A 72089-nucleotide genomic window follows, 5' to 3' on the forward strand; every position below is an offset into this window, starting at 1 on the left:
ATCCAGGTGCTTACAATTCTTCCCCTCCAGTTCCACCCTCTTTCTTATGGTTGTTATGTACTTGGGTGCTGTTCTGGTCTCTTCTTTGCACAGAATCTTTCCATAGACAGGAGAAGATGGTTAAATCATAAACAATAGCAGCTTTTAAGTAATATTATTTTTTAGGTCAGAAGAATCTCCTATTTCAGTGACAAATTGGTAGGTTTTTTTAAACTACTAAGGGCCCTGTTGCATACCTCCAGAACTTTCTACTCAACACCGATGGGGGAAAAAAAGAGGTGAAGGTGTTCCCTTGAAGTACTTCTGTTTTGTGTTTTAAGATTTTAAGCTTTCTGGCTCTTTATGTTTGCTATCTGAAACTGCGCAGGAAAGGCTTTGTCAGAGTTAGCAGATGGGTCAGTCTGCCTTTGCCAGTGACTCAGTCTTTCTCTTCTTCTTCCTTTGTATGGTCAAAACATCCAAAGCTATAGGACGGTCTGGTATTTTTGAATATTCCTGATGGCATGAGAGAGAGAGAGAGAGACTTTTCTTTCACACAGTCTTCACTTGTATAGGGATCATTCCCCATTAACTCTGCCTTAGGGGTCACCTTGGTGACATCAGACCCAGTGAGATGAATCCAAATTTTCTAGGTAGTCAGTAGAGTGGAGCGGTGAAAAGCTCCATCACTCAATAAGCCTTGATTTGTTGCAAAATGAGTAAGGTTAAACTGTATATATTTGATCCAGAAATACAAGAGGGAAGATATGTGAGGGTTGTCATATCAACCTTCTGGCTGAGGTAATTATTGAGAGACCCAGGGTCAACACAAATCCTCTCTCATAGAAATACCTAATGAACTAGCCAGTATGCTCTCTATGTGCATGCATTCTACTCCTGGCAATAGTTTCAGTGTTCTCAGCTGATTATTTTGAACTTCTTACAGACAAAGAATGTGAGAACTTGTATGGGCACAAAACTTAAACTACTGGCTTTGAACCCAAATCAGAAGATATATTTTAGCAGACTTTAAGGTTGTTTTTTTTTCAAGCTCTACTCAATATGAGTCCATGACCCTTAACAGAATGCTACACAGTGGGTGTGTCTACACATGATGTTACATTGCCATAGCAATGCGCTACAGGGACATAGCGTCAGCAGACAAAACCCGTGACACTGCAGCTATGTCGCCATAGCGATGCACTCCCTTGGTATAGCATGTCACTATGGCATCATAGCAGCTAAAAATAACTGTGTGCTGTTTCTGTGACGTCATTTAGTACTTCCCAAAGGAAGTAAAAATGATGGCACAGTAACAACAGCACTGTAGGGGCACATATAAACACACCCAGTATTTCAAATGAGCTCTAACTAGTGACTTGTACAATAGCATTAATACTTCCCCATACCCTGGGGTGCATAATAAATCCCATTGTATTTAATGGGAGTCAAAACAAGTATGCAATGCTTGGGCCATTTGAATGGTTGTTGCCCAAATTACCTTATAGGAACACAGTGAAGCAGCTTATGCAGAAAGCTCCATCAAAAGCGCAAAGTGTACAAATAGTTAAATAAAATAAAAGGACAAACTTTTCCCCTCTCATCTTTCAGGACCAACCCTTATACATTTTACCTGGAACAATAGGATCATCAGTGTTATTTGTCAAGACTGTGATACTGAGACTAACGTTCTTTTTATTTTTTAAATCTTTGAATAGACAAAACAGGATCCTGCATTTGCCCTTCCCCACATGTACATGCTAGGAATCATGGTGCCCTGTTTTGTGTGACTCCCAAATCTGTGTTTACTGCTCAACCCTTTTAGTAAGCATGCAGGCAAAGGACAGAAAGTAGGTATAGTCTTGATCCCACCTCAACAATACACTGCACATGTCTACACATGCTGTTAATGCGCTGTAAGCTTTTTGCACAGTAGAATACTGCACAGTAAGCTTTCCTCAGCAGGGCGTCTAAATGTGCACCTGTTGGGAGCAAACTTACTTTGGATGGCCATGTCCAGACGAATGCAGACATGAGGTATGTGGCACTACAAACATGTCTGCAGCACCACATACCGCACATTCAGATGTTCTCTGTGCTGCAAGGACGTGCTGCCCGTGCATATGCTGTTCCACTTTTTTTGACTCCAGTTTTCTTTTGGTCAAAAGAAACCCATGGAAAAGAAAAGTGGAGCAGTGTACACAGAGGCAGCCCATGCCACTCAAAAGCAGAGCTGGGTCACCTGGAGCTGTACTGTGACTGCAGGCCAGGCTCTGTGCAGCAGAATTGCTACTGCTGCAGTCCTGGGAGGCTGCCATGACCCCAGCCTGGCCCCAGCCTCCCCTACCCCACCCGGGGTAACTTGCTGCCTGCCAAAGCATGTGCAGCACGGGCGTTCCCTGGAGACAAGTAGCGGCAGTGCAAGGTGCACTGCCACTACTTATCTCCAGGGAACCAAACATCTACACTTGTCTGGATGTGGCTGATGGGAGCAAATTTGCTCCCAAGGGAAGCAGTTCAGTGCAGGGCTACTCCAGTCCTACTGTGCTCCCCTACAGCAGCCAGGGGGAGCTCCAGACTCCCCCAGGTACCAGCTCCAGACTGGCAGGGGGTACTGGGGTCAGGCCCTGGTCTACAGGGTAGGCAGGGGGATGGGGAGTGCTCCATAGATTGGAGCACAGGGCTGGGAAGCAGCTGCCTGGAAGAAAGGACAGTTTCCCTGCCTCCTGGTGTCTGGGCTGACCAGGAGCGAATTTCTCCTGGTCAGCAGCCTGTGTGTGTGTTACTGCACAGTAGTTACTGCACAGTTAATCTACTGCCTATATGTATGGGTAATAGGCAAACACACCGCAGACTAATCTACTATGCAGTAAATGCTGCGCACATGTAGACGGTGACACATTACTGCTCAGTAGATTAGTCTACTACACAGTAAATTATCTTGTGTAGACATACCCACTGAGCAGCAGCTCTGGCTGGATTCACAGAGCAGCAAACTGCACCCTTTAGAAGGCTGCGGGAATGTATTTTTTCCCATCCCCAGAGCAAGAGGTGAGCAGGACAAATTATGGCTCCCTGTGGTATGATTTCTTCTGGGTAATCAGCCTTCTGCACTGCTCTAGGATGAGTTTAACCTTAAGATATTATTACAACTATTCACTACATTTAGTTTTACTTTAAGGAATGTGTCTGAAGACTAACCTTTGCTGTAAAGAACCAAAACTCTAATTTTTCATAGGGCTAGCATATTTTATGACCAGATTTTCTCTTTCTCTCTCTCTCTCACACCACACACACAGGTGTTCATATACATGCATGAAGAAAAGAATAACGCAGTCTTTCCTTTCCTGTTTCCGAGTGAGGATGGCAGCTGTTCACTTCAACCTTTGCATGCTGAGGGCAGCAGGCAGACATGCTGCTACTGAAAATCCCCATTAGCAGAAACCCAGTCTTAGAATGTGACTTCCTTCAGGGAATAGAAGGACCTATTATTCCGTAGAAGTCGCCTTCTCTATCTTGTTACATCAGGTCATTACCTGCTACTCCCAAGAGACAATAGTTCATGAAAATGCTGCGAGAAGGAGGAACGACTGGTTGCTCTGAAGAAAGTTCTGTGCCACTGCTACCAGGTCGCTTATAAAGAAATAATAGGAAAAAGGGGCTTTAAACATCTCAGAAAAACACAGCCATAGGGAAATAATGTATAAAACACACAAAGCAAGAGTATTCAATGCAAAGGCAGAGATGGTATCCTTAGTACACTCCTTACAGCCTGCCTTTTATACAGCAGCATTTCTATTAATCAGCACCATCCACTCTAATGGAACTATATAAAGTCAGAATAATGTGTGGTGCTGTAAATTGCTGTTTCAGAGACATTTGTGTTTGCAGCATTTCAGCCTAGTGAAGCAGATTGAGGATGGCAGTTCAACCAGTCATGAATTACCATGTTCTCATAGTTTTGAACTAATCCTTCAAAATGTACTTAATCTTAATTCTTTGAGGAAGTCTTAGCAAAACTTTCAAGATCAGTGGTAGTTTTTAGGATATAAGAAAGGACAGAATTTGGCCTTTTATTATGCAGTTGTCTCATTCTTATAGTATTGTGGAAAGAAATTAAGTAGAATTTAGTGGGGATATTTTGTTGTTCCTACTTTTAATATTATAGGTTAAGTACACATGTTCAAAAAGCCTCTGGAGGAAGCGTTCTGTAACAGGGGGCCTTGATGGAAAATGATTAAGATATTACCCAGGCGGAAGGCTGCCCATTTCCTACCCCGATGCCAGAGTACATTATCTGCAGCTCCAAGCCTTCCCTAACCGCAGCCCATGGCTCACAGATGGCATCTCAGTTCTTAACATCTCTGGCCCCACACTTGGCCCTATAACGCTCTATTCTGGACCCCAGCTAGATCCCTCTTAATCAGGTGGCCTATTCCACCCTCATTCTGGACTCCCTAGCTCCCTGCACTTTCCCCCTCTTGGGTGTGGCCCCCCGGGACCTGGCCTCATCTCCAAGGCCAGTCGGAACCCCAGACCTTTGGCTCTGGACATCCCTTGCAGTAGGCCCCTGGCCCTTTTGACCCTTCTGGTCCTGGCCCCAGCATTGACCAGTCAAGGGTGCCTCAAGTCAGGCTTCTGAGCAACTAGCCCACACTCTCTTACACGGGTCCACCTTCTCAGGGCCTATTACAGGGTCACCCACCCGGTTGGGGCTGTGGTTATTAAGGCACCCTGACCCACCTTTCACCGGGTTGGTAACTGGCCTTGCATGTCCTGGGGGCTCCCATGTTACCAGGAGTCCCACCAGGCCACCCATCCCCACAGGGTGCAGTTTTAGGTGATGCCTAGGACCAGGAGCCTCCTCCATCCCCATAACCCCAGCCCATAAACCTCCAAGCTGTTCCTGAGCCTTAGCTCTGCCAGCTAATGTCTCTCTTATAGCTGCCAGCAGCAAACTGCTGCTTCACCATATATATATATATATCCTGGGTCTCAAAATGGCTGCCATACTCAAGCACCTGGCTGCTGCCTGCTCCAGCTCTTAAAGTGGCAAGCACCAACAGTGCCCTGCTACATGCTCTAACTATTGTGCTTTACTTTCAACTGCTATAAGTTAGAGCACAAGCGAACTGTACAGATGTTTCCTGTTCAGTGGGGAGGGGGGTCTCAGAGCCTGCCTGCACTGGCTTCTTGGGGCACTCCTGCACTACTCTCTTTAGGCTGCTGGTGTGACCTCTCTCCCCAGCAACACCTCTTCCATCCCCCCACCTGGTGACTGTCAGCCTTCCCCATGGCCCACAGCCGAGGCTGTGTTGCAGCATAGCCCAGCAGGGGCAGCTGTGGGGAGAGAGACCCTGGAGCCCTTCCTCTGCAGTCCCCTCCTACCAAGCAATGATGTGGTGTGGGGCCAGGTTGGCTTTCTCAGAAAGTTTGATGTGTTACTATCATTTTGATTCCAAAGCACTTTGGGACATTTGTAAATTAACATTACTTAATTAATGGCTCATGCAAGTGTTTCTTTCTCAATTTGGTGTGATTGGCAGTCTATTGGTAACTGATATGCTATAGCTATCCCACTGAAAAGTTATTTATTTGACGATTGAAATCAAAGATTTATTTATTCGCAGATTAAAAAAAAGTATTCAGGCATCAGACGATTAATCAAATACTCCTCTTGGTTCAGCAAGGAACAGATATGATCTCAGTTGGAAGTACATAGAAAACCCAGTGTGCTGTACTTGATTTGAATGTGTTTACCTGACTACAGAACAGCCTCTGCAAACTGCTCAGCATTTTCTATTAATGGATATCAATAGGAAAAACAGACAAACTACCATTTTTTTGACAAAAGATAATCAAGTCAAAATCAAAGAGAAGATATTTTGGGAATACTAAGAAAATGTACTTATGGTGCATGTCAGTACTATGCCAGTAGTTATTCTTTAAATATTTATATTCACCTTAGCTGGATCAAAGCAAGTTATTTTAAATGTGAAAAACTATCACAGGATAATACATGGATAAGTTTAATATTTTAAAGCCATTTTGTTACTAGAGAACATCAAAATAGCATAAAAACAGAATAAAGCATTTAAAACTCAATATTTTCATAGATGTTAGGGTCAGAAGGGACCTCAGTAGGTCATTGAGTCCGACCCCCTGCCCTGGGCAGGAAAGAGCACTGGGATCAGATTACCCCAGCTAGGTGCTAGTCCAGTCTCCTTTTGAAGATCTCCAGGGTAGGGGAGAACATCACCTCCCTTAGATGCCCATTATAGATTCTGGCAACCCTTAATGTGATGAAGTTCTTTCTAATGTCCAACCTAAATTTGCTTTCTATCAATTTATGGCCATTGTTCCTAGTTACTCCAGGGGATGTCCTAGTAAATAGAGCATCTCCAATTCCATGCTGCCCTCCCATGAAGAATTTATAGGCAACCACAAGGTAACCTCTCAGCCTTCTGTTGCAAAGGCTGAAGAGATCTAGGTCCCTCAGTCTCTCCTCATAGGGCCTTGCCTGAAGGCCTCTGACCATAAGAATGGCCCTTCTCTGAACCCTCTCAAGATTCTCTGCATCCCTCTTGAAGTGTGGCACCCAAAACTGGATGCAGTACTCCAACTGTGGCCTGACCAGTGCTGCACAGAGGGGAAACATCACCTCCTGGACCTGTTCATCATGCATCTAGATGCTAATGGATGATAAAGTGTGGTTAGCCTTGTTGATCACTTCATCACATTGATGACTCATGTTCATGAGTCAACTATGACTCCAAGATCCCATTCCGCTGCTGTGCTGCTGAGAAGGTCATCCCCCAGCCTGTAAGTGCATTGGTCGTTCTTTTTGCCCAGGTGCAGCACTTTGCACTTGTCTTTGTTGAACTGCATCCTATTTCATTCTGCCCATTTTTCCAACCTGTCTAGATCCACCTGAATCCATTCTCTACCCTCTGGTGTGTTAACTTTGCCCCATAATTTTGTATCATCTGCAAACTTGGACACGGTGTTCTCTATGCCCTTGTCCAAGTCATTGATGAAGACATTGAATAGCACCGGTCCAAGGACCAAGTCTTGCGGGACTCCACTGCCCACATCTTTCCAGGTCAATATCGACCCATTCACTACCACTCTCTGGGTGCAACACCTAAGCCAATTTGCCACCCACCTGACCATGTAATCATCTACATCACAGCCTGTCAATTTATTTATGAGAACAGAATGAGATACTGTATTGAAGGCCTTTTTAAAGTCTAGGTAGATTACATTTACCTTGACTTTTGTGTGTCAGCATTTTGTGACCTGGTCATAAAAAGAAACTAGGGTAGTCAGGCAGGATCTACCTGCAGTAAATCCATGCTGATTTACTTTCAGCATTATTTCCCCTGCTGGGCTCCCACAAATGTGATCCTTAATGATTTTTTCCAGAGTTTTCCCAAGGATAGAGGTGAGACTAACTGGCCTATAGTTTCCTGGTTCCTCCCTCCTCCCCTTTTTGAAAATAGGGACCACATTGGCCCTTTTCCAGTCCTCTGGGACCTGACCGGAGCACCATGAGTGCTTGAACAGCCATGCCAGTGGCTCTGCTATGACACTGGCCAATTTCTTCAGCACCCTTGGATAAAGTTCATCCAGGTCCGCTGATTTAAACACATCCAGCCCTTCCAAGTGCTGCTTCACTAAGTCTGTGCTAACGGTTGATGGGTTGGTATCCCTCCTGTGTCTATGATCCATATGGGAGATCTGTTTTGGTCGGTGTCTAGGAATACAGATGCAAAGAACTCATTAAAGAGCTCAGCTTTGTCCCCCCTCTCTGTCACCAATTGCCTTAGTTTGTACTGTAGGGGTCCTATGCTACCCTGCACCTTCCTTTTGCTCCCTATATACCTGAAGAAGGACTTTTTGTTGTTCTTAATTTTTGTTGCCAGCCTAAATTCTAATCTTGCTTTGACCTTCCTAACTGATGCCCTGCAAGTGTGAGCCAGGGAGGTATATTCCTCCTTGGTAGATACCCCCTGTTTCCACAGCCTATATACCTCTTTCTTTGCCCTTAGGCTTTCCTGGACTTCCCTGTTCAGCCAAGAGGGCTTCTTGGCCCCTTTGCTCCCTTTCATGCACAATGGGATCGTCTCCTTCTGCACCTGTAGGATCACTCCCTTGAAGAACGACCACCCTTCCTGGATCCCCATTTCTTCAATGCTCTTGAGCTTTAACACTACACTAACTAATCTCCTGAGCGTACTGAAGTTAGCCTTTCTGAAGTCTAGCACTTCAGCCCTGCTGATTAGTTTACCCATCCTTCGCCAGATAATGAATTCAATCATTCGATGGTTACTATCCCCTAGGTTACCTTGTACCTGCAGATTCCTCACCAGTTCATCCCCTGTAGCTAACACCAAGTCCAGCAAGGTGTTTCCCCTAGTGGGACTGTATACCCCCTGCATTAGGTGGAGGTCCTGTATGCAGGTTAAGAACCTACATGAGCAGTTAGATTTGGCTGACTGCTCCTCCCAACAGATGTCAGGGTAGTTTAGGTCACCCATGACAACCATATTTCTTGACCGTATGGCCTCTTAGAGCTGTCTGGAGAATTCCAGATCTAACTCATCTTTCTGGTGTGGTGGTCTATAGTAGACCTCCACTACCAAGCCCTTTCCCCCTGACCCTCTTGTATCCTGAGCCACAGTACCTCAGTTGGCCCTCCTCTGATCCCAGCTTGATTATAGAGGATGCATATTGTTCCTTAACATAGAGAGCAACAACCTGCTCCCCTGCTTTTTTTCCCCATTCTATCCCATCTGTACAACCTGTAACCCTCAATGCTTACCACCCAATCGTGAGTAGGGTCCCACCAGGTTTAAGTTAGTCCAACCAGGTTGAAGTTGTTGCTTGCAAGCAGGAGTGCAAGTTCCTCCTCCTTGTTCCCCATGCTCCTAAATTGAATGTAGAGACATTTAATCCTCCCCACCCCAATGGGTGCCCTTGGTACCCGCCTGACCTGATGTCTATTGAGCCCCTTAGTACTTACCTTAGTGCTTACCTGGGCTGATCCAGTGTATTGCTTATGGCTCACTGATCCTAGGTTCTCCTTATCCTCTGCTTCCCTGCCCCACTTTGGAGGAGATCAGCCAACCTGTAAGAGAACAGACCCTTACCTTTAGAAAAGAGATGAAGACCATCTTATCCCAGGATGCCTCTCTCATGGAAGTGCTGATCATGGTTGTAGAAGCCAAAACCTGCACGGTGGCACCAACTCTGGAGCCGCAGGTTCACTTCCCTGATGCAGGAGTCCTGATGCTGATGGTGACCGCTGGCTGCAAGGACAGACGAGAAGACCACCTGGGCCCCTGGCTTCCTAAGCCTGGCCCCCAGAGCCCTGTAGTCACTCTTGACATGGTCCAGACTACTCCTGGTCGCATCATTCATGCCCACATGGCCGAGGACCATGGGATAGTAATCAGAGGGCTGGATGAGGTCAGGAATGCTCTCAGTGATGTCCTGGATTATGGCTCCAGGTAGGGAGCAAACTTCCTGTGCCATGGAATCCAGTCAACAAATAGGCCCCTCCGTGCCTTTCAGGAGGGAGTCTCCCACCACGATGACCCAGCGTCTCTTCTTCCAGCTGTTCAGTTGTCGCTCAGCCTGCCTGCTGTTTGTTGAAGATGTGTCTTCCCCTGCAGCTTCCTCATCCTCCAGTGCTTCCAGGACTTCATATCTGTTCCCCAGTTGCATTGGGGAAGCAGTCACAGCTGCACACTGTCCAACTCTGGAGGTGACCATCCTCCATTCAGCTGTCTGGGACTCTCTTGTGATGTCTCTGCACTAGGTGTCTGGTCCTGCAGAGAATGAAAGTATCCGTCAATCTCATCCTCTGCAGGCCTGATCCCCTGCAGCCTGCTCACCTCTTCCTGGAGTTCCCTCACCTGCCCCTCCAGGGCCTCAATCCAGGCACATGTGGGACAGGCAAGGGAACCCCAAACCCCCACACTACCCCCCGGCCTCAGAGTTCCCACTAGGAATTCCCCACAGACAGAGGGCCAGGGTACTGCTGACCCATCCAAGGGGCCTGTCTGGGTAGAGGCCTCACAGGAGTTTTGGGCTGAAGACAGCTGCAGGGCAGGGTCCCAGGCTGCGCTCCATGTCCCCACCCCCATAGTAGCCCCCCTTCTCATTCACTTACCTGAAGTCTCTGTCAGAAGCTCCTGTGTACTCCTACATCATGTATACTCCTACCCATGAACTGCCTGAAAACTGCTCCTTTGTTGACAGTCCCTGTTCACTGGCTCCTTGGTCATACTTTTTTCAACTCACTTTAAATCATAATTTTTGCAAGAAAAAACATAAGATTTTCATTTCAAGGAGAAGATATTAGAAAGAACGCTTAAGAACTGAAGACACAAACAAAAAGAAGGATGGGGCCAAAGGCTTCTTCTTAGATTCAGAGGCTCACTTATGATCTGTGCTTAGCATTTTGTGTTGACTGGCTCTAGGAAGCTCCCTGTTCAGTATGCTGGTAAACTTGGACCCTATTCCATCACTTAATCCTTCCCATCTACTGTATACAGCACCTAGATGACAAAGTGAGCTCTATGTACCACTGTTCCTAACTTGGTGGATTGTGACTTGGATTATCATTGTCCTCTATTGTTCTGATTAAGTGGTTTTTTTTACATCTCTTTTAAAAATTCTTTGAAGATTTCTGCTGGTATAATGTATGATGTGTCCCCTAGATACAACAGTGGCAGTTGCCACTGCTTGCCTTTTATCCTGACCAGACTTGATTTTACATATCAGTCTCACAGGCCATGATTCAGTAAAACCCTAACACACTGCACTTCCCATTAAACGGGTGAATAGTACCACTGAATTTCTCTGGGATTGCTGATGTGCTTAAGTCCTTGCTGAATTGGTACTACAGTCACCATTCTTCCATCTGAAAAGGACTGGATGGAATAGCAGTTTGAAACCTATCAGCAGTGCAGCTTTAGTTGGTAGAAGAGATTGTTTCACTGGGCAAGGTACATCCTACTTCTTTCCCACCTCATCAAGAGGCACAGTTTGCTGTCTGCCCAGCACTTTCACCCCTTGCCAGCTCTTCTTTATTTTATATTGTAATAATGCCTCTGCTATCATTCTTAAATGCCATTAGCATTATCCACTGTAGTACTGTTGCCGAATATTTATGACTGTCTGAGTTGACCTAGCAATTACTGTGGAAAGCCCCAGAAAGGTGACTGTACATTATAAAAGCATTAAGTACATTAAAGTGTGTGTGCTATGTTATAATGATGGAATTATCCTTGCTCACTTCCTGCAGTTTCTGAATGCCATACACAAGTGGAACAGTAGATAATAACATTCCTACCTGGTCATCTCCCCACTTTTAGTAGTTGCTTTATCATTTCATCAGTCATGGCATTCTTCTCTGCAGCAGTTGCATGGGCATGAATGTCAAAAGCTTGCCAATATGCATCATAGAATTGAGCACGCCAATGATCATGGTTTTAAAGTATTTTCAAATATATTTTTCAACTCATTCATTCTTTCCTAGTACCTATTTGGTTACTAATTCAAATAACCCATAATATAAACCATGTGAGGCAGGACAGATCGAGAGGGTGCAGTGGAATGGTTAACACCCCCCCCCCCCCCCACAGTGAAGGTCGTGTGCAGGTAGCTCCATTTTCTCAGGGTCTTGGATACCTGAGTCCCTTGTGGTGTCTGAGGTATGACTATAACCCCAGGCTTGAATAGGATGCTGGGGGACCAGCTGGGAACCAGGTAAGAAAAGGTGGACCCAGCTGCTATCACTGCTGTTCCCAGCTGACTCAGGGATGGGGAAAGCCTCAGAACTATTCCTTCCCTGCACAGGCTACCAGGTCTCTGCTCCCTCTTCCTCAACTGTGGGAGCCGTCAACAAGGGCATCAGGTGTGGGGAGTAGCTCCATGGAGTGCCAGGCAGGGTGGGGGATGGCAGTATCAATGTAAAGGAGAGAGCAGAGACCGAGCACCCTGCAACCCCCAGATGAAGCCAGGTGGGAGTAGTCCTGGGAATTCCCTCACCCCTGGGTCCACTGAATATAGGAGTGGCAGCGAGCTTCCAGGTGCTTGCTCTCTGCCCACTTCCTAGGTGTTCCCTGTGGTCTCTATGGTGCTGGAATGGGGGATGACTGCTGCTGTCTCCAGCCAAGTTTGGTATCCCATACTACTGCTTACCAAAGCACCCCAGCTGAAGCAGGACAATAGAAGCCCTGGGGTTCCCCCTGCCTGTGTCAGCCAGGAACAGCATCAGTAGTGGATGGGTCCCCCTTCTTTCACTCAGAGGCAACTTGTTTTAGAGAGGGGAAGGAAATAGGAGGGGGGGGGGGAGGGAAAGGGGTGCCAAGAACATTGTGGGAGCGGAGACATTACCTGCTTTCCCTTGCAGCTGCAATGGCACATTCTGCCCATGGAGGGGAGGAAGGGGGGGCACTGTCCTCCTAGTGACATGTCCTGCAATGCCTTTTTCAAATTCTTGGATCCATCCATGACAGGTGGAATAGGTGCTTTTTTACTATTATCCTAAGTTATATAGTAGAAGTCAACAGAGTCTGAGTTACCCAACACAGAAATGCATTCATCAAAAGTGAGGGGAGATGGGGGAAACACTCCTTTAAAATTTAGGGTAAATCTGCTGAGATTTAGCAACTGGGAAGATTTGGATAATGCAGTATGGATACACAAGCAAAATGATAATACAGTGATAGGAGCAAGTAAAAACTACCTGCTATAGACAGGCAGACAGATAAATATTGTTACAATAGAAACTGATGTCACTACCAGGTAGGTAGGTAAGTTGACACAGAGTTTATGACATTACAATCTAATGCATTTGATTAAAAATGGGGTAATCATTAACTATACTTCCTGCTCTCCAGAACCTCAACAATGACAAATTAAGCAATATACACCACTGTGACATGTGAAGAGAGGTAACACGGTGCGATAAGAAAAAAAAGTATGGAAGTAACAGATAGAACAAAGGGGGGCCACTGTAAAGATAGCCCAGAAACCCCAACCTGTGGAAAGGGGAAAATGTCTCTTTCATTTTTTCCATGCTGCAAGGGCTTTTCAGACCAGCATTATTCCCAGGGCCCAAGTAATTGTGAGAGCATGAGAACTGACTGCTGCTACCTGGTACTGTGGGAGCTGAATGCCAATTGCATCATTTGGTGTTTGTCTCATCTGTTGGTATTTACCTTCCTTGAGGATGTTTGCATTGGCTCTCTGAGGCCTTGGCACTGATCTATCTTCTCAGGCAGCTGTTTCTTTTGTGTTGCAGGATTTAGAGAGACTTTGCTGTCTGGCCATGACTGGGCTAGATACAGACCTGCCAACCTTTTATTGTTTCTACCAGGAAGAAATCAGATGATGGCTTGTGGGGAGAAGTAATGAAGTAATTCTCACAGGGCTCAGAAATGCACAGATCTGTATTTTAGGGATGTTGTAGGTCTCAGCCATAATATCTGCTATTATTTGCTGTTCAAGCCTCTGATACATTTTCTGCTACATTATTAGGTCTTTTGACATTTGGAGACAAGATCTATAGTATTCTTTAAATTTTTTCCTTTTTAAAGTCTTGTTTAATTAGTCAAATCTTCTCTTCTATAAGTTTTACAGGGCTGCATCATATTTGTATATATAAGACATTGTAGTAAAATAACTTATTTATTTTACTGAGAATAGCTATTCCTAGATGTGGTATACATTGTGCATATTAAAAAAAAATTCAAACTGCCTATGCATAAGACTCAATAGAGCAGGTAGAGGCATAGCTATATGACCTGAGATGTTGTCATGAGACTCTTTTTAAAAGAGCATTATATGACTTCCTAACAAGCAAGGAGAAATGGCAGGTTAGGAGATGTTGAATGCCACTAGGATTAAATTGTCTTAACTTCACATTTGTTTGTTTTTTTTCTATTAGAGGTTGCTGGGAGATCTGTTGCCTTCCAATTGCTGCCAACTATGTGAACCCTAGTTGTTTGGTAAAGCAAAGTAATGACTTGCCAAAAAAAGCACAGCAAATTGAGAACTAATAAGGAAAGGAGTGGCTCCAGGATAGCTGTGCATACAGTGGTTGGCAAGTTCTCTTCATGCAGTAGAAAGCTTTTACTTACAATTGGGACAAATAATTAAGTGGAGAGAGAGAGAGTTAATTTAAAGACAGAACCAAGCAATCAAGTTGGTTCTTCACAAGCAACTTGTGGTTAAAGCATCTGTTGTGATCTGTCACCATGTAGCAAGTGATGTGCTGGCAAAATAAGTAATGATTAGAGCAAAAGTGTCAACATTTTCAGAGTAGATGGGAAAACAAGCTAAATCCATATTTGTCATTAGAGCTGCTAAGGGAGTCATTTCAGACGTCAAACCTGCTGGAACTTCATTTTGGATTTAAGGTTTACATAACTTAGCCCATTCGATTGAATACTTGCTGTAAACTGACTAAACTGCTAATGCTCTCAGCCAAATACTTTCACATCTCCATCAACAACTGCCTGTCTCCTGTAATAAGTCTGGAGACTCAACCATCTAAAGTCAAAGTAGAGTTCTGGCCTTTCTCAGGAAGGAACAAACATCAGTTCAAAATAACTAAAGTTTTTCAAATGAATTATGAAAATTCTGGGAATGTCATTTGCCTTTGAAATTGGTTCTGAATTTGTAGAACTTTTGCTTTATCTATAGCACAGATATGGTGACAGCAGAGTTCAGGGCTAGAGACAGAAATTACACATAAACCGGTATAACTGTAACACAACAGACGTTCAGTGCACGTAAACCACTTTCAAAAGGCCAAAACCAGTTTAAGAGAAATTTGGATGGTTGTAGTAACATACTTAAGTGATTTAGGTGAAATTGGTTTATTGAACTTCTGTCTCGGATCCCCTCCAGATTCAAGTTAACTCAGAGTGCCCCAGCATCCCAGGATGTTTGCACCTCCCCCACAAACCCTCCCCTTGCAGGGTGGGCAGGCTAGCCTTGGCCCAAGCTGTCTATTCCAGCTGAGCAGGGAGGCATGCTTTAGCTGCCCCCAGCCTCTGGCCTGAGCCACTGCAGGCATGTGGCTGGATTTCCAGAACCAGAAGTGAATGTCTGTTCACTTGCTTATTGGTTCAATGTAAGCAGCTTAGACTAACCTGTGAAGACTGAATTGATTCAGGCTCAGGTATTTTTACTAGTCTTGACAGTGAATTTTATCACACAAACCAAAGTGAATCTGAAAATGCTGGTTCATTTGTAAGTCCTGTGAATTAAACTGAGATGTTCAAGCTGCATTCTACTCCAACTCTGGAATTTTGCATTTACATCTATAAATCAGTTACTTTGAGAAATTAAACCAAAAAATGTTAGCAATGTGTCCCCAGAGCTTGCCTTCTGTGTTCAAGTAAATTCAAGGAAAATGCAATTGTCTGCAGTTCCACGTGCTTAGCATGCACTGTTATTGGTAGATATGCAAAGAGTTCAAGATTTTCACAGTTCCTGAGTTATTTATTTGAGTCATTTTTACTCTGCCAATATACTAGGACAGTGGGGGCCAACATTTCTGGCAGGTATGCGATCAGCTATGCTCTGCATCCTTCTCAAGTCACACTCTGATCCCCTTCTCCTGCCTGATCTGCTGCTCTGCTTTCTCCTCCCTACCTGTCTGTCACTGTTGTCCCTGCCCTTTCCCCGATTTGCTGTGCATCACATACAAGAGGCTGCTTGTGCCACTTCTGCCATCCCTGTACTAGGATATTCAAAGAACATGCAAGGCTATTGGCCAAATATACACTTTTTGATGTAAATATACATAAAAAAGGGTTTATAAATTGGATACAGACCTCTAAACAGCCTGGATTCCTTCTTCTTTTTCTTTCTCTTGTTCAGTGAGGCTTGAATTCTTTTCAGCAAAGTGGAATACCTTCCGCAAGAGAAGTGGAGAATGCCTTACCCTTTCTGTTTTATTTACTCTCCTAAAAGAGTTACTGCAGGAGCAAAGGTGCATTAATGCATGTGTAGATGCACCAAGTATTGCCCAAGAGTATGTCTATATGGCACAAAGCAGTGCTGTTCTGATTCATGCTGCACCTACCCTGTATACACTGGGCATGTCCATATATGCATTAATGTACCTTTTTTAATCTAGAGATGCCAGGGTCAAAAACACCCACGCCAAAAAAAATGGTGCAGCACACGTGGCAGCAGCATGCACTGCCCAATACTGGAGCCTGGCCAGCCAGAGCCACAATGTATCTGCCAGTCAGGTTTCCTGCCATGGTTGCAGCCTTGGGAGGCCCCCAGGACCCCAGCTAAGGCTTCTGGGGCCATCACAGTTGCTGGACCCAGCCTCCCCTGCCCCACCTGGGGTAATCTGCCATGTACCAGAGCATGCATGGCACAGGCATTCCCCAGGGACAAGTAGCAGTGGCACAAGGTGTGACACTGCTACTTGTCCCCAGGAAACAAATGTCCATGCTCATCTGGATGCACCCCTTGTGTTCTCTCGTACGTTTCCATTGAATGTGGAATTATTTGCTACCTAGTTGCATGGCTTCAACAGGAAGGGTAGAAAGGGCTTTCCTCACCCAGCCTAGGACTGCAGTCATGTCGTTTAGTTGGAGATACATGGGTTTGCAGCCCATGAAGCTGGCAATGTAATTACTATAGAAACAAAATGCATCAGACCAGTTTCTGCTGTATATCTGAAGTAATTCTGTCTTGAATAGTATTATACACTAGATTTATAATAGTACAAATACTCTCTGAAGGCCACATTCAGACATTATCTCTTACAGTAATTCACCTCCCTAAATACATGGCTAATTTATTGTATATTTTCCTTTTGTAATCAATGGCACATTTTATGTTACAGTCCATGAGGGAGAAATATAAGTACCCCCAGATGCCAATTACTGGCCTGTACATGTTTCTGGATATAATGTATACCATAACAGTTTTACTGTCTCTCAGATTAAGAGAATTAACCTACTAACCTCTAATGGCTAACTTTTAAAAGCAAGCCTTGGTGGTCTTTTATAAAAACACTTTTGTATAGTACTTTCAGTATAAAAGGGACCCTGGCCCATCAAATTGCCCCCTTTCCCCAGCAAATTAATGCTTATTCATGTGAATGCTTCATAAAAATGTAGGCCCATAGTTGCAGGTTTGAATCAGCATAAAACACAATAGTTTTCAAAGGATTTCTTTTGAAATGGGCTGTTTTTATCCAGGGAGGGGCTGACTGATCTATTGAATTGATCCATTGATCAACCATGCTGTTTCTTACATAGCCTCCCTATAAAATCCAATCATCTTCTGACCTGTGGTTCTTTATTAGAAACAACATAATGGCTCCTTAGTCCAGGAACGATCGCCTAGTTATTACATCCATTTCCAAATATTTTGGGCAATGTCCTGCTCATCTTTTATTTTGCAGAACATGCAACTTATCTGTGAATATTCTGCAGCTATGATTGATTATGCTAAGCTTATCCGCTTTTTTTGCTATGACTACCAAAGCATGATGAGCATTTTGTTTAATTTAGTATAACTGCATATTCAAAAGAGCTATAAGCACTTACACATCAGCATATCTAATAAATGGCCACACAATCCATTGTATTTCATGTAACTCTAATCAGCATCAGATGATTATCATAAAGTGCAGCAGAGAATCTTTTTTCCCTTAGCCTTGTATTATTTCTCGGGTTGCTTGAAGAGGTGATTTGCAGATTTTTAAAAGCAATTCTCTGTTATCACTATAGTACAAGAAACCTGAAAGAAAGAGCCAGAATTATCACTTCAAAATGCAACTGACCAACAGCCCCAAGCTTCTGCACTTTCCTTTTAGGTAAATATGCTCTCTCACATTTCTACTGACACAAAAACAAAGCTAGTAATATTTTCTCTGGGCTACAAATAAACAAGACTATGAATTCCCCTTTTCCCTGAAAGCAACGCTGCCATCACAATCACATATGTTTTAAACAGTTTTCTGATTTAGAGGGGAATAAAGGGTTAGTAGGTTGATTTTTTTGTACTGTCTTATACTTTGAAATTCAGTAATACCTATGTATTAAAAAGGCACCATTGAGAGCCAGAATCTTTTCAGGGTGACAGATGTCAATATTCCCAGATATTATCTTTTCTCTACAGTAGAACATGATATAATATTTATTCTCTGCTTGCCAGTACTTCCATTTGCCATTTTATGTTCCTGTTGCCATAGAAGTAAAGGGATGTTTTACCATCTAATTTATCTATGACATTTGGAAAATTTGCAACATTGAACTATCTAGATACCTGTTCTTATTAAAAAGGCATTATTTGCTGTTTGTCTTTAAGGAACTCTTCATTTTTCCCCCACAATGGACGGGCGAGAATTTTGTGTGTTTTGGGAAATGGAGGTTTGCGGGGGAGAAGAAAGGTATACGTATTTTGGCTGGAGGGCCACTTAATAAGTTTTGGTGAACTGTTGAGGGCTGCAAGGGTAGCCCTGCCCCTTAACAGGTGCCCCGCCCACTGGTCACCATCCTGGGACCGGAAATCCCACCCCTAACCACTGAACTCTGCCACCAGAAGTCCCTCCCTTTGCCCCCGAAAGTACTCATTTTGGGAGGGGAGGTTTGCCATCCTGGAACCAGAAAAAAACCCCAACAAATCATATACTAAAAATCAAACTTCTATTATAACATATTTTAATTTAGCTTAAAAAAATTGTCTTGATTTATGTTTTCATAGTGTATATAGAAGCAATTTCATAATAGCTAAATATAAAGTCAAGCAACAGGGAAGGCCTCCAGCTCCACCATACAGGGCTCTCCCTGGTGGTATGCAAGTCCCAGCAGCTGCACATGAGCCACAGGGAGCCACATGATGTAACCAGATTAGCCCAGGCCCCATGCTCCCACCATCCTGGGATCTGCACTCCTGCTGACCCCAGCCCCGTGTTCCATGCTCCCACCCAGCTGCAGCTTTCATCCACCTGCCACCACTTCCCTACCTGATGCCCAGAGTGCTGCAGCAGTGGCAGGAGGAGGAGCTGCTGGAGGCTGAGGGAGGGAGGAAAGCAGTTCCCTGGGCAGCTGTACCAGTAGCAGCAGCAGCAGCCCCACTCAGAAGCTGTGTGCACAGGCCAGGGCTAGGGCCAGAGCCGTGGCTGTCTCACAGGTGAGATTGGGAGTGCAGTGTGCTACCCCAGCAGGAGTGATCATGGCTTGGCCCCAGGGTACAGCAGGGATAGCTGCAGGCCAGGCTGGATACAATTAATTGGTGGGTACCCGCTGATGGACTGGATGAAATCATCTGGTGGGCTGGCTCTGGCCCATGGGTCATATTTTGCCCACCTCTGTTCTAAGAGATATGTTCAGGGGCATATTGGCCTAGAGAAAAGAGGAATTTCTTTGTGGTCCAGTATTCTGCTTAGAAAGAACCTGTCATCAGAGGATGAGGTTCAGGCTGACCTGTCTCTGTAGGTTGGGGTCAGCTGTGAGACAGCGTACCATGACAAGCAGATAAAGGCTGAGGTGCTTCTTTCCCCCGGTTAAAAATTCAGTAGTCTGCTCCTATGCCCATCCTTTTTAAAAACGAAATATGAACTTGGTTGAACTCTGTTCATAGGGTTGAATATTTGAGGGTCCCCTGCTGAGGATGTAGTTCCCTGTGTCTGGAAGTTTCACTCTATCAGTTTTTATGGCCTTATGAATGACAGTAGTTTTGGAGGGAACCCAAGAGATAGAAATTATCCCTGAAGTCCTAGTTCCATTGTGCTTAGTTGATATGATATGATTGATGTTTGTCAGCTATAAACTTTATACAGGTTTGCCTGCATAAGGAAGCTTGGAAAAAGGGGAAAGAGAAACTAAGTTAGTGACATTTTAGAAGAGACTGGGCTTCTGCGTGGTTTAGGTGCAAGACTGCCTTCTCTGTGAGAGATGCTTATGAAGATGGTTGATCTTACAGGCAAGAAAGGATATATGTCCTTCACATATATAATGTAATTTATGTCTCCTGGTGCTTTCAGGCTCCGGGACCAAACTCTAACAAAGTGATTGGGGAAATTAGGTTACTCTGAGTTTGTCCTTTGGTTCAGTTAAGTTAGCTCAATCTCTTGATCTTTTCAAAGGAGGAAGACTTGCACCTCAAAGGTCCATCACAGAAGGTGACCCTAAAGCTTGCAGTATGCTGTTAGCCAGAAATAATTTAATAATTTGTATGGAACAGCTTTACTCTTATTGTTTTTGAAGAATGTCTTAATTTCTTTCAGAGAAGCAAATTAGCCTGGGAAGCATCCATGCATGCAGGCACGTGTGCTTGCGCTCCCAATTAATCAGCTCAAATATGAGCGGCATAAATTTGTGCCAGCAATTTTTGCCTCAGCACATGTGCCTGGACATGCACTTTGGTGTGGGGCAAGTTGTGCAACTTGGGGCAAAATGACCCTACACAGCTTCTCCTGGATCTTCATCCAGGGGGAGTTAGAGGCCTGCCCTGGCAATATAAAAACCTGCCCTGGCAAGCAGCCCAGGAGCTTCTCAGGAGTCTCCTGCCCCTTCTGCAGGCAGAGGGAGACTCTGGCACACATGACTCTTGAGTGCACCAGGCTGCAGCCCCTCTACCTCTAGAACCTCCTCTTGAGGTTCTGGTTGAATTTTACCCCCCATCTTTTTGTTTTTGGTCACTCCATCTGTGGCTCCACCAAGTCCTGGGACCTCCTGGTCAACCTCCTGCTGGCCCTGGCCAAGTGGGCCCTGTACTTGACTAGGAAGGAGGCTCTGGCCAGGAAGGTGCCTGGAGACTGCGGGGCTGCTTTCCTCTCACTTGTCCATGCACATTTCCGGGCACAGCACCAGTGGGTAGCATCCACCAGCTCCATGGATGCCATTGAGGACTGGTGGGTGCAGTCCGGGGGGCTCTTCTCGTGTCCCCCTCAGGCACGCTTATTTTCATGTCTTGATCCTTTGGCCCATACAACACTCCTATCCTGTTTTTTTTCATTAGTTGTCCCAAGTATTTTGTTGCGTCATCCATCCATTGGCCCCATACAATAGGGGCTACTAGTTAGCCGCGTGGGCCTCAGTGCCATACAATAGGTGCTACTAGTGGGTCTACTGCTAGCTGCTGGCTTGTTCTCAGAGCTTTCGGGGGTAAGTTGACCACACCCCTTCCTGCCTTGGTCTGCTGCTGCTGTTTTTGCCCCCCCCACCACGGGGGGGGGTCCTCTGTTGCATGCCACTGCCCCCCCTCGGGGAGGGGCCCACCACACTGCACCACACCCCAGCACTGCACCCCAGCTTCTGCACCCCTGTTCTGGCCTGCTGCCCAGCTCATCCAGGTTGGGGGGCAGCCTGGGGAGGGAGCCTGAGCTGCCTGTGGGCCCCTCCCTCACCATCACTGCCAGACTCTAAAGGTGCCTTGCCTGCCCCAGCTGCCTTGGCAGACCCCTGCCCCTGCCTTCACCTCTACTTTCACCTGAAGCACAGCCTGAGCGGCTGAACTGGATGGATGTTGCCACTGCTTCTGCTTTTGCTGCTGCTATCTGTCCTACTGCTGCCCCCTCTCAGAAAAGAAGGAGATTCCCTGCTGCACCACCTGCACCACTCAACACCACACCTGCATTGGATTATTCCCTATTTGACTGATTGCTCCTGCACTCCCCCATAACTGCCTCACTGCATCTGATCCTGCTTTGTTTTTCTGCCTATTGCTCAGCTGCTGAGTGCCTGGCTGGAGGCCTGAGGGGGGCTTCTGGACTGATCTTCAACAAACAAAGCCCCTCCACCACTCCGGCCATCTTTTACACCTGCCTCAGCAGCCTTCCCTGTGTGTTTTTGCCTTTGTGTGGTAAGTCCTGTGTTCCACTCCCCCTGCCCTGGTGTTTGTAGTGTGGCTGAGTAAGCCAGCTTGAGTCTACCCAACCCTTGTATGTGTGTTCCCCCTCCCCCACATTACCCAAGCATAGCCCTCCACGTTCTTTCCTGTGGAGCTATTGCTTAGTGAGTTTCAGCCCCCTTCCTTCCCCCCTTCTCCCCCCACAGCCCCAGCCTTCCCCTATTAGATTCACCAGCCCCATTGTATACTTTGGGGGGTTTTTTATTGTTTTCCCCTCCCTCACATGAAGCAATGTCAGGGAAGGAACCTTCTGGGAAGGAAGATGCCCCCACAGAGCTTCCTGCAGCCCCCACTATGGGGGCAGATCCCCGCCAAGCCTCTAAGGGGATGCATGCTCCTGCAGCCCACACCCCAGAGGAACAACCTCCTCTCGGGGTAGAGAAGCCTGCAACCTCCACTGTAGGAGCAGGTGAGACTCCAGCAGGGAGTCAACAGGGTCAGGGGGTCTCCCACTGGCCAGGCCCCCTCTGGAGGCGTTTCCAAGCCCCCTCCCCTACCATCAGGGACCAAGGACAAGGGCAGTGGGAAGGGCTCCTTTTCAGCCTCCTCCACAGCTAGGGGCGGGAAGGGCTATGGTCCCACCCCCAAGCCTAGACCACCAGCACCTGAAGGGACCAGGTACACCCACTCAGTCTATTCCTGGCCCTAGCCCCTGCCACAGCCCCACCAATGTAGCCCCCCAGCAGGGAACCACAGCTATACACAGGCAGCTGCAGGGCAGCCCGAAGCTGCAGGGCCTGGACCCTTCACCGATGGCCCTTCCAGCTCAGGTGGTGGGGCCCCCTTTCTGGCACTCACCCACAGGCATGGGGTAAAGTGTTAACTACCCAAGTAGGAGAACCGGCACTTTGAGGCATGGGTGCAGGCCCTGGCTTGGGTAGTGGGGGCCCCCCAAGATTGTGGCAGCCTCCTGCTTTCATGGCAAGTGGGTCTTTTCCTTGGCTTGGAGGCCGCTGCACAAAAGGCAGTGGAGAGGGGGCTCATGGTGGAGGGCAGGTACATCCCCCTCAAACCTCTAGAAGAACTGGGGACAAGGATAGTCCTCAGCTCCATCCCTCCCTATGTCCCTAATTGGCCCTGCTCCCCCAGCTCCAAACCCTGGGGAGAGTTATCTCCCCAGTGATGGCCCCCTTGCTGGGGTGCCGAGACCCTGGCCTCTGCCGTGTGCACTCTTTCTGTCACCAGGTTATGATCCAGCTGGTGGCAGGAATGCAGCTGGAGGATGAGGGGTGCCTCATGATTCCTTTTCAGGGGGCCCTGGTGAGGGTTTTTTATACACTGGGGGACCTGTGATGCTTCTGGTGCTGCGCCCCAGAGCACTTGCCTCATGAGTGCCCCATGGGCCAGAAGAAGAGGGCATCTGCAAGTCCCACTGGCAAGAGGAGTGCCCCTGACACTGGTACCCCTCCCCCTTCAGGCTCCATTGGCACCCCAGCCATATCATCCAGCCCCCCTGTGAGCTCAAGGGACTCTGTTCCCAAACCAAGTATGGCAGGACCTAAGGAGGGAGGTCCCTTTTCCCAGGACCCCAAGGTAGACACTGAAGGCACCCCAGTGCCTGATGGGTCTCTTCACTTCCCCTCCCAAAAAAACCTCACTTCCATCTTGCCCCATGGTCCCACACCAGAGGGGGTCAGGGTGGGGTCTCCTAATCAACAGGCCAATCTTGTCAGAGACCCTGTGCAGAGCCCCCAGGACTCCAGCTCTATCCTACCATCTTGTGAAGGAGCCACACCCCCACCTTTACCCTCACCCTGTCTCAAGGGGCTGCAGAGCTCTCCTAAGCCTAACCAGAGTCCAGGATCTTAGCAGACTGGTGGGGTCAGACAGTGTGTAAGGAGCCCACATCTATGAAAGACTGTAACCCTTCCCAAGGACCCTGTCATTTACACAGCCTTTCCAACAGAGAGATGACTTTCTCTGTTCTCTCTTAGCTTCTTATTGCAAACATAACAGGAGGTTTTTACTTAATCCCAAGAGGACCACAGCATGTACTCATATTCACTACTCTGCCTAATGCAAACAAACAAAGTTTTCTGGTCAGCAGTAACAAACCACCTCTCCTGCACAAAACTTACAAACTTAGTTACAATTACCATACAACTTTACCTTACTACAGATTTTAGCTAGCCCCTTTAAAATGCCTCCTAACAGTTAGTTAGATGGAGGAACAGATTTTTAGTAGCTTCCCATAGAAGCCACATTGCTGCAGACTCCTTTTTTATGGAGTGTAGTGGTATATTATATATCTGCATATAGTTCTTAAATTTGTATTTTAAATCTGCAATGGTACAGGTGTCTGTTACTGCCTACTTGATCCATGGGCTATGTCCAAATTGCTGCAGTATTTGTTTTAAAAGACTCATATCTTGCAGCTATGTAGGCAGGGGATATTTGACATCTTTCACATCTGCCTTACTCTTTACTGATTTTCTTTTGAACATTTTAACTTCCATTTTCTGTATTTTTCTGACTGCTTAAAGTTAGTTACTGTTAATTATTATTTAAATCCAGTATACTAGTCTGTAAAAACATGCCAAAAAGTCTGATTTTCAAGATAGCCAAATCCAAAAACAAAACTCAAACCAAAGCAATGGACTCCTCTCTATAGGCGGTCTGGACTACCCCAGCAGTCCATAACCCACAGGTGGGATTCTAAGTATCCACAACCCACAGGTGGGCTTTCCGAGTTAAAAAAATTGTCTAAATATCCAGATACCCACAGGTGGGCTTCAAATTCTCCAAGTCACTATAAATTGCTTATCTCCAGGCATTCCTTTATTTTTCTAATGTGGTCAATCTAACCTAAGACCACTTCTGCCACCGGGCGGTGGGCACACCTTCAGATAGACAAACACATACACAGACAAAATTTACTATACAGATAACATGCAACTGATAGATAACTGCACCATAGAACCTTATTTACCCCTGCCCACATTCTCCACCAAAATGTTAACAAATTAACCTATTGCTCAAATCATGAGTGAGGCTTTATAAAGGGGGATAAGGCAAGGTGCCGCGTTTATTGATTACATGAGTTAGACATGGAAGTTCGGACACACCATTCATACAAACACACACAAATCATCATACACATTATTACACACAGGCATAAACATACACAAAACGACCATTTCATCTACACATAAACCAGATATAGTTACTAGCAATAGGTGCTCAATATCAGCCCAGGATGATGATTTGAAGATAGCAGATTTGAAGATAATGGCTGGAACGGGGTGAACAGATGCATCTGTGCTCCAATGAAACATCAGTAGAGAAAGAGACTCACTCAACTTGGCATTTTTGATATTCTTTTATAGGGATTGGCATTCTTTGTTTCAGTGCTTTGGGGTTTTTTCATACCTAGCTTCTGTTTTTGTGGTTGTTCTTTTTTTATCTTGAGCTTATCTCAGCCTTGGAGTGTTCTTGCTGCCCGTCTGGCAGGATGGGTGCATTTCTTTTCCTCGTTATCTTTTTTGTGCCCTAGGCTTAAAAGGGATTCTTCAGGCATTTATTAATTATTTTACTGGCTGGTAACTTACAGTTGGTGCCTTATTGCTTACATAAACAGTTAAATCTTCTTTTCCCATCTCTATGCCATTTTTTTACCAGTCACCCTTTCACACACACTCATACATAAAAGCTATGCAGAGTCCATTTACTTATGTCAAGCAGAAGGATACAAAATGGAGTTTTCAAGTTGCTTACAGGACAGGACTAACATGGTTACATTTCACTACTGTTACACTTTATGTTAACATCAGCTACATTAGTTCAGTTCATGCTACACACTGAGCCCCAGGACTAGGTGGAGGGCACCCAAAAACTGGCAGGCTTCATGGAGCCTGCGGACCTCTCAGTACCAGTGGTCTCCAAGGGTGAACTACTTGCATTTCTTGACTGAGACTACACATGGCGGTCTGCCAGCAAGGTACAGCTCACCTTGGACCACTGGGGAGATTTTGACAGCATCCTCACCACTGCAAGGGCACTGGTGGGGGAAGGCATGGGGCCTAAAAGCTGCAAAGCCCAGACTTATAGGCGGGCCTGTAGTTTTATAGACACCCTCTATACATATGGGAGGGCACTGTGTGAGCCGGTGGGCCCCACACTGGGTGTTGAGATGTGCAAGGCCCCTGCTGAACCCTCTACTCCACCCCCCGCCAGCCATGAGGTCATTTAAGGTCATGACCCTCAATGTCCACAGCTTCAGGAAGTGTCTCCCAAGATGCTAGGTACTCTCTTTCTTTCAGGAGGCAGGGTACCACCTGGTATTCTTGCAGGAGACCATGACAACCTGGCGGATGAGCCTAATTGGCAGCTGGAGCGGGGAGGCAGGGTCTTGTTTAGTCACCTCTCAGCCACCTCTTGTAGGATGGCCACCCAGGTCTCTCCAGGCCTGCAGCCCACCAGAGTTTGTCATGGGGCCGGTGCCTCACCCAGCTTCATGGTGCCCCTTGCTCCACCACCTAAGCCAGCTGGCGAACACCAGACCAGTCTGCTTTTCCACTGTCCATTGCCACAACCTCTACATACTTGTGTGCTGCACAATCCACCATGCCACCCTTGTGTCCTTCCCAGACACCAAGTGGCAGGACCAGCTCGACGAGGGTGTGGCTGGGGTACCCCAGTGGCTGAGTCTGTACTCTACCCTCATCCCATGAGCCACTGAGGACCTCAGCTGGTGGCTTCTGGCAGGGCACCTTTGGGTGCCTGCCACTTTAAGGGCAGAGCCAGGCAGCTACCAGGTGCCTGATGATGGCAGCCATTTTGAAAGCATGGGATATAAAGGCTGCAGTTTGCTGTTGCTAGCCCATTGCCTAGCTGAGCTGCATGGAACATCTAGCAAGTAGGAGCTGGAGGCTCTTGGTCTGGGGCATGACTTAAAACTGCACCCTGCTGGGGAAGGGTGGCCTTGTGGGGCTCCTGGTGGCATGGGAGTCCTCAGGAAATGTGAGGCCAGTTACCTCCTTTATGAAAGGTGAGGAGGAGCACCTTAACCTCAGTCTCTGCCTTTGGGTGGGCTTTGGAGGCAGCAGGGGTAGTGGGGCTAGGTATGGCAAGAAGAGTGCCACCTGAGCCCAGCAGAGATATAAGTTCCTGGAGACCCCAGAGGGGGTAACATGAGGAAAGTAGTTGTGTGGCCCCACACAGAGTAGGACTGAATGGAAGTAGGCCTGAAGGGCTGTGTGTGAAGGGGGCTGACTAGTGCTGAATGGGAGTAGGCCTTAAGGGCAGTCCCAGGGACATGTTCAGTAGGGACAAACTGGGAGTAGGTCTGAAGGGCAGCACAAGGGCCAGCCCCATGAATAGTTGATCATGAAGATGAGAAGACCCCAGAGTGGGGAGTGGTGTAGAGGCCCTAGAAGGGGCATAGTAGGAACCCCATGTGTGGGGAAGAGGCATGGTTGTGGCTGCCTGAGGTTATAGTTTGGGACAGAGGCTGAGTAGGGGGCTCAGCCAGAGAGTTAGGGGCAAATCCTGACCTCAGTAAGTCCTCTGCTTCAAGGAGGCCAAGTGTGAGATGAAAGTAAGGCTGGCAATTCAGCACAATGACCTGCTGCTCCAGGGAGGCAGTGAAAGTCGCTGTGAGACCTGGGAGCACTAGTTGTGATGCAGAGTATGATTACAACATGTGGATGCTATCTGTGAGTCATGGGATGCGATGTAGGGGAGGTCAGAGCTGCAGATAACATCCCCTGGCATTGGGGCATGTAATGGGCAGTCTCATGCATTTTCCATCTGTTTATGGAAACAGCAAAGTCATGGCAGATGAAACAGGGTGGATGGCCCCATAGAGACTGGTGGGCAGGCTGGCATGGGACCTGCCCCCTAGCTTGCCCCCTGTTACATGGCTCCTCCATGGAACTGTTGCCACAGGAGTGTATATGGTAAGCATCACAGACACCCCAGTCTCCTGCCACTTCTGCGGTCAGAGGGAGACCCTGGTGCACATGACCCTCGAGTGTGCCAGGCTGCAGGTCCTCCATCTCCACCTCCAGAACCTCTCAGGCACACTCATTTTCATGTTTTGACCCTTTGATGCTCACATCACTCCTGTCCTGTTTTTTGCTTTTGTTATCCCAAGTATTTTGTTATAGCATTCACTTATTAGCTCCCATGCAATAGGGGCTACTAGGTAGCCATGTGGGCCTTAAAGCCCACAGTATTTGAATGTTACAAATAGACAGGAGCTTCTAGGAGAGGAGCCTCTGGGGGGAAGTTGGCCACACCCCTTCCTGTCCCAGGCTGCTTCTGCTGGCTGCTTCAAACTTGGTCTCAGGAGCTTCTGGGGAGAAGATGGCCAGGCCCCTTCCTGGCTACTTCTAGCTGCTGACTTGTTCTCAGAGCTTTTGGGGGTAAGTTGGCTGCACCCCTTCCTGCCTCATGCTGCTGCTGCTGTTGTTGCTGCTTCCCCCCAACCCCATGGGGGGGGGTCCTCTGCTGCATGCCGCATGCCACTGCCCCACCACTAATGGGGGGCCCACCACACCCCAGCAATGCACCCCAGATTCTGCACTCCTGTTCCGGTCTGCTTCCCAGCCTGTTGCCAAGCCTGGGGAGGGAGACTGCATTGTCTGTGGGCTTCTCCCCCACTGTCACTGCTGGAGCCTAAAGGTGCCTTGCCTGTTCCAGTTGCCTTGGCAAGCTACCTCCACCTTCACCTCCACTTTCACCTGAAGCATACCCTGAGTGGCTGAACTGCATGGCTACTGCTGCTGCTGCTGCTGCTGTCCCCTCTCAGGAGAGAGATTCCCTTCTGCACCACATTATGCCACCCTACACCACACCTGTACTGGCTTATTTCCTTAATTGACTGTTGCTTCTGTACTCCCCCACAGCTGCCTCATTGTATCTACTCCTGTTTGTGTTCCTGCCTGCTGCCCTGCTGCTGAGTGCCTGGCTGGAGGCCTGAGGGGTTTCTGGACTGAGCTTCCACAAACAAAGCCCCTCCACTACTCCAACCATCTTTTACATCTCCCTCGGCAGCTCCCCTGTGTGTTTTGCCCTTGTGTGGTAAATCCTGTGGTCTAGTTCCCCTGCCCTAATATTTGTTATGTGGATGAGTAAACCAGCTTGAGTCTCCCTAGCCCTTCTGTGCATCTGTGTGTGTGTGTGTCCCTCCCCCACCTTCCCCAAGCATAGCCTGCCTGGTTTCCTGTGGTGGCCTTGTCACTGGGGTGCCAACATCCTGGGTTCTGTCACGTGTGCTCATTCTGTCATCAGGTCATGATCCTGCTGGTGGTGGGAGTGAGGCTGGAGGCCAAGGGTTGCCTCATAATTCCTTTTCAGGGGGCCATAGTGTGGATTTACTGTGGGACCTGCGATGCTTCCAGTGCTGTGCTTCCTTGCATCATGAGTGCCCCATGGGCCAGGCAGGGAAGGCATCCGTGGGTCCCACTGGTCAGAAGAGTGCCCCTACTACAGGCACCCTTTCCCCCTTAGCACCCCCCCGGCACCCCAGCAACAACTCCCAGCCCTCCTGTGAGCTCAGGGGATCCTGCCCCCCAGCTGAGTTTGATGAAGTCCTGGGGATGGAGGCAGCAGCCAAGGGAGGAATTAGGTGTCCTACTCATCCATTATCCCCCGTGTAAAGGGGCTACTAGCTTGCTGGGTGGGCCTTAGAGCCCACGTTAAGTGAATAGACAAATAGACAGGAGCTTCTGAGCCCCAGCCAGTGGGTATCTGGGGTACACTACCCCTTGTGCAAGCTGGACTGCTGAAGCAGCCCTAATCTGGAGTGGCCCCTGCATCCTCTACCCACTGCAGCAGTCTGACTCTGACCTGCTGGCACCTGTGACAGCATCCATTCTCTTGGACCTACACAGGCTGCTCTAGGAGGACTGGGGGGGCTCTAAGCCTGGCTTTAGAGGTCTCTCCTACCCCCTGCAAGATCTCCCCACACACCCCTGCTGCCATCTCCACACCTCCCCCCAGCTCATCACACCCCCCAAGTGGGTCTTGGGAACAGATCCCCCCCGGCTGGCACCTCATGTCCCAGCACTGGTGTGGGCATGGGCAGGGCTGCAGTGTGGCAGTTGCCCCTGTAGCCACAGCTCCTGTGAGCAGGTCCTGTCCCATCCCATGTGGCTGGCTGGGCATGTAGGGTGTGAGGTTTGGGGGGGGTTGGGGTGGGAAAGGGTTTAGGGGGTGGGGTTTGTGGGTGGGTGTAGGGTTTGTAGGGGTGAGGTTGGGGGGGTGCGGGGCTTGTGTGGGGGTTTGGGGTTTGTGGCTGGGCATGTGCATGAAGGGTTTGTAGGGGTGGCGCATGGGGCCCATGGAAGAAGGACCCGGGCTGACATGACATGCGGTCCCTGTGAGTGGTGCCAGGCCCTGGGTGACAGCCTGAGTGGCCCAGTGCTGCCTGAAGGTGCATCGAGCCAGGCCAGGCCTGCGTGATGTGGCACAGGCAGTGTTGGGGGGGGGGGGGACTGTGCCAAGAGGGCCCTGAGTGTGAGGAGGGCCCTACAAGAGTGTGCCTTACCCCACTTTTTTTCCCCAGTCTTTTTTATATACCTGGATCTCCAGGTATCAAATTTAGAGCCTGCAGTGCAAATATGCAGCACAGGGAACATTTTTTTGTTCCCAGCGTGCCTCTTGTGGCAACTCAAACTGGTTTGACATGCCACAAGAGGCATGTGTGGGTCCATTTGGACATGCCCCTGAAAACTATATCTCCTTTTGGTGGTCAGTATTTGAGCTCTTCTTATGCCAGTTGTATTGAAAGCCTGCTTTCAGGCTTCTGCTGGCACAGGTCTTTTTTTGTACTAATGAACCATGAGGATGGCACAGGTGGAGAAGATTCATACCAGCCATTTTGAAGGGATATTGATTTCATTGGTAATAGGAACATATGGCTATATAGATTTTTGCTTGTATATCCAAGGCATAAATGTAGTGATGGCTACGTATTTTGTAAGCTTAAGGTTGAGAAATGCACTGAAACTACCAGCTAGAACTAATGAGAGAGAAATCATTAGTCTATCCAGATTTTGGTGTGACATTGTTTATCAAACCCAATCATGGTCCTAAGTGTTTGGCAGAACTGTAATTCTCTGAGTCAAACCTTGAGGTTTCACTGTATTTTTTTCTCCTGATGCTAAATATTTATAGATGAGGAGGGACAATTAGGTTGGTTAACGTTGCAGCTGGGAGAGGTAATTTAACCCTGGAGTTAAGTATTTTATATAAGGCAATGAAATACCATTTGACAGCAGCCTTTGAAATAAAGACAATAATGAACAGTGTCAGATTTGGTTGATATTTTCACCAGGGCATCTATTTTATCAGAGTTACATACATGCTCATTAATTAAGGGCTCTTTTGAAAGTGTCCTCATTTCTCTGCTGTGGCTGTCAGGCTTCATAATGAAGTCCTGCTGCTCTTCTGACTGCAAAATGTACACTTGTGCACTACAGAGTCTGGGCCACTGAAACAGCAGCCTATGCATAGGTAATACTTCTGGCAGACCTACTTCGTTATAATTGGGATGAAAGAAAAATTACTATACTTTGGTTTTTATCCATTGCATAAAGGGACAGTTAAACAGGTATCACAATGAAAAAGGAGCCACTTGTTAAAACGGACCTTAAAATACGAGTGTAGATAAGCTTGTCAGTACAAGACAATAAAATGAATTGATAAAGAAGGAATTTCAGGGCCTGCTGTTTCCCATATCTCTGCACACAAAATACATAAGTGCCACTGACATTCTGTATTATGGTTTTGTCAACTCGATATCAGTAGACACCATAGATTGATCTAGAATTTTGAAAAGTGGAGTGCAGATGATATGGTGCATCATCACATATAACGCAACACATTTTTTCCAGGTAAAAAGAAACTAGAAGCTTTACTAATATGCAGGAGATCTAGGGCTATATTATTTAGTTTAAGCAAAACCAAATATAGCTTTATTGTAAATGTGCATTCATTCGCTATATCATATGTTATGGATTAAAAACAGAAAACTAGGCAAAAAATAATCAGGAAGTGTTGCTTCTTTAGTCCTGTTGTCTTTGGAATGAAATGTACATCTCTTTCAGATTCATAAAACAAAATCAAGAATTCCCAAGTATCTTGGCACTCCATCCAATGCTTAACTGAAATGCATTTGCACACCTGAGTTAATGTTTCCACAATGTTTCCATATTGAGGTCCCTTCCGATCCTAACATCTATGAAACTATGAAACTGAATTAATATCTTTAGTTAGAGTTAAAACAGTCTGCAGAGCTGTAACAGAGGAGCTATATTACAAGGAGCAGCTACGAGACAGCAAAATTGACAAAAAAAGAATAATTTGATTAGTGGAATATTAAGACCATTAAAAAAGAAAGAGGGTTGTCAACACCCATGAAGAAATGAAGAGTTTAGAAGGAATGAGGTGGATTATAATGAACCACAAAGTTAAGTGCCGCCTGAATAGAAATTCTGCTGCCAATGTAGGCGGACCAGGAATCAAGGAGGAGTACATTATTGCCTGCCCTTCCCCCTCTCCAGCCCGATCCACCCTTTATAGACATCACAATCTGTAAAGCTCAGCCAAACTTCAGGTAACAACTCTAAGACAGGCAAATTGCAACCTGGGAACAAAAACTTGGCAATGTTGGTTTCAGACAACCATTCACAAATCTGGAAAACCTATTCAATACCTAGTTGTATAATGTGAGCTCTATTTAACTTTTTGGCAGTTGCACTACATACATTACCAGACTTTATCAAAAGTCCATTTAAAACAATGGAAATCTTTCCACTGACTTCAGTGGGGCTTTGGACTAGGCCCTAATTTACTAGTCTTGGCCAAACATTTTTCTCCATATGCTGGCAGGAAGGGCAGACATCGGGAGCAGTTTTTGAATTGTGAATCCTATCCTACATGCTACAGTGAGGGGTCTATACTACCTACTGCAACAGATAAGTGATTACATACACACCCTATTTTATTTTTTCACCCGCTGTTGTATGCATGGGACTAGGAATTGTAAAGCCTTCACAAAGAGAGTTCCCATAAAATTAAATAGCCATTTTGCACAAGGAATTTTTTTGGAATTAGATACTGTGGATGAAGTGACATTGTACAAGGGGCAGAAGATGGGCAAAACTTCAGCTGCTGTAAATTTAACTGCTGATGGAGCACCAAGATCCTGAGCCAAAGCCTTAAGTGATGCTATGCTGGTTTATGCCAGATAAGGCCTATGGTCAAAATACATAATTAAAAAAATATATAGTTGAATTTTTCAATTAAATTGATAAAAAATACAAGTTTAAATTTATTAAGAAAATTTCAACACGAGGCAATCATCCAAAGTTGCCTTCTATGTGTATAATGTGTAAAAGTTCCAAATTTGTAAAAGTTCCAAACTTGGAATCATTCAGGTCCATTTTTCACTTCAATAGGCTAGGAACATGCTGCTATCAATAGGTCCTGTTATCCAGATTTTTTTTTTACCTGCAGCTTCTGTTCAACAGAAAAATGAAGGGGTAAAAGAGATGATCGTCCACTTACTCTGGTGGAAATCAGATTTAATCCCACTGCAATCCATCCATATAAAACTGGTGTGAAAGCAGAATAAGTCTATGTATTTTTTTCTTTAATCTATTCAGATTCTAATGATCTTGGTTTTCTTCAGTCAAAGTTAGCTGAAATGAGACAATTAATTAAAGTGTTTTTGGTTTTGGCAAGAGGTCTTGGTTTCCCTTGGCCTGACATAATCTTCTTCCTTAATTAAAGTAAATTCAGTCTATTCTATATTTCTGTAGGAGTAGAATGAGGCATATAAATCCAGGCAGTGACCTGCTGTGTTTTTGATATAGGTTTTTACAGAGATCGGGGTGTGTAGGAGGGTCAGAGTGCAAGAGGTTCTCATTATTTCCTTGCAGATTAGTCCTCAATTTCTATCCTATCCTATTCTTTTTTTTTTTTTTTTTTTTTTTTTAATTCTGCAGGGTTCCTGCATTTATTTTCCCCTGTAATCTTCAATATTCATCTGCATTGGAAAAGATTAAGTATAAAGTTATCTCATAATGACTGAGGAGAGTTTTTCTTCTGACCAAAATATTCATAAAGAAAATTTATTTAAATATTAATTAATTATCATTTTCCTTTAACAAATGAGATGTTTTTATTAAAGAGACTTCTATATATATTCTAACATATTTTGATGGAGTTATCAGGTTGGAATTTCCTGTTGATGAACTTCCACAAGTTTTGGGATTACATTTAAGTTTGATGTATATAGATTGATAGTATAGTACAGCCTTGCATTTTTGTATCCCATGGTTTACAATGGTTTCTTTTCTCTTGATTTTAATTGGATTTTGTGTCAGTTAAAATGTCCTATGCTAATGTAGACTCATTTATCCATACTACCAATATATAAGGAAGTTTATGTTGATAGAATTCACCATAAGACGTCGAGAGGGTAAGGTAACTAGTAGGGTGAAAGTACTAGACTTTAGGAAAGCTGATTTAAATGAACTCAGGCGATTAGTCAAGGACGCACTGCAGAGTAGGAGTTTTGAAATGATGGGAGCCCAAGAAGGGTGGCTGTGCCTTAAGGAAACAATCCTTCGGGCACAAAGCGAGACAATCCCCGTGCGGGGTAAAAGAGGGAAAGGGGCCAGGAGGCTTCCCTGGCTGACCGCAGAAACCCAGGGCAGCCTAAGGGCCAAAAGGGGAGCACACAAAAAGTGGAAACAAGGAGAGATCACCAAAGGCGAATATACCTCCTCTGCTCGTGCTTGTAGGGAGGCAGTTAGATGGGCCAAAGCTACCATGGAGCTGAGGATGGCATCCCAAGTAAAGGACAACAAGACATTGTTTTTTAGAGATATAGGGAGTAAAAGGAAGGCCCAGGGAGGAATAGGACCCCTGCTAAATGGGCAGAAACAATTGGTGACAGACAAGGGGGACAAGGCTGAACTCCTCAACGAGTTCTTTGCCTCAGTGTTTCTAAGTGAGGGGCAGGACAAGTCTCTCACTGGCGTTGTAGAGAGGCAGCAGCGAGGCACCAGACTTCCATGCGTAGACCCTGAGATGGTGCAGGGTCACTTGGAAGAACTGGATGCCTTTAAGTTGGCAGGCCCGGATGAGCTCCATCCGAGGGTGCTGAAGGCACTGGCCGGCATCATTGCAGAGCCACTGGCAGGAATATTCAAATGCTTGTGGCACACGGGCCAAGTCCCAGAGGACTGGAAAAGGGCCAATGTGGTCCCCATTTCCAAGAAGGGGAGGAAGGAGGACCCGGGCAACTATAGACCTGTCAGTCTCACCTCCATCCTTGGTAAAGTCTTTGAAAAAATTATCAAGGCTCACATATGCGAGAGCCCGGCAGGACAAATTATGCTGAGGGGAAACCAGCACGGGTTCGTGGCAGGCAGATCGTGCCTGACCAATCTAGTCTCTTTTTATGACCAGGTTACGAAAAACCTGGACACAGGAGTACGGGTGGATGTCGTATACTTAGACTTCAGGAAGGCCTTCGATACGGTATCCCACCCCATACTGGTGAACAAGTTAAGAGGCTGTGACTTGGATGACTACACAGTCTGGTGGGTGGCGAATTGGCTGGAGGGTCGCACCCAGAGAGTCGTGGTGGATGGGTCGGCTTTGACCTGGAAGGGTGTGGGCAGTGGGGTCCCGCAGGGCTCGGTCCTTGGACCGATACTCTTTAATGTCTTCATCAGTGACTTGGATGAAGGAGTGAAGTGTACTCTGTCCAAGTTTGCAGATGACACAAAGCTATGGGGAGAAGTGGACATGCTGGAGGGCAGGGAACAGCTGCAAGCAGACCTGGACAGGTTGGACAAGTGGGCAGAAAACAACAGAATGCAGTTCAACAAGGAGAAATGCAAAGTGCTGCACCTAGGGAGGAAAAATGTCCAGCACACCTACAACCTAGGGAATGACCTGCTGGGTGGCACGGAAGTGGAAAGGGATCTTGGAGTCCTAGTGGACTCCAAGATGAACATGAGTCGGCAGTGTGACGAAGCCATCAGAAAAGCCAATAGCACTTTATCGTGCATCAGCAGATGCATGACGAATAGGTCCAAGGAGGTGATACTTCCCCTCTATCGGGCGCTGGTCAGACCGCAGTTGGAGTACTGCATGCAATTCTGGGCACCACAATTCAAGAGGGATGCGGATAACCTGGAGAGGGTCCAGAGAAAGGCCACTCGTATGGTTAAGGGCCTGCAGACCAAGCCCTACGAGGAGATACTAGAGAAACTGGACCTTTTCAGCCTCCTCAAGAGAAGGTTGAGAGGCGACCTTGTGGCTGCCTATAAGTTCATCACGGGGGCACAGAAGGGAATTGGTGAGTATTTATTCACCAAGGCGCCCCCGGGGGTTACAAGAAATAATGGCCACAAGCTAGCAGAGAGCAGATTTAGATTGGACATTAGGAGGAACTTCTTCACAGTTCGAGTGGCCAAGGTCTGGAACGGGCTCCCAAGGGAGGTGGTGCTCTCCCCTACCCTGGGGGTCTTCAAGAGGAGGTTGGATATGCATCTAGCTGGGGTCATCCAGACCCAACACTCTTTCCTGCCTATGCAGGGGGTTGGACTCGATGATCTATTGAGGTCCCTTCCGACCCTAACATCTATGAATCTATACCATTGGATGCACCTACATGTGAAATTAAGACAACACAATAAACTCCAGAGCAGTTTGTGCTGGAATCGGTTGCTCCCAGGTGCAGCGTCTACATGTGTGCCCAGGACAGCAGCACTTTGAGATGGGAAGGAGCAAGCTCCTGACTGGTTAGGCTAGCCCGGCACAATTTATGCCCCTGGTCACCATCTACACATGCATTTTGGCAACACAAAGTACTCCACCATAAGCTAGTACTGTCCTTGATGGTACTATCCTATGGCAGGGTTAATTAGCTTCCTGTGCCCTAATATTGGCACACATGTAAACTGTAACACTTTACTGTGGAACTAATTAGTCGATTCCACGGTAAAGTGCACATATAGATGCACCCACTTACTACTGAGGAGTAAGAAGAACTTATAGATTCATAGATTGTAAGGCCAGAAGGGACCTCGGAAGATCATCGGGTCCAGCCCCCTGCACCAAGCAGGAAAGATAACTGGGGGTCAGGTGACTGTCTAGTCTCCTCTTGAAGATTTCCAGGGTAGGTGATTGTACCACCTCTGGAGGCAGCTTATTTTACAGTCTGGACACCCTGACTGTGAAGAAGTTTTTCCTAATATTGAGCCTGAATCGATCTTCCAGGAGTTTGTGACCATTACTTCTGGTTTTCCCCTTGGGTGCTCTGGTGAACAGTTGTTCACTCAGCCATTGATGTACTCCCTTAGCGTAGTGGTAAGCTGCTACCAGGTCCCCTCTCAGCCTTCTTTTCCTCAGGCTGAAGAGTCCGAGATCCCTAATCCTTTCCTCGTATGGCTTGCCTTTTAAGGCTCTGATTATATGGGGGGCTTTTCTTTGGACTCTCTCAAGCTTGTCCACGTCCTTGTTAAAGTGTGGTGCCCAGAACTGGATGCACTACTCCAGCTGCTGTCTCACCAGGGCTGAGTAGAGCGGAAGTAGATTCATACTGTGGTCTATTTTTACCCCCACATCCCTTTCATTTGTGGTGCTAGTTATTTTGGTGCCACCAAGCCTGTAGGTGTGTTGGGGGTTGCTCATCCTGAGGTGGGGCACTTTACAGCTCTCAACGTTGAACTTCATCAGATTCTGATCCACCCAACTAGCTAGTCTATCTAGGTCTGCCTGTAACTGTAGCCTATCTTCAAGCCTTACCATGCTTCCCCATAACTTGCTGTCATCTGTGAACTTGGCCAGTGAACTCTTCACCCCCACATCCAAATAGTTAATACAGATGTTAAAAAGTACTGGACTGAATACTGACCTATGCAGGACACCACTGCCCACTTCTCACCAGGATGACACAGATCCGTTCACTACGACTCTCTGAGTTCTATCCTGCAGCCAGTTCCTCACCCAGCTGACTGTCTTGGAGTTAAGCCCACAATTCAATTATAAAAAAATATATATTATGTTCCTCTTTTTGGACTTTCTTTGAGTAATCAGAGGCCTGTTTAAGAAATTCAAAGACCTAAAAAACCTGCATGTAGGAGAGTCAGTGTTAGTGTAAGGAGCTAACATCCTGATTCAATTCAATACTATGTGCTTATTTGAGACAATGCCCTTCAATTGTCTCTTACAGTGTCAAGAGTAGCATTTCTTGAGAAGTCCATAACAGAAAAACCTATGCATTTGTCAGGGGAGACGCTTCTATAACTGAGGGCCTGATTATAGGCATGCATTTTGAGGATTTGCTCTCAAGTCAAAGATATGATATTTACTGATTTAAAGAAACTGAAGTTTTAGAAAGGCTTCCAGGCTGGAATACCATTTGTAAGTTCACAAACAATTCTCTTCACCCAGGGAGGCATGTGGGCATGTGAGCTCTTATTTGAAGTTATATTAACATAAACTATGTGTAGTCTTTAGGATCCCTTCCAGTATATGAGCTGTGTTAGTTCCACAAGCCTCACCCTTCCCATCTCTGCCTTACAGATTTTTATACTTTACTGTTAACTCTAAAGCCCCTGAATATCAGGGTGTTCTGCTCATCATGTAAAAGCAGGTGGAACCATTTATTTCTGCTTATTTAGAAGCACAGAGCACTATTCTGAGTTGTGCCAATTAGTAATAAAAAAATATATCCTTGTACTCAGAGGACTAACTCCAGACTTAATTAACATAAATAAATGCTTTCACTGTTTGCAGAGAAGTGTTACTGTTACGTTCTCCATCTACTTCTTCTTACAAAGTGTACAATGGAGCAATAATTCTAATTTATAAAGGCCATCTCAACATCACTGAACACAAAATGATCACTCAAAGATATCTTTGTTATATAAATAGTCTGCAAGAGAAGCACTTTTTTACTGTGTGATACAGGGTCACAGCTTGCAGAAAATTAGGCATTGCAGAATAGACCTTCTACAGAAACAGTATAAAAGGTAGATATATTAACAGTATGCAATTTATAATATATTCTCTGCTTTCAACAAATGCTTATTATTTGTCACATAATGAAAGACCTTAAGGCAACATTAACTTGTATCCTGCCCTTTCACACTTAGTTTCATCGCTTCAGCTTGACCTAATCATAACCCCATGATCACTGAACACACACACAGTTTCTGGAATTTCTTACCATTACTGTTTTGCTCTCTAAATAGCTACACACATTAAGCTGTATAAGTAACTCATGCATTTAGAAGTCTTCCTAGGCTTTAAACAGTCTCAGCAAAAAATAATGAAAATGCATGCATAATACAAAATCAATAGCATTTATATTGTGGCCTTATGAGTGAAAGAAAAATGTTATCTAGCTTTTGCTGGCACATACAGTGGCCATCCTGAGCAGAGCACAGCAGAACAGAGAGGTGATAAACAGGATATATGATATATAACTCTAGTGAATAATTAGGAATGATGGATATACACCCAAAGAGCAGTGCCATCTTGGACTCTTGTAGCTCAGTCACATTTAGTCATTTTTCTCAGATTCTAGAAAATACAAATGCTCTTCTATATTCAGCATGAGGTCTTTCCAAAGGACACTAAGAAATGTTACAAAAATAGATCCAAAACTGTGTCCAAGTATTTGATGTAATTCCTGGAGGTCATGAGGTAGGATGTGTAGCTGTTTGTAATGTTTTCTACTATTTTTTTAAAGCAGTATGGAACAAAAGACATTTTATATCATTGCAGGTTTTCCTGAGTGTGCTGTATGTGACTGCATCTGCTCCAGCAGATAAGCCAGCAAGGTAAAGAAACAGAAAGTTTTACAGTGTGAATTTACATATTGTAGCTCATGATGCTGCTGATCAGATTTTTAGCCAGGTATCTTGACTCTTCAAAATCCCACTACAGAAAATGTCCTGAAGACATGGCAAGGCAGTTCTAGAAGACTAAATGGTACACAAGTACATGTTGCCCATGTGATTTCATTAAGCTTGTCACAAGTAAATTAAGAAAGAAAATATCTATTTAGGCAAATGGATTTCAATTTAAACCTTATTTGCTGCTGCCTTATGGGAATCATGAAAATGAAGGGCAAAAAAGACATAACGAAATGCAGAACGTAATTTATGGTATCAAAGCTCTTGGAGCTTTCACATTGGTTTCAGTTGCATGTCCGACCCTGTAAGAGTTTTAAAACTAATTTCCAAAAAAGAATACCCAGCATTTGGAGTCACAGACAAATGACATGACCTCTTTTTCTGAAATATTCTGTTTCTTCATTAAGAGGAAATGACAACAAACAGCTACAGAAGCTGGAGAAGAATAGAAACAAGAAAGCAAAGTAAGAGACAAAGAAAAATGACATACAGCGAATAAGCGGATTTGGACTCTTTCATTTGAGAGAGTAATTTATTGTCTTTCAGATCTCTGATTAGTAACTGGTCAGATAGCATATCCTGATTAAAATACCATACATTAGTGAACACCATATCAGAAAATAATAAATGTCATACCATAAATTTATAAATATTATGATTTAAAAAGAAGACAATAAAACAACCTGAAGAAATGCAGTTATTGGTATATTACCTTATATTCATGACTTCTCTTCTTTCTGTTCTCTTTCTTCTGGCTCATCACATTTCAGGGACCACAGGAAAGAGCAGCATGGCTAGTGAAACAGAGAAGGGAAACTTTTCTTTGTTCTCGTCCTGCATTTTTCATGAGTAAATAGGACCCGACTGTCCTCAAGAGAGATCAAACAATTATCAGTGTCAGAAGGTGGTTCCTTTGGAACCTATGGAAAATATCTATTGTATTTTTCCCTTTCTTTGCTGTATTAAACTGAATGTGCCTCCAAATCAAATCTACCAAGACACAAATACTTCTTTTATTAAAAGTGTAATACATCATACCTTATGTGAGGTAGCTACACTTCCAAAAGCACTGAAAAAGTTGTCAATATTTGTATGTGTAAACCAGATATTACTGACTGAAATAAAGCCAATGGACAGCAAAATGACAAGGGAGATGAAGGGTCCCGTAAGAGAGTCTGCTTATTTTGATTTGAACATGTTTCTGACCTTTCCCCATAGTACAAAAGGAAGAAGGTTTGTTTGAATGTTTGAAATTTACTAAGCAGAACTACTGCAGGTTTTATAATAGTGTGACAAAAATATTACATTTTTAGTGTTTGCTTAATGTGCATGTTCAAAAACAAACTCAGAACATGATGTACATGTTAACTGTACTACATAATACATGAAGTACTGATACTTTAATTCACACATGAAACCTCCTTCTATATGTCATTTCAAAGGATTAGAATGACCTTAAACCAATTGTTCTTCTGTCTTTTCCTGTCATGTCTCAAGTGCCCAACAGCCATACAAAAACTTTCTGTTAGAGTGAAACAAAGTTAAACGTATTATGCTTCTGTTTCATTTCAGCTCACATGGTAATTTCCCTGTTTTTCTTAATTTCTCCTTGTATTTATTGATTTCTATTTTTGTTTGGCTGCAAAACTTCCAAATCATGGAAAACAAGAAAACAACTTTTACACACTCAGATTCCTGTTTCCTATGTGTTTATTTTTTAATTGGGATTGCCCAATACTTTAGTATCCTATAGAATGCTATTGTGGCAATTACAAACTCCACTGAGTATTTGGCATGTTTAAACCTGTCCAAGTCATGTCAGATGAGCTGGTATTCCTGACATCAGCCTTTACAAAGGAACTTGGCACATGATTGTGAAACTATCAAGATGCCAGTCTGGAATCATAAGATTTGATTATCTTTGAAAAGCTAGAACACTCTCACGAAAAAATGGCTTTTCTGTACATAAACCTATGCTGGCAGGAGGAGAGATGGACATAACTGGGGAAGGAAGGTTGCAGTTTACCAGATGCATATATAGCAAGGAGACAGAGATAATTTCTAAAAGAAGAGCTGGAGGTCAACCATCATTGCATCTCAAGAGAGATAAAGCAAGAGAGACTATGTTGACATAGCTCAGATTTATGAAGGGTTGAGCTCAGACTAGGGGAGAGTACATCTCAGGACTTTTTGTTCTTTTGTAGTGATCTGAAACATTCTGGCCCTACTTTTAAGAGTCTTAACTGTGGTTAAGAAATTCTTTTGCTAAGACTGTTCCTTCATTCCCTTTTATGTTTCCTTGAAGGTACTAAAATGGAAGGTCAGAGCATGTACAGGCTTAGCAGAACAGTGTGATTTATATATATGTAGTTACATGTTACAGTTAGCATATGCTAACTCAAAGCAATGTTAAGCTGTGTTAAAGTTAACACATGCTGTGAGCATTGCCTGTTAAGGGTTAATACCCTCTCTAAGAAGCACTTGTCTGACCTACCTCTGGAAGACTGGTGAGCAGGGACATGACTAGGACTTGCCACGTCTGCTCCATACCTGCCCAGCTGGCCTACTCTTTAGGGTAGTATAAGTTCCAGGAATGGGCCTGTTGGCCCAGACTGTGTCCCCATCCCCTACCCCCCCTGCCAGCCTGGATCAGGTCTCTACTCACTTCAGATCCCTGCTCACCACTCCCTTATCCCTGTGGCTTCAAAGCAGCTCCCTGCTCACCAGTGACTGCCAGTGTTGTCCCAGGGGAGCAGGCAAGGAAGGGGAACTCACCTGCCCACTGCTACCACTGCCATCACTCTCTGGGCTGAATCTATCCTGGAGAGTGGCAGCAGGTGGGCAGGTTCGCCTCCCCTGTCTGCTCCCTTGGGACATGCTTGCATCACAGGTAAGTGGGGAGCTGGGAGACATGGGGGAAGGGTAGAGGAGTGGGCCCAGGTGGTTGAGCCCCAAGGGACGAGGGGGTAGAGAGTGAGCCCCAAGGTATGGAGAGGTCCGGGGAGCTCCAGGGTTGGAGATGAGTCCAGAATGAGAACAGAGGGGAAGGGGGGATGTGAATTCTTACCTTTGGGTCTCTCCCAGCTGCTGGATTTTCCTGCTCTCACTCTAGGGCATTTATACACATGCTCCAGGAGTGGGAGTGCTTTAATTAGAGTGCCCAGAGTGTCTCATGTATCAGTGTCCTAGTGCTGACAAATGACAGGAGGTGCTTTAACTAAAGCCATTGAAGTCTGCTAGAGTCTGCTGGAGTGTAGTAATTGCCATGCTCCTGCAGATTTGATTAAATGAGGCTACTCCAATGTGCTGTAATAAGTGCATTGGAGCAGCCTCCCTGCACGTGTATAGGTACTCCTAGTGTCTACCTGGACATGGCTGGGAGCAGTGTCTCCTAGAATGTTGGAGGACCACTCCAAGCTCGTCTTGGAAATGTGGAGCTGTGTAATGTAACAGCAACATGAGCTGCCCAAAATGAGTTAGCGATAGTCCGCACTGGAAGGGGACTTTCTCTGAGACATTCAGAGGGCACTTAGCTCATGTTCTCTTGCTCTAATGTGTGGACATTCCCCTTAATGTGACTGAAAGGTAATACGTAACAGCATCCAGAGGTTCTAGGAGGCTAAGGTAGCCTGAGGCAGTTGTTTCAGGTTCATGGTGGTTGGACTGTAGGGTGTCAGGTGTCAGACAAGAGGTTGGGGCCAGAGAGCACGTCCTAGAATCCCAGAAGAACAGGTGAAGGACAAAAAACTCGGCATCTGGTTCTACTTGCAATACACTTGCTACCATACATTGCAGCAGGCCGTATTATGGGGATTTGCTTGGAAATTTACCAAGGAGTATCAGTCATACCTTGCTGTCGGGATATTAATGTTACCGTTTAGACTACAGTTCTTCTGGATTACCAGTTTCTGAAATAAAGAGACAAAGTGCCCATGGCTGTTCTATTTCCCAGAAGGTCTAGAGAAATATTTTCTAGCCTCCTAGCAGCCAGAATATAAAGGAGTTCTCCTTTATTACTGGAAGCTCCTTAGCATATGAAGTATGGTTGGCAGCCTTTATAGCACAGGAGTATGGGTCATCCCCTGTCAGTTGCTTGAAGAACTTGCAGAAAAATGTTATTAGATTAATCAGTCTCACTCCCTGGTGATCAAAAATAAAAAGTTTGAATTACGGGTTGGAATTATAACTTGTCAAATTACTTACAGGTATTATATGGTGATACAATCTATCAGATGACTGCAAGTAGAATGATGGAGGTATTACAAGTAATTTATAATAAATTGTTTAGGTTTCTTCTAATTTGCAGCTATAAGGAATGCTTTGTGAGGAACTTGGGGATTCATTTGGAAACAGAGCCAAGTGGCTTACAAATTTCTTACCTGCTGCTACCTGTACCCTCAGAGTTCATGACCCATGTTGCAATTTGACAGATAAACCTATTGTATCTTAATTTTATTTTAAAAAGGATGACTAAGCAAATATACATTGATGAGAGCATAATATTAAACGTCTATATTACAATTGTGCTAAGCTAATTAAATATGAAAAAATGCAGTGATCAGATTAAGGTCACAATTAAGGCTGAATCAATAAATAATTTCTAATTATTCAGTAACTAAATTAATACAACAGGAAATCAAATTGGATTATGAGATTGATATTAGACAGAATTAATTTGTGCTAGCTTTGTTTTGAAGATGAGTCACTTCCTTTTCAGTCTATGTCCCCTGCCAGCATTCTAGCCAGTACAGTGCATTGACCTAGCTTGGAGAAGAACAAAGATACATTTAGGACCTAACTACTTGATCCACAAAGATATTTAGTACAAAAAACAAGACTCAAGTCAAAACTGGAAGTTTGTCCCCAGCCCCCACCACGTCCCCCGTCCTCCCCCCCCCCCCTGCCCCAAACAAAAAAAATCAGCCCCAAAAAACTATTGCTTAGAGGAGGCTGCCTAACCCTGGAGATGCTCAGGTTCACTAGGTATCTTCCCAGTTGACCTAACATTTCTCTAGGTGCCTGTTGTGTTGCTGATTATGCTCAGCACTGCCCTGGGCTGAGCAGTTAGGTGTTCAGCTTCTGTCTTAACCTTAACAGTATCTAGAAGTTAAGCAGAGTGGTACTTAATATCCCTGATGGTCCAGCTCCTATGTGCATGCCTTATTGCTTGGCTCCAGCCCTGTGCTCTTTCCTTTTGCTACTCTTACATCCCTTTCTTCAGTGGCACAGCTTCCATAAAAGGAGTGGAGGGTGCTCCTATCCAACTTAGCTCAGATCTTGCTGTTTAGGATACTCTTCTAGGATGTGGTCTATACTATTATAAAGGATCATGCCCCAGTGGCTCTTCCTCAGGGACTAGCTTCATGATTTCAGGACCAATTAAGTGAATCCAAATTTACTCAATCATCAGCTTGGTTGAATCCTCTCTGAGTCTGCACTTTTTAGCACTTAATCTTTGAGAGAAATTTGCATCATTCACTAACCTGTAATTCTGCAAAATCAGCTAGGTTAACTGCATATCAGATTTTTTTTTACCTGATCGACATATCTTCACTATGCATTAATTCAGTGTTCTCAGCATTCCTTGAATATTACAGACTTTTTACCAAGACAAAGTTGGGAAACCAATGTAAATTCATGAGTTGTTTTAATGATTTTGGACCTAAAAATGCAAGTTTCTTTAACTTTTTATTAGAATGCATTTTATTTATGATTATCAAGTTAAAATATTCCCAGACCCAGTTCACATTTAAAGACCTTCTAGAAGTTAGAATGATTAACTCACAGAAACAGAAATAATTAACACTTAGGTATGTTTTAGATATGTATCACTGGAAAGATTATAAATCTATAAGATGCTACTATGTGATAATGAATATTAGCTCTTGTCATTTCATTCATCAGCATATAACTAAGGATAATTTTTCAATATAACATGTTAAAATGTAAGTTTCATTTAACACTGCTTCATTTAACAAGGGCCAGAGCAGGCATCAGGGCAGCCGGCAGGTATGTGCCAGAATAATGAAATGGTCACAAGACCACAGGAGGGCCCTAGGATTGGAGGTGGGGGGCACTGAGCAGCCTCCATTTTAGATTCAGGCCCCCAGGGCTGAGGCAGCAGTCTGCTGCTGGCAGTCAGAAGAACACCATCTGGATGAGCGGCTGCTCAGAACCTCCTTGGAGGTAAGAGCAGGAGCTATGGGGATGGCAGGAGGCTCCTGGTCCTGGGTATGACTGAAAACTACACACAGATGGGGAAGGAAGACTTGGTGGGACTACCTGTGTTGGGGTAGTTCCTCAGAAATGCCAGGCCAGTTGCCTCCCCAGTGAAAGGCAGGTAGGGGCAGCTTATAACCCCAGCCCTTACATCTTAGTGGGTCATAGAGCAAGCAGTGGGACCAGGCACATCTCCAGGCACCTGAGCCTGTGGGAGGAAACAGGTAGTGGGGCCAGGCACACCTAGGAAGAGGCACGTGAGCTCTTGGCGGTGTAAGACCCCCGAGGCCCCAGCATTGGGGCAGAGGTGTTGGCTCCAGTGAAGGGGTGCAGCAGGAGAACAGGCTGCATAGAGTAGGGCTGTAAGGGAGGCCTGAAGTGCTATGTGTGCGGGCCGGGCCCCGATCCCACCTTTTTCGCCATGTGCGGTGGCGATTCTGATCTCATTCCTGTCGCCATGTGCGAGCTGGCGGCGAGCCGGGCCCGTCTTCGTTGCACACGGGCTGTGGCCAGCAGCCCGGGCACGCGGGGCTGGAGAGAACCGCGGGGCGGTTTAGTGCACACGAGTTAGAATTAGTTACGGAGGCGTAATGGTTGATTGAAAAGATTGTTTACTTACACCCAAAGATGGTATTGGTGTAGGCTGGACAGGTTTCCAGGCACAGCTCCCGCTTAGATCCTCGCTAGAGGAACACGACAAATCGATTGCTCCCACGGAGTTGTTCAGGCTCCGCGGGTCCGGTTCGGTTAGGTTCAAAAAGTTTCCCCGGAGTTACTTAGGCTCCGTGGGTCCGAAGTTACAGGAAAGGGATACGTCTAGGATTGCGTTCGGCGACGGGGAGAGGCTAGAAGCGAAAGCTCTGTAGGTTCGGTTCTATTGCCTCTATTGCCTGCTTAGGGGAGGCGCGTTGGGTCCGCGAGGGTCTGCAGCGCTTGGAGATCTTCACACAGAATCTCTCTCGTCCTCCCTCCTCTGGCTTGGGCGGAAACTACCCAAGCCTTTTGTACGGCTAGCAAGCCAATCGCTAGCCGCCACGTGTGCCTACATTAGGAATTGGCCAATAATGTGGCGCGAATCCTAATACAAATGGCGGGAACTCCTTTGCAGCGTGTATCACTATAATGCAAAAGAAATGCACCCTGCAAAGAAGCTGTAATTTGGCGGGAAATCCCCGTTGCACCAGAGTTCTCTCTCGCAGCAGAGAACTCTACCGTGCAAAGAAAGCGACAAATTGGTGGGAAATAATTTAGTGGTGCCAAAGTACACACACAAACAAAAATCACACCTTTGGGTTGTGACACTATGCAGTAGTTGGTGCAGAGTAGGGTTGTAAGCGGCAACCTGAAGGGCTGCACTAAAGTAGGTTAGTGAGTGAGCCCCAGGGACGGGAATAAATTGTTGCCCTGGTGAGAGGGCGGAGGAGTAGCCCCAGTTAGGGGGCAGAGGAGAAGGTGGGACAAAGGCAGAGTTGGGCTTCAGTGAGAGGGCATGCAGTGCATGTCTGAGGATACCTGAGGCAAGCAGAGCCAAAGGCCAAGAGCAACCAGTAAGGATCAGGGGAGTTATAGTGGGTAGCTTGGAGCACAGTGTGGTGGCACAGTGACCGCAAGTTCCAGCGGGAAGTGAGAGTCCCATGTGAGACCCTGGACCATGGATCAAGATATGGCATTGTGCAATATGGATGCCATCTGCGAGGCATGGGACACAGCATAGGGGAGGTCAGAGCTGTGTGTAATGCCCTGGCATCAGGGCATTAAATGGGCAGCCTCCCGTTTTGCATATCAAGTTTATTTACAACATGTTCTAGCAGGTGAGACAGGGAAGACTGCCCTAGACAGAGGGGAGGGCCAGTATGGTTACTGGCCACGAGTTAGCTCCTTTTTCACAAATGCTAATAAGGATAACACCTCAAAAGTCCCTCTAATAATATAAAGAGTAAGAATTCCTATGAAAAATTCACTTAGGGCTATTGGTTAACATTAATTGGCCCAAGGGCTGATTCTGATATCACACGGGTTCAACTCAATTGAAATTTATGAAAATAATACTGACCAATATCTATCCTGAGATCAAAATATGATCAAATTAATCACATTTATCCCATCATCAAAAAAGAGAAATGGAAAGGATATTTTAAAATGCTTTTTAAAAATGCTCTACTGAAGACCACACTCTGTGTAAGTAAAACACTTATTGTAGCAAATTGCAACAAATCCGAAGTGATACAGCATCTTGGTTTTCAGATTATAAGTAAATGTGGTATAAGAATGCAAGCATTTTCAAACAAACACATTCTGCTTGTGTAACATTTTGCAGTCTCATAATGGATGGCTAGTTGTAAGAACTATTCTTTGAAAATTCACATTCAGAATAGAATATTACCATCTTTTTACCCATATCAAGCCATTACAATCATGGGCAGTCCCTTAAATGTCCATTTCCAAGCACATATTCCATGCAATTATTCTATAAAGCATTCACTGCCTCTTCCCTTACATTTCTAGCATCCTTTGATTCATTCAATTGATTTAATCAAATCTTACATAATATGCCCTTGAGCTCAAACAGAGAATTTGAATTACTGGAAGAAATTCTTTAGTCTACTTTATATGAAAAGTCAGATTGAATGATCATAATGGTTCCTCCTGTCCTTAAAACCTACAACTTGTTAGGAACTACAAAAACAAAGGCACAAAGCTACCTATTTGACATCCATTTAGGGGGATAAATATCTTCTCTCTTTCTGAAAGTGATTCAAAACCTAAGGGCATCTTTAGACATGCTCTAGGGTGAGAGTAGGTGGGTGGCACTTTAATTACAACGGCTCTGAGAGCCATTCTAATTAAAACACCCACAGTGTCATGTGCATTCAGCATTCTGTGCTTTAAAATGGTGGCAGGTGTGCTTTAACTAAAGCTCTTCTGATGAGATTTACTTAAAGTGCCCCTGCTGCCATTTTGAAATGTAGGGACATTGAATACACATTACAAAGAGGCTGCTGGAGCATGCTAATTGTGTGCTAATTATCATGCTCCAGCAGACTTGGAGCAGACTTAAATCAAATTGAGTCTGCTCCGATGCATGCTAGTTAGCATGTATCGGAACAGAGATCCATCACATGTATAGGTGCCCTAAAAGACTGGAATTTTGGGCATAATCTTTATTGATGCAGAGGGTAAATGAGTTAGTTAGCAAGCTCTCTGAAGCTGAAAGAGGCATCAGTGGTGAGGTTTTGAGATTTTAATTACATTTATCACTTGCAGCCATTTTAAGGACTCCATGATCATGTGCAAATATAGCCATCTTAAGGATTCCATCGTCATGTGGCAGAATGCAATATAATGTACTTTGTCTTGTGCACTGAGCAGTATGCTTATATTTCTTCCCAATTATATCTGATTTGAAGACATAGGTCCAAATTTTGCTTATGGATCTTGAAAGGAAAGAGTATGAGGTACACAATTCAAAATGAAAGGCCTGCAAATTTCATGTAGTTATAGTTGGTACTGCACACTAGATAGGTCAGATTAGATAATCGAGTGACTTTCAACTAGAGTAACCTGGCACCCAGGGATGCCTTGAGATCCTTTCAAGGGTGCTACAGGGTCCTACACAATGTTAGTACAGTTAGTCATCCAAACAAGGTTCACCAGATAACCTCAGAGATATCAATAGGGAACCAAAGTCTCAAAAACAATCTGCCCTGTTGTGGTCTTTCAGAGTTCTTTGCAACCCAATAATTGGGTTTTTTTTCTATATGAAAAATGAGTGAAAACTAATAACTGGCATTTTCCAAGGTGTGCCTTGAATCTAATGAGGGGTCCCTTCAGTTTAAAATGGTTGAGGTAGTCAGTCATCTAATGGACCTTTAACTTTATAAAAAGTAAGTCTCTAGCTATCATAATTATGAGGGAAAATTCAGAAACACAAACCAATGTTAACTTTGATGTAGAATCATCTGCAAAGAGGCAACATTAATTAATAGTTTTAAGGCATCTAGATATTATAGTGATGGTGGCCATGGACACGCTTATATTAATGAAATATGATGACAATAGGTTAGTCTTAAATTATGTGGTTTCAGTTATTGAGAGGAGATATCATAGCAAAAAGGTGACAATGTTGTTCTAGGTTTACGACATTATCTGGATTTTTGTTTTACTTGAAATAATGCTTAATTGATTTCAGTAAGATAAAATTGAAATAAGCTCAATGAAATCTTTGTAGTTGCCAATGCATTCTAGGCAAAATTAGTGTCTGTAAAGCTGTACTTGTAAAAAATACCATTCTCCATAAAGCTATAATTAACCAAACTTTATCTTGCATCTGTGTTTTGTTCCTATCCTGAAAATCCATTGTTAAAATCTAATTTTGAGTGAGGTTAATGCTTTGCATATTGGGAGAATAATTACACTAGCATATAACATGCTTGCTGCCAGGAAAATTATTTCAGTGCCTCTCCGTTCTGACCTGCCCGATAGTTCTGAGTCTCTCTTGCTTTTTAAGGATTTTTTTTATAATAAAGATGATTCAAGTGCATGTGGAATGCATAATGTTAATTGTACTCAGCTGGTGTAGCAAGGGGTTTTTTTTGTTAGGGGTCTACAAGAGCAGATTAGAATGATGAATGGTTAACCAATTATCATCTATAATTGAAAGCAAGAGCATGAACTAGATTTTCCAGAGCTGTACAGTTTGTGTACTAACACAGGAATTGCCATGCCAGATCACACCTCTGATCCATCCATTTCAGTGTCTTGTCTCTGATGGTGGCCAGGCACTTTAGAAGAAGAAGCCCTTTAGTAGATAATCTATAGCATTATCTGCCCACAAGGAAAATGTCTCCCTAACCTCTGCTCTTTAACGGTTTACTTACCACATGGAGGAGGAGCAATTCTAAGCGTCTTCAGTACAAATATTTATCCCAACTAATGTAATTTTTGTCACTTTCCTAATCCCTAGAAAAGTCTAAACCAGGGATGTCCAACCTTTTTGAATGTGGGGCCAGATCATGAACTTTTTATCACCCAGTGGGCCAGCGAGCCATATTCAAACACCCTCTGTCTTGGGCCAGAGAGACCCTGCCTGTGTAGCCCTACTGCACCTGCCTGTTAGTGCAAGGTTCATGGTAGCTGCCGGTGGGCAGAGGCAAGAGGGACCCATTCTGCATCCAGCCAGCTACTGCCCCAGAGACTGAAAGGGAGAAATAAATAGCTCCACATCTCCATCCCCTGAGCAGTGCAGCCCCACGGGCCAGCGCTGCCTGAGGGGGGCTGGAGCAAGGTGGCTGTTGCACCGCAGCCCCTCACCCGCCTGCCTGCATGGCCCCACTCACCGTGGTGCCTGGCTGCCCGTGCACGCAGCCCCAGTGGCATCAGCACTGCGAGCCCAGAGCACAGGGTCCGGCAGATGCCGGCTCCCACTGCCTCGCCCTGCAGAGGTCATGCCAGGACCCTGCCTGCCAAGGCCCCCTGTGCTGGCTTCCCATGTGCTGCTGGGGATGGGAGGAGGCTGGCCAGGTTGGCACCAGCCAGCAGAAGCAGTGGCAGAGCTGTGTGCCACTCGGAACTGACTGGTGCAGGCAGGGGGAAAATGCTTTTCTCTGGGTCATTGTGCCTCCATGTTTCACTGCCCCCCCACACTTCCCTGGTTCCCCCTGCCCAACACTGGCTCCAGGTCCCGGCCTGCTGCCCCCCTGCCTCTTCCCAGCCATCCTGGTACCTGGAGGGCCCTGCTCCCAGGGGAAGTTCCAGCAGACCCAAGCCTGGCTAAGGGAGAGGCTCCACACATCAGGCTTCTCGGGCGCACAGGAGCAGGTGCCAGCTGGGCCATGCCACCCCCAGACACCTTGGGCAGCCCTGCCAGGCCAGGCAGACCCCATCTGGAGGCTCTGGGGGGGAGCAGCAGGCCAGAGGTTTGACTGGTGGGTGAGAAGCCAGCTCCATCGACTGACCGGTGCAGGCAGGGAGCTGCTTTTCCTGGCCTGTGCTGACCCAGCTGGGTCCATCCAATCTAGAGCAGCGTGCGGCTGAAGCTGGGTTCCCACATGCTGCTGGGGATGGGAGGAGCCTGGCCGGGTCTGCACCAGCCAGCAGAAGTGGTGGCGGAGCTGCGTGCCACTCGGGACGAGATGAGCCCGGCCAGAGTGGCAGGGGCTCAGTTGCACTTTCCCCCTGCCTGCACTGGTCAGTCCCAAGCGGCACATGGCTCCGCTGCCACTTCTGCTGGCCGGTGCTGACCCAGCCAAGCTCCTCCCATCCCCAGCAGCATGTGGGAATCCAGCTTCAGCTGCGTGCTGCTCCGGATGGGACAGACCTGCTCTGGTCGGCACCAGCCAGCAGAAGCGGTGGCGGAGCCGTGTGTTGCTCAGGACTGACCAGCGCAGGTAGGGGAAAGTGCAGCTGAGCCCCAGCTGCTCCGGCTGGGCTCATCCTGTCCTGAGTGGCACACAGCTACTCCTCTTCCCACACTCACCGTGTTGGCAACGTCAAGCTGACACAGTGCACGTGGGAACCTTGTCCCTTCCCCAGCCCTTCAGCAGCCATTAGGAAGCTGCTGGGGGGCTGGGGGAGGGACAAGGGGTGGGAACGAAAGTAAACCATGTTTACGTTTGTTTCTTGTCGCAGCACCATGGGCCACAGAAAATGCCTTGGTGGGTCACATGGTGGCCCACGGGCTGTATGTTGGACAAGCCTAGTCTAAACTTTATTTTGAATCCGAGGAAACATTGACCGTGCTCTCTTGTGGCAATGAATTTCAGGGGTTAAATTTTCACTGTGCAGAAACAAGTTATCTTTTTCCTTTCAGTCTCACTGAACGTTGCTTTTTTCTTGCATTAAATGCAGATAAATACAAATGAGTTATTTTCCTTCTCTATATTATTTGTTTTACTTAATCTCCACTATCACATTTTTGTCTCCTCTTCAAACTAAAGTCTCAGTTCTTCAGTTTTTCATGATTTGGAAGTATTCATCCTGAATTCATTTTTATTGCCCATCTATGAATCACTTATTTCTGCTGACAGAAGTTACATTTTGTCATGTGATCATCCCCTTGAAGCGATCTACAGTCATGCCCTGACAAAAGTGCATGGCTACAGAGCACTTTAAAAATGCCAGATCGCATAATAGTCGGAACCCTCATTACAAACTTTGGGAAGTATTGAGACAACTCCCTGGTGCAAGTGTTAGAGTGGCCAACAGGGCCCAGATTCTTCTTGACCTGCTGCTCACAGACACGGATGAGTTGGTGGAGAATGTAGTAGTGGATGTCCACTTGGGCAGCAGTGACCATGAGATGATTGAGTTCAGGATCCTGAGGAAAGGAAAGATGGAGAGCTGCAGAGTTAGAACCCTGAACTTCAGAAAAGCAGACTTTGACTTCCTCTGGGAACTCATGGACAGAATCTCCTGGGAAACCTGGACAAATAACTAGGGAGGATTTATAAGATCACTGCATGGGCATGCAGGAATGAAGTCAGGAAGGCCAAAATGCAATTGGAGTTGCCGGTAATAATGAATGTGAAGGGTAACAAGCAGGATTTCTATAAATATTTTGGTAGCAAGGGGAGAATCAGGGGAAAGTGTGGGTCCCTTACTGAGTGGGGGAGGCAACCTTGTGACAGATGATGCATAAAAGGCTGAAGTGCTCAAGACCTTTTTTGCCTCAGTCTTCACAGGCCAGGTCAGCTCCCAGACAGTTTGGGGAGGAGGTGAGCAGCCTTCAGTGATGAAAGAACAGCTTAGGGACTACTTAGAAAAGCTGAACATAAACAAGCCCATGGGGCCAGATGGATGCACCTGAGGGTGCTGAGGAAGCTGACTGATGCAATTGCAGAGCCATTGGCCATCATCTTTGAAAACTCATGGTGATCAGGAGAGGTCCCAGATGATTGTGAAAGGGCAAACACAGTGCCCATATTTAGGAAAGAGAAAAAGGAGAATCCAGGGAACTACAGACCAGTCAGCCTCACCTCAGTCCCTAAAAAGGTTGTTAGGAACAGTCAGCATGGATTCACCAGGGACAAGTCATGCCTGACCAACCTTAACTGCCTTATGTTGAGATGACTGGCTCTGTGGATGTAGGGAGACTTGTGGATGTGGTGTACCTTGATTTTAGCAAGGCTTTTGATATGGTCTCCCACAAAATTCTCACAGGCAAACTAAGGAAGTATTGGCTGGATGAATGGACTGTAAGGTGGATAGAAACCTGGCTGGAGCATTGGCCTCAGAGAGTATTAATCAATGGCTCAATGTCTAGTTGGCAACTGATATCAAGTGGAGTGCCCTAGCGGGTCAGTTGTGGGTTTTGTTCAATATCTTCTTCAATGACCTGGAGGATGGCATAGAGTGCACCCTCACCAAATTTGCAGATGACACAAAGCTGGGGGGGTGGGTAGTAGATACTATGGAGGGTAGGGCTAGGATTCAGAGTGACTTTGACAAATTGGAGGTTTGGGGCAAAAGAAATCTCATGAGGTTCAACAAGGACAAGTGCAAAGTCCTGCACTTAGAACAGAACAATCCCATGGACTAGTATAGGCTGGGGGCTGACTGTGTGGGCAGCAGCTCTGCAGAAAAGGACCTGGAAGTTACAGTTGACAATAAGCTGAATATGCGCCAGCAGTGTGCCCTTGTTGCCAAGAAGGCTAATGGAATACTGGGCTGCATTTGTAGCTGTATTGTTAGTAGGTCAAGGGAAGTGATTATTCCCATCCATTTTGCACTGGTTAGGCCACATCTGGAGTACTGTGTTCAGTTTTGGGCCCCCCACTACAGAAAGGATATGGAGATTTGGAGAGAGTCCATTGTAGGGCAATAAAAATGTTGATGGGGTTGAGGGACATGACTTTTCAGGAAAGACTGAGGGAACTGGGTTTATTTAGTCGAGAGAAGAGGAGACTGACGGGACTTAATAGCAACCATCAACTACCTGAAGTAGGGTTTGTCACAAACCAAAGTTGTGATTTTTGTTTTGTGTGTGCTTTGGCACCACTGAATTATTTCCCGCCAAATTACAGCTTCTTTGCATGGTGGAGTTTTCCGCTGCAGAGGAGAACCCCGGGTGCAAAAGAAGTTCCTGCCGTTTTGTAGCTTTCTTTGCAGGGTGCATTTCTCTGCTGCAGAGGAGAGGTGCTCGTTGCAAAGAGTTCCCGCCATTCGTATTATAATTCGAGCCCCATTATTGGCTAGTTTTAAAATATGCACACGTGGCGGCTAGTGATTGGCTTGCTAGCCGTATATAAAGCTTGTGTGGTTTCTGCCCAAGTTGGAGGACTCCACGAACACCAGGAGGAGGAGACTTCACGCTGTGTGAAGATCTCTAAGCGCTGCGGCTCCTTATAGACCCAATGCATTTCTTAAGCAGGCAACAGAGGTCTGATCAGCCTCTAGCCTCTCCCCGTCACCGAGCGCAATCCCGATGTATCCTTCTTCCCTGCATGCAAAAGGGATCCATGGAGCCTAGCAAACTTCGTGTGAGTGTATTCAGAGCTCTTTACGGTACGTACTTTCTCTGGTTGGTCCGAAGGGCTTGCGGTTTAGAGCCTCCAACTGGATGGGCTAGAAGAGTGTTCGTGGGAAGGGACTCTAGTCTGCCTCTCTTCTTTTCTATCTGCAACTGTAACTCAAGCAAGTTTTCCTGCCTGCACCGCAACCATCTTCGGTGTAAGTAAAATAATCTTTAAATCAACCATTACGCCTCTGTGACTAATTCTAGCCTGTGCGTGCCTTGGCGCCGCGTGGTTTTCTCCGGCCCCACGTGCCCGGGCTGCTGGCCACAGCCCATGTGCGCAAAGACGGGCCCAGCTCGCCCCCGGCCCGCACAGGGTTCAAAAGCAGATAGAGCTAAACTGTTCTCAGTGGTGGCAGGTGGCAGAACAAGGAGCAATGGTCTCAAGTTGCCACAAGGGAAGTTTAGGTTAGATATTAGAATGACATTTCTCACTAGCAAAAAGTAGTAAAACACTGGAACAGAGAGGTAGTGGAATCTCCATCCTTGGAGGTTTTCAAGACCTAGCCAGACAAACTTTGGCTGGGATGATCTAGCTGGGGATGGTCCTGCTCTGAGCAGGGGGTTGGACTAGATGACCTCCTGAGGTCTCTTCCAGTCCTAACTTTCTATGATTTTATGATTCTATGATATATAAGGGCTCAGATGAAGGCACTACAAAGTGGAGTGCCTTCTTTAACTTCTATCAGTCCCTGCCAGGAGCAGGCCTGGGCTAATGCAAGGTTGAGGGCTTCAATCCACTTGCATCATGCATCAGTGTAGGCTGGGCAAACCCCAACCCGAGCTTTCTCACCTCCCTTCTCTCCCATCCCATCCTGAAGACAGCAGCAGAGGCCAGGGGGTAGGGTGGGCTAGTGGGGAGATGTTCAGACACACAGCTGCTCCAAACTGGAGTTTGATCCACCAGACCCAACAATGAACATCTGTTTTGTTGGGGGATCACTGTAACTCCTGGTGCTTCCTGTGAAGTGCCATGTCTGTCAGCACTCAATATCCTAGGTAAATAATTTTTTGAAGGACAGTGAGCTATACTTACTTGAATTGTTCAGTCTTATGTCAACTTCAATGATGCACAATCTCATGAATTTAAAACCACACACTTTAATAAGAGTAAAAATAAAAAAAGACTGTTCAGTGTTTGTTTTTTTCTATCTGTGATGTACAATTCTTACTAGAGGCAGCTAAAATCCAGTTTTTCAGCACATAGACTGCATATACATTTTGGCTACTTTTCTGATTGTACTTCCAAAGACAGAAAGATTAGAAATATTATTTATACATATCTATTGTAATAGATTGATACTTTGCAACCAGACAGAGTCTATTTCTCCACCCTGATACTATTGTCTCTTATGTCCCTCCTGAGGTACCTATCCCATACTGTTGTTTTAGAGTTGTACAGTTTATATTAAAAATGAATACTTTTTTATAACCAAAAACTAAATGAATTTATCAAGCCACAAAAGTGGCTTATGTCTGGGGCAAATGTTCAAATTGGCTCTGAATTGGTGTTTACCCGTCAGATCATCAGAAGGCCAGCACAATGAAAAATAACCCAGGTGGGCTGCAGCTCAGATAACTGAAGGTGTAACACTGGATCCAGAGCTATATAATTAAAAGGGGCTTTTCATAGACCAAATCTGCCTTATAAAGCCTAGCTTTCACATCAGCCCAAAACACAAGGAGAAAAAGATTAATTTAACATAGAAATATTTTTTAACCATCACAGTAGCTGATCTTATTCCTGTACATGCCTGCCTTCATCTGTCAGTCATACCGTGAACATCTAAAGAGGCAGACAGACACCTTGTGAGATTTTAAAATGTGCCATTCAGGAAGCTTGTAAACAAAGTGGAAATTGCATGTGCATCTTCTGAACCCAACCTAGGCCACTACTCCAGCACAGATGGATGAGTCCTTTCTTTTCTCTTTCTCCCTTGCTTCCATCTCCCTTAAAGTTGGGAGGTCAATTTCCTTCTTTACTGTCTGTTTTCTGTACTGCCAGCATAAAAAATTAAAAAATAAGGAAAATGTAAATTCATCTAATGAAATCTTGCTCCCCAATTCACTTCACAAAGCTTCTGTTTTTCTGGCCCTGGCAGATGTGCAAGTAAAAGTGCAATAGGATCTGATGCCCAGTCCCCACAATCATGCTCCCTGCCATGCCACACATGCATGGCAAAAAGTATGATTGTAGGATTGAGCATCAGATCCCATCACACCTTATTGCCAGTTCAGGGGGAACTTAGGATCATGATCTCGGGCTTCCTCAAGTAGCAAGCTCCTGCGGCTGTGAGTGAAGGGGCTCCCAATTCCAGGGATGCAACATGGACCCCAAAGGCTGGGAGCTCTCAGCTGATCTGGGCTTCCAGACCCTGAATTGCATGGTGTGCCGCCACAGCTGGGAGGCATCAGCTCATCCAGGTTCCTAGCCACTGTGTTGCACCATGTGCCCCTGTGACTGGGAACTATCAGCTGATCTGGGCTCCCCACAGCATGATGCACTCCTGCAGAAGGTAGCCTCATGAGCTGACAGAGCTCCCACCCATGGGGCACACCCTAGGCCTGGCCTAATGGCATGATAGGAACCAGCCACAAAGTTATTACACATAATAATTCCAAATTACACATTTTTGTGTAATAACTTTGTGGCCTGTTCCTTGTTTTATGAGGCTGTCAATTGCATTGACATGTGACTGGGTAACAACTTAAGATGTGATTAACTGGTTAATCATGTCTTAAGTGTAACATGGGCCAGTGTCCTCTGAGCTGTTCCAGTTCATTACTAGAGCTGTTCACGGGTACCATCAATACATTAATTCACTTGCATTCTGGCATTTCAGTTCTTCCCTCCAAAACCCTGAGTGTTGTGTGAATTCAATTGGTGTCTATCTCCTGATCTTTTCAGCCCAAAAGAAGGGCTGTTAAATAATACCCTTTTAACTACTTGTTCCTCAGAGAACTGGAGAAGGGCAAACACAATACATCCCTTGAAAAAGGAATTTAGGTCTAACTTCCTTACCCAAGAAGACACTGGAATAAATTATTCAACAATCAATTTGTAAGCACCTAGAGGACAATACAATGATAAAAAAGAGTCAACATGGATTTGTCAAGAACAATTGTGTCAAACTAATCTAATTTCCTCCTTTGACAGTGTAACCAGCCTACTAGATAGATGTGAAGCAGTAGATGTGATGTATCTGGACTGTAAAAAGGTTTTCACACAGCCAAGATGATCTCATAAGCTAATTAGAGAAATACTAAAAGGAGAGTGCATTACTGTTTGAAAGATTGTTAAAATTAGTTATCAATAGTTTGCTGTCAAATTGGAAGGAAAGTAGTGAGTAAGGTAGGTCACACGGGGGGGGGTATCTCCTCTGTATATTCAATATTTTCATGAATTACTTGGCTGTTGGAATAAACAGTATACTTAAACTTTGTGTGGATGACACCAAGCTGGTGGGTGTTTCAAGCATTTTGAAGGTCAAGATTAGAGTTCAAAATGATCTTGATGAGCTGGAGAAATAGTCTTAAATAATATGATGAAATGCAATAAAGATAAGTACAAAGTACTACATGTAAGGAAAAATTTGAATGCTCAAATACAGAACAGGGAATAATGGAATAACTAGCTAGGCAACAGTACTTCAGAAAATGATCAGGGGGTTACACTGGAACAGAAACTGAATCTGAGTCAACGTTGTAAAGATATTGCAAAAAAAGACAAATATCATCCTGGGATTTATAAATATGCAAGAGTGCTGTCTAAAGGACACAGGAGGTCATTATTCTAAGCCACTTACAGGTGAGGCCTCAGTTGGAGTCAATGTGTCCAGTTTGGGGAACTTGGCTTTAAGAAAGATACAGGCAAAAAAGAAGTCCAGAGGAGAGCGGCACAAATTATAACAGGTTTAAATGACATGACCAAAGAGGAAAGGTTTAAAGGAAAGATTTATTTACTAAAAAAAAAAGAAGACTAAAGGAGGGCATAACTGTCTTTAGGTATGTAAAAAGCCTGATAGAAAGAAGATATTAAATCAACTGTTCTCCATATCAGCTGAGGGTAGGAGAAGAGTGTAGGCTTAATTTGCAATAAGGAAGATTTGGGTTATATTGAGGAAAAACTTTCTATCTCTATGCTTATTTAATCCTGAAATAGGAAACAGTTATCTAGTGAGGTTGTAAAATCCTCATCACTGAAGGTTTTTTAAACCGGGTTGGAAAATGTCTGTTCGGGATGATATAACCCTAGATATATGTGATTCTGCCCCAGAGCAAGAGGGATGAATTTCATGACCTCTTGAGGTCCTATTTGGCCCTCATTTCTATGGATTCTTTGATTTCTGAGAGGGCTTAAACAAACCACCAGGAACTACTGCATGTGTCTGTCATTTTCTAGTGACTGAATTTCATAATAAGAAAAAAGGACTGATACAACCAGCTGAGAGCTATAAGACCCACTTGCCAGCTTCTGAGACCTATGCCATATATCGTTATTTATTTTGGCTGAGCTTGCAACTCTGTGAGGCCCATGCAGATGTGAGCCCTGACTTTCAGTCCCACATGCATTGTTTCCTTTAAGAAGACCTTTGGTCTACCTAATGACAATCCCCATCTGTTCATGTTTACCTAGGTCACCCTGGTGAGCTATTAGTCCAGCAACAGTAGTACAATTTATTCATACAAAAATTATAATATGTCCGGGAACATAATACAGCTATAAATCAGCTACCCTGATATAACCATCCATCACACACTGTCTCTCCCTAGTGGAAAGTGAACTTAATAACATTTAAGTTCATTTTGAACTTTTCAACTCACCGTGTTCAAATGGGTTTGTACTTAGCTAACTAATGGTGACTGAATACTTTATTACTCGCTTTTGAGATTTTTTGTGTAGGTCTGAGCCAACTTTCTAGATATTTTTACTAATAGTAGCAGAGAATATTTCCTGCAGCTAGTTACTTAAGCAGTGGCCACAGTGAGGATAATTTTTCAGGCTTCAGCAACAATGAAAAAAAGCTATTTGAAACCATTCACTTTGTAAAAAAATATTAAATAAAATATCCCAGAGACAGAAACCAAACAAGGATAAATGATGCAAGTATATTGACTGCTTTCATTTGTACAAGAGGCTTATTTAATGCACTTTTTGGAGTAAAAGCAGTGTACAATGAAGTTATAAAGCAGAGTGTATAATGAAGCTATATGCTTTTAAAAATAAAGCAATAAGATAGACTGACTTCTGCTCTCCCAGAATGCAGCTCAACATAAAGTAATTGGTGAAATTAACTCTAGAAATACTAAAACTCCTTCCTGCTTAGGAAAGTTTCAGCAAATTGTTTGTACATTATATATAAGTTGATGATGATCTACATCTCAGACGCCATTTCAGGGAACTCATTTTCACAGGATATTGAAATCTTCCTTCTGGTTCCTGTGAAAAATATTGTTTTAGACAAGGTTACTTGTCTAAGATGCCTGAAAGCTAAAAGCCATGCTTTATTTGTATCAAAAAAATCCCCATATCTGATGATTTTTACCAAGATATTGTCATATAGCATAAGGTAGGTGTGTCCAACACAGCAAGAGCTGTAACAGTGGTTCAGCAATCACAGTGGCAGGAGTTAATGCAGCTGTTGCTCACTCCCTGCTGCCATCAGGTATGTCCAGGGGGCTCTGTGTTGCATACTTAGGAGCTAAGCCCCCACCTTTGCTTGCCCTGCCCCCAAATTCCCAGGTCTTCTACCAGCCCTGAAGACCACAGCACACACCCCACAATGACCCTGTCATAAGGTCATTATGTTTCCCTGTGGGGTCAGGCCAGTGCTCAGGATCTCAATAACGTGCTGTTAGACAGGAGGGCGTGGTGTACAATTGTACATACACACACACACACACACACACACATACACAAAAATCAATTAGGCATACACACACTGTAGGTACATACACCCCCACCAGGTGTGTGCACATACAAATCCAAAATTACCACGCTAGGCACATGCACACCTATCACCAGTTCAAGCACCTACACACTATACACACCAAAAGTTAGACAAAAATCAATTGTTAATACATGCACACCCAATACACATACACGGATCACTAATTCATATATCACACACATGATGATATATATATGCCAGTTCACACATATACCACCCACCTACACATACACACAGGTGAGTTCCTAACTTGGGTAGCGTGGGGTGTATGTGCGTGCTTAGGCTACTTGGGATACCTAGGGTGCTTGGTGACAATGGGAAGGGGACTCAAGGGTCAAAGATCTCCAGAAGGAGGGGAAGGAGGGAAATGGATAAGGGTTAAAATGAGACAGTGGAAGTGCCAGGAGTGAAAGTTGCTGGGGCCAGGATTAGGACCAGCAGACTGGAGAGGAGCTGGGATTACTCAAGGTCACTGGTGCAAGGGGAAAAGCCCAGTGGCAAGGAGGAGACAACTAGGAAAGAGAGAGAGGCAGAAAGCTGGGAGCTTGGGGCTGGAAACTGAGGCAGAAAGCTGGGAGATCAGGGGGCAGATAAGTGGTGGCAAGAAGGAAACAGTCAGGAAACAGACAAAAACCTAACTTGGGGTTTCAAAATAACAGGTTTATTAAACAGACAACACACTGCACAGCCCTATGTAGTTATTGATTCTCACACACACACACACACACACACATACACAAGCACTCACAATGGTAGCAGGAGAAAGAGACTCAGTGGAAGAGTTGGAGTCCAGGTAGGGAAGAGAAACAGAGTCCAAGTCCTTGGTTGAAGAGAGGGTGGGGGTGATAGTTACCTATCCAAGTTAGAAGGGGGTCCTTGATGGTCAGTCAGGGTCTTTGTCCAGCAGGTGTTGTCCAGAGGGGGTCGTTGGCAGGGCCTCTGGGTGGATAGGTGGTGTGGCATGCTGCTGGTCTAGATGGCCTTTTTACAGGTCACACTACATATGACCCTAGTTGTAGAGGTGTGCCCAGGCAAGAGTCAGCCCCTGGTGTACTGAGCATGTGCACTCCTAGGTAAGGACATGCAATTTAAGGTGTCTGTAATGGTGGGTTGACTGCTTTTTGCAGCAGTCTTTGTCTTCCAAATCTTGAGCCAGTGAGAGTCAATGCAGGGTGATGGTTGAGTTATTGAGTTGATGGTTTGGTCGTTCAGAGGGAGCTATTTTTAGACCTACTGCCATTGGCTCTCAAGCACCCTCATTCATCCCCATTCATTCAGGAACCAAGTTACACAGGAGGGGTAGGTGTGAGTCATAGGTTACAACATACATAGACAACAGGGCATGGGAACAAGATGGGAACCTGACACACAAAATGGATACTTGACATCACTCATACCAACCCACATTGCAGGCCTCAATCATGCAATGTTAATATGAAACAATAAAAATCAATGCACAAATGATAGGAATACAATATAATACAATATAAAACAGTAAAAATCAATACAAACATAACAGAACACTATTTACAATATAAAAAGGAACTTATTACAATAATAGCATACAAGAACTTAGCTTAGCTTACCTAGTACTACTTGTAATCACTTATAAGGGATAGAGAGGGCAGAGAGAAAGTCACAAATGGTTAGAGGAAGAGGAGGGAATGTATAAAAAAAAAGAAGAAAAACTGGGGGTTTTGCTACAATTCCAAATGACAGGACATCATAACATACAGAAGTATCATGCAGATGTAGGCCTGTAAGCTTCCTTGACATCACTGGTGCTATATATTTTTTAATAGACACCATGAGCTGCCAGCAAAATGAGCACAGAGGCAATGTAAACAACTGTTGTAAGCAAAACAAAATGTAGATAGCTGTAGAATATAGAAAAACAAGATAAAATTGCAAAACAAGCCCAAGGATGGCTCAGTAGGGGAGAAATTAAAAAAAGAAACAGGCTGATTGATGATGAAATAACTGCTGTAGCAGGTAATTGGTGAGCATCTGTAGCATGACCATGCATGAAGAGGTGTGAAAGGGTATAAAAACCTAAGGAAGAAACCTAAGTTTAGAGGGCTGTCACCAAGCAAGAGGAGACCATGCCAGTCAAAACTGCAGCCTCTGTTGCCATGGTGATATCTGGCCAGCTGAGTCATCAAGCACTGTTCGGAAGGCTTGTGTAAGTTTACAGTTGGTTTGGGGTTTTCCTTAAGTAGTGGTATTGCTTAAATGTTCAATAAATTAGGATTGGAGACTGGAATATTCTCACCAATCATTTCATTCCATTCACACTGCCTCTTAATCAAAATTACATGCAACAGACATTGTTTCTGTGGATCCTTTTAATATCTCCTCTACGAGGGATAAAGTACCATATTTGCTTGCATATATTTGCTTATATCATACATACCTTTCCTCCACATCTTAGCCCTCTAAAGCTTAGCCATCTAAAACTGTGGGGGGGGGGGAGGGGGAGGGAGGTATATTTTAAGTAAGGAAGCTGGTTTCTGCACTGGAATGCAGGCCTGGGGATACTGGAATGGCTGCTAGAGGCTCTTCTCCCTTCCCTGTCATATGTAGGAAGGGCAGAGTCCTATCTCAGGGTCACTCATCATCTTGCTGCAGCTGCAGAGTTACAGGCTTAGCCCTGTCACAGCACCTGCTGACAGGTCTAAAGTGTGAGAGATCGAAGCTTGTAGCTGTGCAGCAGCAGGGAGAGTTAGTGATGCTGATGACAGGACTCTGCTCTTCCTGCATGCAGCCAGCATTCAGCCTGAGCTGTGGCAGGTAAGAGTCTGGAAAAAATGTTTTTTTTCATCCTACCTTCCTAAAACAAGGAGCATGTCTTATTTGGAGGGCATGTGGTATGCAAGAAAATATGGTGTGTGTTTACCCACCACAGTAATTTGAATATTGGTGCCCTATTAAGGATTATCCTCACTTGTTTTGGCTAAAAAAAGCTGAGAGTTGCTAGGCTGCACATTGATAGGGCCAGATTTAGAAATAATATTTGATGCAATCTAAGAAATATTCCCTTGCATAAATTTATTACACTTTGAACACTGGTAGAGCAAGTACCAGGAGATCTTAAGGAAACTAAGTGTGAGGAATTTTGCTCATGATTACGACTTTTGAATAGGTAATGTGATTAGGCACTATTAGAAGGAAGGTGTTGGCAACAATTCAGCTCCTTTAGACATTGATACACCAATACCAAGGAATTGAAAGAGAACTGACAGAGGCCACACGTGCAAAGGGTATGGTCATCATGGGCAACTTCAATTATCCAGACATCTCTTGGGAGGAACACTTAGCCAAGTCAGATCAGTCGCGTTCCGTCCGAGCCTGCATTGAAGAGCTTTTTCTGACTCAGGAGGTGCACGGGCCAACCAGAGGTAAGGCTCGTCTAGACTTGGTCCTGGCCAAAGGAGATGACCTGGTTACCAACTTAAACATAGAGGCAGCCTGGGCAATAACGACCATGAAACCATCACACTCACTGTCTGTCTCAAGGCAGACAAATTAGATAGCAGGACTGAAGTTTTGGACTTCAAAAATGCAAATTTCAACAAGCTCAGGTCACTAGTAGGGAAAGTACTGCAGGACCAAGGACCAAAGGCAAAAGGAGTACATGAAGAGTGGTTGTTCCTTAAGGACACGATCCTTGAAGCACAAAGAAAATCCATTCCCATGCAGAGGAAAGGTAGCAAATTGAAGCCCTCTTGACTTAACAAATAAATCATGGTCCCCTTGAGAGAAAAGAGAGGCATAAAGACAATGGAAGCCTGGGACATGCCCCCAAGGAGGACTATACAACAATGACCTGCAGTTGTAGGGAACAGATTAGAAAGGCTAAGGCGGCGATGGAACTAAAATTAGCAATGGGAATCAAGGACAACAAGAAATCCTTCTTTAGGTATGTAAGGAACAGGAGGAAAACAAATGGGAGTGTAGGGCCACTGCTCAACAACTAAGGAGAGCTGGTTACTGGTACTCAGGAGAAAACTGAACTCCTGAATAACTACTTTGCTTCAGTCTTTCACCAGGCCAAGGGGAAAATCATGCCAGATATGGTACAGAATGAGCAGGGTAAGAATGACCACCCTCTTACTATTGCTGTAGAACTGGTGTGTGATCAATTAAAAAAATTAGACATGTATAAGTCAGCAGGACTGAATGAACTTCATCCAAGAGTGCTGAAGGAGCTGGCCGAAGTCATCTCAGAACCCCTAGTAAAACTCTTCAAAAACTCATGGCACTCCAGCGAGGTTCCTGAGAACTGGACGAGGGCCAATGTTGTGGCCATATTCAAAAAGGGAGGACGCGGATAACTATAAGCCAGTTAGCCTCACTTCTATCCTAAGGAAAATCCTGGAAAAATTCTTTAAGGAATCTACTTGCAATAGGCTTGCAGAAGGTAGGATTCTGAATCGCAGCCAGCATGGCTTCGTTGCAGGCAGGTCTTGTCTTACCAAACTCATCTCCTTTTATGATCGGGTAACTTGCCACCTGAATAAGAGAGAGGAGGTTGACATTGTATACCTTGACTTCCAAAAAGCTTTTGATCTGGTATCCCATAATGTTCTCATGACAAAATTAGAGAATTGTGGGGTTAACTGTGAGACAGTTAGGTGGGTACAAAGCTGGCTTTGGGGTAGGACCCAGAGAGTCCTTACAAACAAATCTGTGTCATTTTGGTGAGAAGTGGCCAGTGGTGTCCCCCAGGGGGCAGAGTTTGGTCCAGTGCTATTCAACATCTTCATCAATGATTTGGATGTAGGGGTGAAGAGCTCACTGGCCAAGTTTGCAGATGACACCAAGTTATGGGGAAGCATGATCACGCTTGAAGATAGGCTGCAGATAACAGGCAGACCTAGACAGGCTGGCAAGTTGGGCAGATCAGAACCAGATGAAGTGCAACATTGAAAAATGTAAAGTGCTCCACCTGGGGACAAACAATCCCCTACACACCTCCTGGCTTGGCAACACCAATCTGACCAGCACTACGAATGAAAGGGACCTGGGGGTAATAATAGACCACAGTATGAACATGAGCCGGCATTGCAATGCTGTAGCCAACAGGGCAAATAATACTCTGGCATGCATCAATCAATGCATCTCCAGCAAAACCAAGGAAGTGATTCTTCCACTCTATTCAGCTTTGGTGAGACTGCAGCTAGAGTAGTGGTCCCCTCACTTTAACAAGGATGGAGTAAAGCTTGAGAGAATCCAGAGAAGGGCCACCCATGTGATCAGAGACTTGTGCAGCAAGACATACAGGGAGAGCCTGAGGGACCTGGAACTCTTCAGCCTGAAAAATAAAAGTCTGAGAGGGGACTTGGTAGCAGCTTACTGTTACATCAGAGGCATACAAAAAGGGCTCGGTGAACAACTGTTCACCGGGGTATCCTTGCAGAAAACTAGTAATAATGGTCACAAACTCCTAGAAGACCATTTCAGGCCAGTGGCGTCTCGTCAATATGGGGCACTTGGGTGCCACCCCACCAATTTCAAAATTACATGATTAGTGTCATGATTATGCTCATGCACTATGCATACACAACAAAATGTTGAGTATGCTCAGTAAGCACCTCGGAGTGATCTCCTTGCTGCTCAAGTGGCACATGAGCACTAGAAACACTTGAACAGTTAGAATGGCTTGCAATAACCACTTGCTTATACTTGCAGTGGGGCGCCTGTACTGATGCCCCAGCGCGGGTAAAGAGCTGTTGGGAGGAAGGCAGAAAGACGGGGGGCACACATGCAGAGACATGCATGTGGCCCCAGGCAGCCTGCAGAGCAGCTCCAGCAGGTAAGCAGAGAGGGGGATTGAGGCCGCTGTAGGAAGGAAGGTGGGCAGGGCTAGGGCTACTGCCCAGCCAGGTGGGGCTTGGGGCTGGGGCTGCAATGCGTGGCTGCAGGGCCCCAGCAGAGAGCAAGATGGGGCTCCAGGTGGCTCATCTTGGGGAGGGGGAGGGCTGGTTCCACACTGCCACGTGCCCTTCTAGGGGGAAGAGGGGATCCTGGGACAGGTGCAGGCTGCGGGCTCCAGTTCCCATCCTGCTTCCCTTCCCCAGGGCTCCTGGGGCTGGCGGGCACGACCCAGTGGAGCTGTGCAGGGATTCCTTGCCAGTTCTAGCCCCCACCCTCACTGCCCTGGCAATGTGCCCCCTGCACCTGCAGCTGCTTTGAGGAGCCCCACACTGCTACCCTCACTGCAGCTCTGCATGCAGGAGGTGCATCACTGGGGCACTTGGGGTGGTGGGGAGAGAAGCAGCAAGGAGGTTTTCTGTGTGGCTCCTCCACTCTCTGCAGTGTCAGGTCGTGTGGGGGGAAGCAGGGTGGCAGGGAACAGTGGCAAGCAGGGGGGCTGCTGTTCCCTGCCACCTTGCTTGCTGCACGGAAAACCTCCTCTCCACTTCTTGCCCCCCCACTGCCCCAGCGATGTGCCCCCTGCATGCAGGGCTGCATTGAGGGCAGCAGCGTGGGGCTGCACTCCTCAAAAGAGCAGCAGGTGCAGGGGGTGCATCACCAGGGCAGCTGGGGGGGGTGGGGGGGTGGAGGGCAAGAAGTGGCGAGGAATCCCCACGCGGCCCTGCTGTCCCCAGCTGCACCAGGTCATTCCTGGTGTGACACTCCACCCACCCCACCTGTCTCACAATTCACCAGCCACGCCTGTTTCAGGCTCAACATTAGGAAAAACAAGGGTGAGTGTTGAGACTATGGAATAAGCTCCCTTCAGAGGTGGTACAATCACCTACCCTGGAAATCTTCAAGAGGAGACTGGATAGTCACCTTGCTGGGGTCACATGTCCCCAGTTGTCTTTCCTGCTTGGTGCAGGGGGGCTGAATTTGATGATCTTCTGAGGTCCCTTCCAGCCTCACAGTCTATGAATCTATAAATCTATTAATTTAAGCACATGCTTAATTTGTGACACACGAGTAATCCCAGCCCTATTCAACATAGCAATTAAGTACATGCTTAAATTCTACTGAAAATGATAACATTTGATTTAGGTAATATGAATGTAGGTGTTTAACCAGACAGATTTGAAAATTTAGCCCAAATAATGTGAAAAAGTTGTTACTACAAGAAGACCATACCCAAGGAAATAAAAATGTAAAAATAGGTTCCATTAATCCTTATTAGTAATTGAGGGCAAAGAACTTTTGGACTTTTTTACCTGTGAGACACCCATAATCTAGCTTCTTGGCTGCTCTACAGTCAGTGGGAATCCTAACAAGGCCTGAAAATTCATCACCTACAGTTATGAAGGGAAAAATGAGAATTCAGAATGGAACAAAAAAGCAAACAAGAGAAAAGAGAGACATGAAACAATTTCCCTCAAGTTTTCCTAGATCAGTAGTAAGGGCACCTGTTTGAGGAAAAGACCTGAGAAGGGAGGTGCATTGAGGCCACCAAGAGCATAAAATAATATATAGGTCTTTTCCCTTTTAAATATCATGCAGGGCACTAACACAAATGTTAGAAACAAATCCCCAGGATTTACCTGTGATTTATCACTTCACAGACACAGTTGGTGAGGAGTGTGGAGAACATCAATGCAAAAAAAGTATAGGATCCAGTCTTGAAATCCCGGCCCCTTTGTAGCAAAACCCCCAGACTTTCTCTTTTTTATTATTTAAAAATACATTCCCTTCCCCAACCATTTTGACTCTTTCTCTGCCTTCTGTATTCCTTATATGTAGTTATAAGTAATCATAGATACATTCTTGAATGCCATTAACGTGACAACCCCCTTTTTATATTGTAAATAGTGTTCTGTTATTTTTGTATTGATTTTTACTGTTTTATATTGAATTCCTATTGTATTTGTATTTATTTTTAGTGTTTTATATTGATATAGTATGATTTAGGCCTGTTCCTGTAAGTTAACCAAAGTAATGTCAAGCCTCCCTCTTGTAATTTCAAGTCTCCATTTTGTGTCCCATCCTCAGGCATACCCTATTGTAACTGCATTGCAATGATGACTCATACCTACCCCTCCTATGTAAATTGGTTCCTGGATGAATAAGAGTGAATAAGGGTGCTTGAGACATAATGGTAACACACCTAAAAATAGCTCCTGCTGAACAACCGGACCATCAACTTAAAGACCGGACCACTGCCTTGCATTGACTCTCCCTGAAACCACAAACCTACTCCCAGGACCAGGGACAAAACCCAATATTTGAAAGATAAAGACCCTTCAAGAAACCAGCAACATGGAAACAAAGAACAGACTAGAAACCAGCAACTCCACCATTGTATCCCACCGGACAATGAGGACACCTGGAACTGCATAACCTCATCTGAATAGGACTAGCCTTTGCCTGGGCATATCCTTCCCACTGGAGTCACAGGTAGCCCACCCCTATAAAAGGGGTGGTATAGTGTGATCTCCTTAGGATGCCCTCTCCATCTGGACCAGCACTATGCCATGCCACCTATCCACCCAGAGGCCTTGCCGGCAACCCCCTTTGGACAACACCTTACTGGAGAAGACCCCAACTGGCCATTGAGGATCAACTCTCAGCCTGGGGTAGGTAGCTATCACCCACCTTCTTCCCCAAGCAAGGGACCTGAGCTCTGCCTCTGCACACCTTGACTTCAAATCCCTCTACTAAGCCTTTTTCCTCCTGCTACCATTGTGTGAGTGTGTGTGGGGGTTTGTGTGCCAATAACTTTGTGGGCTGTATAGTGTATTGCCTGTCTAATAAGACTGTTATTTGGAGCCCTGAGTTGCGTTTTGTCTTACTGCAGTCCAGGCCCTACTCTGATCTTTAACCCCCGCCTGCCTCCTGGCTTCTCTCTCTGCCCCCTACAGCCTCCAGCTTCTCAGTCTCTGCCTCCTGGCTCCAACCCTCACCGTCTCCCGGCTTCTCTCTCTCTCTTCTCTGCAGCCTCCGGCTTCTCCGTCTCCCGGCTCTGTCCCCTGCAGCCTCCCAGCTTCTCTGTCTCTGCTTTCCGGCTCCAACCCTCTCTGTCTCCTGGCTCTGCCACCTGCAACCTCCTGGTTTCTTTGCCTCCTGGCTTCTCTCTCTGTCCCCTGCATCCACCTGCTTCTCCATATCCCACTTCTGTCTCCTGCAGCCTCCCGGCTTCTGTCTCTGCCTCTCAGCTCCAACCTTCGCCATCCCCTGGCTCTGCCCCCTGCAACCTCCTGGCTTCTTTACCTCCTGGCTCCTCTCTGAGCCCCTGCAACCTCCCAGCTTCTTTGCCTCCCAGCTCTCTCTCTAACCCCAACCTGTCTCCTGGCTCCAGCCCTGGTTTTGCTCTCTGCCTCCCAAATCTCTGTAACCCCAACCTGCCTCCCAGCTTCTCTCTCTGCCTCCTGCAGCCTCCCGGCTTCTCTGTCTTTGCCTCCCAGCTCCAACCCTCACCGCCTCCCAGCTTCTCTCTCTCTGCCCCCTGCAGCCTCTGGTTTCTCTGTCTCCTGGCTCTGTCCCCCTGCAGCCTCCCAGCTTTACTGTCTCTGCTTCCTGGCTCCAAACTGCTCTGCTTCCCAGCTCTGCCCCCTGCAACTTCCTGGCTGCTTCCTGGCTTTTCTCCACCTTCACCTCCTGGCTTTTCCCCCAGGTTCATCTCCACCCAGGGCACCAAATGATCCCAAGTGACCCCAGGCACCAAGTGACCCCAAGTAACCCACCCTAGTGTTAACACACAGCCACCACCAAAGTGTATGTTTGCATGTTTGTCCATGTGTATGTGTGTGTGAAGCCATAGTGTCATATGTGCAGTTTATGTGTGTGTATAATTTTGTGTCATGCCCTCCTGCCTAACAGCACGATATTGAGATCCTGAGTGTTGATCTGATGCATGTCAAGTCAACACCTTTCTTTCCACTCCTCTAGATTATACTTACAGTGAGGGCTGTCCTGGAAACATCTGATATTTTTCTTCTGATAGGACAGGGGTAACAGTATTTCATTACCCCCACATTCAAAACTTAACTTTATTTTAACAAAAAATGTCCAGGAGTTTTTACATAACTGATGAAAATAAGGCCTGCCTCATCCAGTCAGTTCCCTTTTGCTCACCAACAGTTGCAAACAGAGAGCCCTTCTCTGATGGGATCTTTGTCCATCTGGCCTTCTCAGTCTTCTCTGGTCTCTTCCTCTCCCTGCTCGTTAAGAGCTTCAAGCCACTAGGCTTACTCCAATAATAAAAATGAAGCACAATCCCGTGTCAATTTTAAAATGAAAAAAAGATGGAATTATAAAATTCACAAATCACTGCTCCAATTATGTTTTATGTCTCTCTGTTAATCTATGTCTGTCTTGCCTATTTAGACTATAAACTCTTTATAGCAGGGATTGCCTCTTATGTATTATACAACATCTAGGACAACACAGTCCTCTAGGCACTACCAGAATACAAATGAGAACAAAGATCTTTTTTTTTTTTTTTTTAAAGAATAACAAATTCTTTGGCTTATCTTGAAAATTCAGTTCCTTTCATCCCTCCTGTTGAAGCTGCATCACTGGGCACCAAAGAACTGAAGATTTATGAGGCTAGAGAAAGAGAAAGAGCACCTTGGAGAAAGTATGCTGCTTTGGAGCCAAGGGGTTGTGGTCATGGGCAGATCTAGGAATTCAAAAATCCTAGGTGTGTGGAAGATGCAG

At 45.4% G+C, this 72089-nt stretch overlaps 1 long non-coding RNA gene across 2 annotated transcripts; it reads left to right on the forward strand.

The window, feature by feature from the left end:
- Positions 1-21678: 21678 nt before the first annotated feature.
- On the forward strand, positions 21679-41382 carry LOC132250235 (uncharacterized). 2 transcript variants are annotated; one of them, XR_009461885.1, is made up of 3 exons: positions 21679-21840; positions 39649-39704; positions 40550-41382. It is a non-coding gene; the product is annotated as an uncharacterized LOC132250235 (long non-coding RNA). The 2 variants fall into 2 exon arrangements; XR_009461891.1 differs by lacking the exon at positions 21679-21840 and adding an exon at positions 26690-26875.
- Positions 41383-72089: the final 30707 nt, after the last annotated feature.

This window comes from Alligator mississippiensis, chromosome 1, assembly GCF_030867095.1.
Source record: "Alligator mississippiensis isolate rAllMis1 chromosome 1, rAllMis1, whole genome shotgun sequence".
Lineage (NCBI taxonomy): Eukaryota > Metazoa > Chordata > Crocodylia > Alligatoridae > Alligator > Alligator mississippiensis.